This window comes from Haemaphysalis longicornis, unplaced genomic scaffold, assembly GCF_048455015.1.
Source record: "Haemaphysalis longicornis isolate Haplotype H1 unplaced genomic scaffold, Haemaphysalis longicornis Haplotype H1 scaffold_6, whole genome shotgun sequence".
Taxonomy (NCBI): Eukaryota; Metazoa; Arthropoda; class Arachnida; order Ixodida; family Ixodidae; genus Haemaphysalis; species Haemaphysalis longicornis.
The window spans coordinates 40,175,431-40,247,519 of NW_027526407.1; the positions used below are offsets into that span (position 1 = coordinate 40,175,431).

The 72,089-nt window shown below is 47.1% G+C and overlaps 2 protein-coding genes and 1 long non-coding RNA gene across 5 annotated transcripts in view; all 3 read right to left on the reverse strand.

The window, feature by feature from the left end:
* Window positions 1-22,379: 22,379 nt before the first annotated feature.
* On the reverse strand, window positions 22,380-41,183 carry LOC144141507 (uncharacterized). Its single transcript, XR_013316624.1, has 3 exons — window positions 41,110-41,183; window positions 23,504-23,593; window positions 22,380-23,404 (listed from the first exon to the last, which is right to left on the reverse strand). It is a non-coding gene; the product is annotated as an uncharacterized LOC144141507 (long non-coding RNA).
* Window positions 41,184-46,875: 5,692 nt separating this feature from the next.
* Window positions 46,876-72,089, reverse strand: part of LOC144142500 (uncharacterized) — a 104,772-nt gene continuing 79,558 nt past the window's right edge. For 2 of the 3 annotated variants that reach the window (XM_077674051.1, XM_077674052.1), the window contains exons 2-4: window positions 59,058-59,129; window positions 49,344-49,433; window positions 46,876-49,264 (exon numbers count right to left, since the gene is read on the reverse strand). In XM_077674051.1, coding sequence (XP_077530177.1) covers window positions 49,157-49,264; window positions 49,344-49,433; window positions 59,058-59,129 — 270 coding nt within the window. In that variant the 3' untranslated portion in view covers window positions 46,876-49,156. Of the gene's footprint in view, window positions 49,265-49,343; window positions 49,434-59,057; window positions 59,130-64,515; window positions 65,585-72,089 lie in introns of those variants that run through there. The other variant, XM_077674050.1, reaches the window with a different exon arrangement.
* Window positions 66,405-70,419, reverse strand: LOC144141647 (uncharacterized). The gene is made up of 2 exons (XM_077673186.1): window positions 69,463-70,419; window positions 66,405-66,500 (listed from the first exon to the last, which is right to left on the reverse strand). The coding sequence occupies exons 1-2, from the start codon at window positions 70,411-70,413 to the stop codon at window positions 66,405-66,407; spliced, it is 1,047 nt and encodes a 348-aa protein (XP_077529312.1). The 5' UTR covers window positions 70,414-70,419.

Consider the following 72,089-nt stretch of genomic DNA (forward strand, 5'->3'; position numbering starts at 1 on the left):
CAGCTGATACACAGGAGACGAAACAAAGATGAACAAGGGCCAGGCCGAGAAGGGATCAGCCAAAAGCCGTTCGACTGGTGCTGCCGTAAGCGGGCCACGAACTTGCTTGGTCGAACGGTACCCCCCAAACACGCTTGCTCGGGCGAACAAGGCGATGCACCCTGTTTGAACACGGGCCGTTGTTCGATTTGACGTTGAAGGTTTTGTTCTCAATCGGATCTGAGGACTTAGGAGTAACAATTTGTTCCCAATAACGGCTGATCAAAGAGGTAGATTCAGGTTAGAGCACCCGGGGTGCTGATGCGGAGAAGAGGCTTTCTCGTATAGATGGCGTCTGGGAAAGGTTGCTGGCGGAACAAGGGAGCCAGGAAAATACACTTCTGTTCGCGCCTTTTCATTCTATTTCCCGCCACATTGTTCGCGCCATCGCTGGAACTTTTACCCGCAAATTTTCTTAATCGGGCTTTACACAGGGACACGCACACAGGAAAACAAGAAGGAAAAGAAGGCGGGTGTCGGAAAGACGTGGGTCAGATCCCGGTCTTCTTGCGTCTTGAGGGGTCCTGGCTGCAGATAGCTCTGGCTTGATCAGTCAACTGTGGTGGCCAGGGGAGTGTGCGCTCTCTCTTTGTGCATTTGCCCAAGTTTGCCCTTTCTTAGTCTTCCTTTATCCTATATCAACGCCGTCTTTGTGGTCTTGAAGGAAGCAGACTGGCAGAGGGGGCGGCGCAGCGGCGGACGGTCCATTTTTAGGATCGCTACGCTCTGACTGACACAGCCACGCACGAGGCGTCCACTGGCCGATGGTCATTGTTTCCTTTGAACCAGCCTGGTCGACTGCGGAGGAGCGTAGCGATTTGCATAGAGGGTTTGGCGGTAGCCCGTCATTTTGGGCTTTTCCTCAACGTTGCTTTTTTTTTTTTTTTTGGGGGGGGGGGGGGGGGGGTGGTTGGAGCGCAATCGATGTTCGCATGAAGGGTCGGTCGAGGTAACCTGGATTAAAAGTTTCCGCCTGTAATAAGATTTCTGCGAAAACTCAAAAAAGATAAGGAAGGCTTTGTATGTAAGACAATCGGTTCACCATACGTTGGGCTGGAAAGAAATAAAATGACCGAAGGAGTGTTCAGGTAACGTGACACGAGTAACCGAGCTACTTGCGCGAGTAGGCATTTCGAAGGAGAACTAATGTGACAAGGGAGTGATTGAGAGGGTTGAGTAGGCTGTGCTGTGCTGTACTTGCAGAAAATTTGCATATGAAAACATGACAAATCAGTTAATCAGACATGTTCAAGATAAAGATAAGAGCAAATATGGAGGCACACAGGCTACACGGACAAGCCTGACTGGGAGCTGAAGTTTATTTGCGAAAAAGGCGCTTGTATGTATACAGTGCAACACCACGAAAGTGCAGCTACCTGCACCCTGTAACCCAGTCACGTGACATCTACTCACCACGAGCAGTCAGCCACGAAGCGGGAACATAATAGAGTACGCAACCCAAGACGAAATATTCTGGATTTAGGCTTAGGGGGACCGACAACCGATTTTTGTCGAGTATATTTTCTCTATCCCAAACGAAAGGGCATTTCTTAAAAGAGTTCAAACCGAAACGGTTTTGTTGATAGCGCCCTAGAACTTTTGAAATCAGAATTTTTAGATCTACCAGTCTGCCAAACGGAATGCTGGCAACCACGAGAGTGAAGCATGCGGCAACACAATTTCAATTGTACGCGAGACGAAAAGAAGTATTTAAAACCTTATACCCGTTTAAAACAACAATATTGGTCAGTATTTCCTATTACTTTATGCGGATTTTGAATCACGCATTGAAGCCGACGGATTTGCTTGGGCACGTACGCTCGTGTCACGTTCTGAAACTACAATGCACCACCTTTCAGACTTCAGAAAGTTTAGGGTCAAATTAAAATCATTTCCGCCTGTTCATTTGGAAATTACGCGCGGTTACCACGCGGTTACCACACTATATAAAATGCTGGCTTTCATATGAGCTAGAGGACATTATCTCCACAAAAATCTGTTGTCTGTTCCTTTAACTGCTGACGATGTCATTCCGGTCTTTCCGTTGCTGCAGTGATCATAAGGCCAGCTTGTGCTGCTATGTGGATGGAATTTATAAGTCAAACTTGGGTCTCTGCAGGCGCGGATAACACAAAAACGGAAGTGCTAAGTGTTGGGACAGTTGTGTCCCATTCCCCCTTCCTTCAATTGTCTTGGAACGACCGCCCGTACCGATGGCTCTGACTTTCCGTGCAAGGACGTCTGCAACAACGAGATCTCGCAGTGTAGAGGCTATAACCGCTGAAGCGGTGAAAAAAATATTCATAACGTTGTTAAATGCATCTTAGTCCGCGGCACTCATCTTACATGAGGGATGTTGGAGTAACTTTCGCGAGTTTTTTTCGGAAATCTGCAATTCGTTACCCGAAACCTCTTCAATCCGTGAACATTCGCTCAGAGGGGATTGGTCAATGACAACGGGACCTTCCGTCAGAAGAAATTAATGGATCTTCAAAAGACTCTCACGACTTATCCTATCGCACCCCCATAACTTGAAGAGAAGATTGACAGGTGTGACTGAACATTAGGGCTGGGCGTGGGTTAAAAATTTGATTTGATGAATCAGTTGGCTTTAATTGGTTACTTGATCACTTAATTGGTGGCGTTGGTTAAAAGAATGACCAAAATAGCATTTCAAGAATGTTTTTATTATTATGACTAGCCAGTTTTTGTCCTTCCATTTATTTTGTGTTTTGCTGTTATGCACGTATTTATTGTTTTATGTTTTCATAAAGTGTATTACCTTGATAACTTTTTCATGATATTTCATACGTGTATCCCTGTTTTATTTGCTTGTACCCACTGTTACTGATATTCTTTTTTTCTCTGTCTATCTGCTGCGTTTATTAAAACTTTTTTTTTCACTTTTACATTGCACAGGAGGTCCCCTTACAGTCTTCGACTATGGGACCTCCTTCTGTATATTTTGCCCGTGTTATGTATTTTTGTAATAATAAACTGACTGATTGATTGATTGATTGATTGATTGATTCATTGGTGATGATAATAATAATAGGATCACTGTGCTCGTAGGCCTGTTCCCAAACATTCTGGATGAGGTAAGGAGGCCACCATCATGGCGCTTATGCAGGCGAGACGCTTATCGCTGCAATGGTCATAGCCACTTATCTAGAACCAGGAACATTAGCAATTGTCGTAACTGCAGGGAAACCACTTAATCGTGGTTTACTTACGACAGAGTTACTTTATGCAATGGCCAAGTCATACGAGTCTCAATGGGTGATTTTCGTTCCGTGTAAATTGATATTAAGAATATCCCCTTTCTTGTCTGTCTTGGCCATAAGCTTTCGGTTTTAATCACTATTATCCCTGAGCATACTTGCATCGTTTTCCGTTGTGACGTGATGTGGATTATTTCAACACGAATATGATCCTCGACCCGATTCGCACAATTTCAACACGGCACTGTTGTTTTAGTTTGCTAACTTGACTTCAGCCAACAATCCGGTTAAAAAATTAATTGCGACTAAAGCAACAATCAATTAATCGGAAGGTTAATCGATCAATCGTCCACGCTTCATCAACATCGATGACAGTCACAAAAGACCCCGCCTTCAACAGAGGCAACGTCGATTCCCGTGCTTCTCGCTAATGCGACGAGCGTCTTCGGTGGTCATAGTCACTTAACCACCTGCCCAATGCTTGTCATACTTAGTCCGGGGGATTGGGTGGTGATAAAAGCAGCTACTAAAAGTTGAACACATCATCATCATAAACTTTACCGAGAAAGAGGGGGAGAAGGGTCGGAAAGACAAACGAGGGAGGAGCCCTTTTTCCGAAGCACCCCTGCAGTCTAGGCCCTGTTGCTCAGCTTGCTATCGTCCTCCAGGCGCCCTCTGGCCAGGTTTGACTCCCATGTTTTTTGAGAAGCTGCATTGTTCTGTGCTTGCCAAATGATTTGGTAATCCCATATAGCATGGAAGAGGTTAACATTGGCGAGAAACAAGTAAACGACGCAAAGAGACAAGAATTATGAAAAAAAAAACACGTCGGTGTTTTTAGGTGTTTTTGTACATAAACATTCTTCGCTTAGACCTTTATTGTACGTCTTTCATACATAGTTCACATACCCAGAGGACGGCTTGTTATGTATATTGCTCGTGAGCTGTAGATGACACTTGCACATTAACGCTGCAATGAAGCGAGCTAACGTAAGTTGAGGTAAGCTAACGTAACGCTCAGGGCAGGTTACGTAAGTAGTTGGTAATTACGCAAAATGACCAACTTGTCTACGTCATTTGAATAGGTTCTACTTTCCGAGTTCCGTGTTGTGGATTTAACAGGACTGTATGTGGTAGAACCAACACGGAAAACTTACCTGGAATAATGGGGCCACCGTCACTTCTTCGGAAAGCCGTTACAACAACGAACCAAATGTAATTGGAGATTGTGGCTGTGCAAACCGGACTAAATTGTTGTTTGTTTGGTAACCATACCCCAGAAGTGGGTGTCGCCAGAAACCATGCCAGGAGTGCGCATTCTCAGGACTATAAGGACGAGGAAAAGGGCAACTTTATTAAAAAGAATTGAACGCATACATTCCTAAAGAAAGTCAAGAGAAGCGCGAAAGCTTTCCAACATCAAAAGAGCATCAAAAGTGCGTTAATACTTTTGCTGAAAACGCGTTCAACCTTCGCAGAAAGTGCGTCGCATCGATCGTCACACGTTCAAAGATTCAAATCAGAAACGAAGAACGAACCCATGCGACGACTAAGTAAACGCACTACGAACAATCTAAATGTACACCGATACCTCGTTTATGAGGTAAAGGTACACTCTTAAAAAAAAGGTCGGGGCATTCACTAATGGAACACTAGCAAGTTACTTGTCCCAGTATACACCCGGTACTTAGTAACTGGAGGTAGTAAATGTAGCACTCGTCAGAATTACTACCCAAAGGAGGCAGTAAGCACCACTACCCCCACTAGTAAAATCCCAGCGATAGCACTCTTCTGGGCTACATGCGTTTACTAACTGGCCATGCATAACCTAGTCATAAGTACGACCTTAATCTAGTGCTACTACTTCCTACACTCAGTTAATTTACTAACCATGCAGTTGTTAGTGGCAGAGCCTACGTACAAAACCGCGGGGTAGTAAGGTTCGTAAGGAGTTAGTAAATACGGCCGTTACTACCTTTTTACGATCTTTTTTTTTGTTAAGAGTGTACACTATGACCCTCCTTTTGCGTGATGGATGCGTCTATTGTCTTATCTGGAAGCGTTCCTTTTTCGCGATTTTCAAGCAACCGTTTCAACACAATGGAGGGCTGGTTTCATACCCGCGCCGTGTCCAGATATTTCTTATCAGAGCTTTTTGGTCTACAAACTGGTCGATGAGGAAACGGATACGTTTTTCGACAAGACGCCATTGGTCCCACAAATAAAGCTTTCGCTTTAAAAATGCGCCCATGCACTCCGTAAAACCAATTAATCAGAGAAGCTGTAACTTGCGGCCAATGTTTACCCATTTTTTACTCCTTATGGTCCAATCGAGTCTTTCCCATTTTACCTCTCGCGTTTGTGGTATTTGATTTCGTTCCCATTCCTCTCGCAGCGCCACTGATCGCAAGTGGTGGTGGTGAAACTTAATTTCTTTAAAGGAGGTTCGCACTCGAAAGCGGGAGCTGCTTGCTGCTCCGAGGCACACTCATGGACAAATAAAATGCGAACAAGAAAACATGAACCAGGACACGCAAAAATGAAGAAATACTGTCTGTGTCGGCGGAATAATGGCGCGCTATTGGTCTGTTTTGAAAGTCAGGTTTCCAAACTTTGTTACTGTAGTTAATACACGCGTCAATTTGACATGCATGGACAGAAATAAAACTATTTGTGTGTTCTGATTAATATTTTCCTGATTGCGTTTCATTTGTCCATGGCTGTACGTGTCACGCAGGGCCTACCCATTTCAAGCTAACTTTCGGCCGGTATTTGCCACTTCTTGATGACAATGCTCCGTCGACCACCTCTTGCCACCGTTATCGGTAGCTTGCAGCGCGTGTCTTTTCTGGGAGAGAGTAACCCAGCCACACTTTGTCCCCTATTAACTGCTTAGCTCGTCTCGAAACCTGGTTTCCTCACGGAAACTTATCGGGTTGCGCCGGAGGAGTTTGCGCGCACACAGGACCGCCGGATTTTCTTCCTGCTTGACCGTATAAAGCTTCGCTTTAGGAGGAGGAGGAGGAGGAAAAACTTTATTGTGAGCCAGGTGATGTGGGAGTGGCTCCTCAGTCCAGGAGACCATGGGACGACCTTGCTGTCTCAGCCCTGGACACCAGGAGTTGCTGTGCATCCAAGCTGGCGCTGGTCGTCAGGTTCTCCCACAGCTCAGGAAGGGGAAGGGAAGTGGGTAAAAGAGGGAGGAGAAGCAAAATCGAGCTGGACGGCGAGCGGGTTCCAGAGTCCAGGCCTCCGTTCGTGCGCCCCACCATCTCCGCCCGGTCAGCAAACCAGAGCGCCTTACTTAAGTCAGAGATGGTAACTTCCCTCTCCTGCTGCCCATGTGTAGGATTTGGTGGCATGTAGCTGTTGTAGAACAGTGCGTGCACCGGGTTGCATATTCTGTTGTAGCTGGCGTCTAGACGCGTAAGTTGTAGAAATGTGTTCGTTTGGAGTGGAAACAAATGCTGCTAGAAGAAACAACTTTTCTATCCACGCCGGTGAAGGAGGCAGCTGTGTGCGTCTCTCACGTGCAAAACCGGTTCTATAAAAGCGGCCCTCAGCAGCCACGCCGAGAGAGAATGATGATGATGATAATGATGATGATGACGACGGTTTGGAGTCCGCCCATTGGCTTGCTTGGGGAGGGGTGTTGTTTGTGAGGCCTTTGACGTTAGGAAGGTTCGACAGAAGAGGAAAGTCGTATACTGTCACTGACACGTTCCCCGGGCAGTCGTTTTTTACCTCACCTTTGCTCTGGCATGCAGTAATCAGTCGCTGAATCAGTGTCGGCGTTGGGGGGTAATGGCTTCTCGTTATCGCCACTGCGCAAATGTCGGCCTACCCTCGCAACGCTATGGATCAGGTCATAGGTTGTCCTACCAGCTGCGTATACAGAACATATCAACAACAGACAAGGTTCTCCTGACATGATAGCGCGATAGATAGTTGGTGCATCAGCTTCATAATGGTGAAGAAATACAGGGTTGGTCAAAAGTCACATGTTCAATGAGACCAAGTGCCTTTCATCACCACAATATTATTCATCATCATAACTGTCGTCGTCATCATCCTCATAATCATCACCATCATCATCTACAGCAAACCCTATATACGCCCACCGCAGGGCAAAGGCCTCTTCCATAGATCTCCAATTATCCCGGTCCTGTGCTTACTGCGACCAATTTATTCCCGCAAACATCTTGATCTCATCTGCTCATCTAACCTTCTGCCACCCCCTGCCACGCTTGCCTTCTCTAGGGATCCACTCTGTTACCCTTAATGACCAACGGTTATCTTGCCTTCGCATTACATGCCCTACCCACGCCCATTTCTTCTTAATTTCTACTAGTATGTCCCCGACGCGTGTTTATTCCCTCATCCATTCCGCTCTATTCTTGTCCCTTAAAGGGGCCCTAAATAGGCTGCCAAATGTTACGATTTTGCGTGCGCAGTCACTGGAGTACTATCCAAGGAACGTCATACCGCAAAAATTGTTTAAATTCGTTAAGTATTAGTCGAGTTATCGCTCATTAAAAGGGGCCACCCATAAGGCCTGGGGCTCTCCTCCTCTAGTAGCTCCTCCGAAGCACTGTGGAAGCCGCGACGTCATCGACCCGGCGCAAGACCACCGAGAGAAACAGGGCAATCCATCACCCTCCTTGATGTACGTGCAGTCATTGGCTGCGCCAAGCCCTGCGCGCGCTTTTTTTTTTTTTTTAGCACTCGACGCGCATGCTCCGCCCACCAGATTCCGGTTGCACGGTGAACGCTGTCGCTGTGGTTCGCGTTCGCGGCGCCGCACTGGGCAGTGTCTCGTGCGTCATAGAGGCGCGTCAGAGCCGGAAAGAACTGCGTCAGAGCGCGCAAGTGTGGCGGCAAGGTATGGTTGATGAGCCAGGAGAGAAAGTGATATCTTTTTTTCGTGTTTGTGGGGCCCCTGCTTTACGCAGAGGTGTAATGTTTGGTACACATTGTCGTGAAGGGGTACTCTAGCGATTGCGCGATTTAAATGGCGACCTTCGGAAGCCTATTTAGGGCCCCTTTAATGTTACACCTGCCATCTTCTGCTCCATTGCTCTCTGAGTCGTCCTTAATTTAAGCTGAACCCTTTTAGTAAGCCTCACAGTTTCTGCCTTTATGATTGCCTGAAAAGGAATTCACTCCACAGCGGTGCCAAATACTGAACTGCGTAACTTCATGGCCATAATGTTTCAGCAAATAGGCTGCCAATTTTCTACCTCACTAAAACACCGTGTTGGCCTGGTCGCTTCATAATTCTAAAACCGTGAAGCGAAAAGCAGGGATGGAGGAAGCGTCTATCATGTTCCTCTTCCCTGATAGAGAGAATTCTCTGTCAGAAAAGTAGCGTTTATTTTATGGTGTGATGCTAGGCCGCACGGAGAAAGAGAGAAGGATGGAAGCAGAAGGAAGGTCTAGTAATGCTCCCGCATGGAGGCTTCACAAACTTCCACAGAGATGTCAAAGCTTCTTGAATACGAAAGGGACATACCCACTATTTCTAAGAATGAACGCATGAGGGGCAGATTGGTTCTGCAAGGTCCACTGAGGCCTACGCAGTCCCACACTAAATGGCGGACGCCCGGGCCCAGATTTTGCTTACACGCACAGCAGTTTACTTGAGGCAGTTCTACAAGGATTCCGTTTCGTTAAATGATTCTGTTTTGTGCCCGTCTGGTGCTACATTTATTACACGCATGTGATGTGGGTTTGGTTTCAGCAGAAAATTTGTCCGTCTGTACGTACGTTACGAAAGCCGTCTACCATAATTACATCCAGCATTATATACTTTCCCCGACTAACGCGTAGCTTCTGATTTCAAAGGAGATTGAATGCGAACTCAGACTGGACCTGAAATTATCTCAGAAGAGGCGAAATGTTTCCTGTTATAAAATGACATATATTCATCTTCTCTTATCCACCCCCGTCAGGAAAAGCGCACAATCTTGGTCAAAAGTCGTGCGGTCAATCTACAAGTCCCCAGACTACAAAGATATACAGAAGTCTTAATTCCCGAGTGTCATCACAATATATCTGCTACAATTAGAATAAACCGAGCTCGCAAATTCAACTCTAACAGACACTTCACCACATTTGGATAAGCTTTGAATTATTCGTTGCTGGACGTACTTGACATGGCCTGAGAACTTTTGACCGTCACTACAATTTTCCCCACCAGCTAAATCGCACGCGCCCTATTGCTGTCCAAAAATTATCGCACCATTTTTTTAGTAACAGTTGTCGAAGAATACTTGTCACCATAAAACAATTAAAAGGATATTAAATAAGCAACATACTATTATGCAGTGGTGTATAAGATGCCCCGACCAAAAAATAGGTGTGGCTTATAAAAAGCCAAATATCGCGATTCACTCTTAAAAGCTGTTCTCCGCCGCAGATGGACCCTGTCTGGAAGCAAGCTTTGGCGACAAATGAAAACCACCCTTAACGTGAAAGTTATTGCCTTTTTGACTCCACAAATCACTGATACGGGAAGAAGGTGCTGTACTAAAAAGTATTTTACCCCTGACCGAAACATCATTAGCGGTGACATGGCGACGGTTGAGAATGTCCATAGAGCTCATTCTGAGTATTTGCAGGGGACCTAACCTTTTATCAATAAAGGTTATTATCCTTGTGACTTCAACGTTGCCAAATCGTACCTTAAACTGCCGTACTAAAGTACTTGCTTAGAGTAACCCATATCTACCTGCAAGTTGTACGACTCTTGCCAATCTTCACGACTTAGTTTAAATGCGCTCGTTCGGCCTCGGAATGATGAGGCTAGCTTTGCTACTAAATGCACATCAACCGCATTGTTATTGTATTGTATCAGTAGCATCATTTCATCAGGTACCGACAGAACTATGAGTAAAAAGTGAATCGAAAAAAAAAAAGTGAATGAAGGAACAAAAACAATTTGTACGACTTAGTTCAAAGGCGCTTGTTCAGTACGAGAGTAATGACGTTTTTTTTTGCTACTAAATTAATCTCCACCGCCTGTTTATTGCATTTATCATACATAACGTACATACATACACTGCATTGTATCAGTAGTATCACTTGCTCAGGTACTGACCGAACTATAAGTGAAAAGCGGATAGAAAGAGAAGAAAGAAGTGAAGAAGGGAAGAAGCGAATCGGCACGACTTGGTTCAAATACGGTTCTTCGGTCTGCAAATGATCAGCTTGGTTTTGCTGCTGAAGGACGACAACGGTTGGTACTCCGCCTTATACCAGTAGTATAATTTCCTTTGGTACCGATTGAACTACAAGTGGAAGGATGATCGAAAGAGAAGGAAGAAGTGAATGAATGAAAGAAACCAATAAGCACAACTTAGTTCAAATGCGCTTGTTTGGTGTGGGAAATGATGAGTTTGGTTTCGCTACTAAATATAGGTCACCAGCCTTTTTATTGCGTCGTATCAGCCGTATCATTTTCTCAGGTACCGATCGAACTATATGTGAAATGCGGATCGAAAGAAAAGAAAGATGTGAAGGAAGGAAAAAAAAACAATGTGCACAACTTAGTTCAAATGCGCTTGTTTAGTATTGGAATGTTTCGCTACTAAATATACGTCGCCAGCCTGTTTGTTGCGCCGTATCAGTACAATCATTTTCTCAGGTACCGACCAAACTATGAGTGAAATGCGGATCTAAAGAGGAGAAAGAAGTGAAGGAAGAAACGAAGCAGGACTACGGTCGTCGTCGACGGCGGCAGTTCCTTGTTTCCCGAGGAATATGTTCCGCTCGGCGGAGGTTCGGCTCTATTTAGTTCCGCCGCTTTCCGGCCCGCTATGGACCGAACAACTTTTACGACAGCGCCACTCGGCAGCTTCCACGCTTATCTAGTTAAGCGCCGCACGCGCCACGAATTCCGCTGGCGGAAGTGAGGCCACCAGGGTGCGTGCCCGCTACGCTCCCCGACTTTCACGTGCCCCGCCGAACAAGCCTTGCAACTACCGACGCCCCCGAGACCTAGCAGACGGTAGTTGACTCTGCTATGACGTTGTTTTTTGTTGCAAACATTCCCGGTGGCTCTTGCGTATGCAGTTCAGCGTCGTCGGGCCCTGACTGAACGTCTCCTAGTAGACAAGCCTCCAAAGACTTGGCAATCAAAGTCAAGTCTCTGATGATATGGATTCTCAAAACGGAGTAGACTTGACAAAACTTCGCCAATTAGCGTATACGCTCAACCACTGCTTGTAAAAATACTACGTGAAGATGAGAGAAGGAAATTTGTTGCTTCAGGGGCTTTCTGCTCGGGTAGGTGGCCGTCTAAAGCGGCTGTATCCCGCAACTCGGAACGCACGGTGTGAAAGGTGGCGGTGATTTTCGCCGTTAGCAGAGCGCGACGGGCACGAACCACTTTCCCCGGCCGTAACCGAAGCTGGTGATGAAGTCGACATCTTCTTTTCCGGTCGGCACTCTTGCCACATTCGGTTTCGTGTAGAAAGCTTTGTATGGGGCCGTATGAGTGTAAGAACACAAGTTGCTAGAGACGACGGTCTTTCGTCGGGTAAGTGAACGCGAAACTTCCGGTGTGGTCTGTCTGTCTGTCTGTCTGTCTGTCTGTCTGTCTGTCTGTCTGTCTGTCTGTCTGTCTGTCTGTCTGTCTGTCATGCTATGTGCTTTCTACTGGGTCACTGACTAACTGACAATGGCGGGTCTTCGGTTGTCCACCAGTGGTGAATAGTAAGTCACTATCCCTTGTCACATGACCCGCGAGAGGGGAAGTGAGCCGAATAGGTGAATGGGGATATTATAAATACAGGGGGTGAAGTCGAAGACGGGACGGGAAGGAACATTGCCTGGTAGTGGTGGCCGAAGTGCTATCGTTGTTTGATACCATTAGCACTGAAACAAGCATGTAAGAGCGAAATTATTTCCTTGTGCAAGTGCCGCGGAATTTCGTGTTGAAGAATGAGATCTAACTAATTACTATGGCGCGCTGTGGACGCTGGACACTCACCGTGTTTTGTTGTCAGGAAGATTAGGAAGAGCCTATTATCAATTTAGTATTCCAGCGGGAAACTAGATGTCAGCTCTTCCTTCAAACTTTTCCACGAGCTGGGAAGGATGATCTGACGAAATATTAAAGATTGTGTTTCTTGGGCCGCATAACACGAAAGTTTTGCTCTGTCTGTCTGTCTGTCTGTCTGTCCCTAAATTCAGCCATTCACGCAAAAGTTGCAATTATTCTTGAACGAAAAATTTATCTACACAAAACCTTTCCGAAAAACCAATCCTGGAAACATACTCCCTACTTGTCAACATTGTTGAGTAAAAAGAAAACACGTCCATTTGAGACAAAACATAAATGCGAAACTGGAACTCGATGTTGTTGAAACATCGCAAAAAAAAAATACGCGTTGAAAAAGAAATTCACCCAATAATACAGAAAGATTTCGCGCAAGCCTGGACATCGTAGCACGGTTCGAAGTTCAACACTCAGAAAAGATTCCGGGACATGGCGCGAGCAGTGGAACGCGGGAACATCGAATTGACTTTAGCAAATCTCCACCGCGATTATCATGGAAGGACATAAAGGGAGGGAAAGACCATGAGAAGTGGGTGGAGGAGGGAGGAAAGACATTTTCGCGGGAGGAGCGGCAGAAGACTCGTATTTCGACATTTGCAACGAAGTGAGCAGATACGTGGTAAATTTTTTATTTTTATGTATTTTTACAACATACTGCGATCTTGAAAACGTAAAGCAGGATAGGCACAAAAAGTGCTTGTTGAAAACACCCAAGAGCATGATAAATTATGACAACAAGCCTACACAAAATAAAATAAAAACATTAGTAAATCGCACAGAGCTGTAAGGAGGACCTGAATTGTGGAAAACAAGACCTTCATGACTATAAAAAATACATGTAGGACCTTATTACACACAAATATAAGCTATAAACACTAAGGCGATAAGACACAGTAAGAAATTAGAGTACAAACAATATGGCGCATTCAAAATTGCTACAGGACTCTGATGTGGAAACAGCATCATTGAATGTATTCCAATCCGTTGCCGACCGTTAAAAAACCGATACCAGAACATACTGGTGTGGGCTCGATATGTAAGCAAATTGTGCGTATGCCGATGTCGTGCGGGGTGTGAGTGGAATGGTTGTTGTATACTGGTGCATGTAACTTTAGGATCCATTATAAAGAGTAAACCACACCTTGAGGCGAACAATTTTTCTTCTGAGTTCAAGAGTTGAAATTTTGTTTCCCACCGTTAGCGATGTTGGTGAGTCACTGGGCTTATGCCTATTAAAAATGAACCGGATAATGATATAAAGATAAAGATAAAGTTTATTTGTCTGTTTATACATTGATTACATCAAAAGGGCTGAGGAAAAGAAGCTGCCAAAGCAGCTGCTTGAAAGCCCGCCAGCCCCTTGTGCATAACGCGTCTTTGTGCTATTTAAAGTCAGTAACTATCTTCTTTTATAAATTGAGTCCGACACAACGAAAGAGTATTCCCGTTTGGGAAGTATTGTCATATTCAAGGCCAGTAATTTACCATGAGTTTGTAAAGTTCATTGATTGTAGGTTTTTAACGCGCCGACGCAACGTAGGCGATGAGGTGCGCCGTAGCGGAGCGCTCCGGAATAATTTTGACCACCTTGGAATATTTAACGTGCGGCAAAATCTCGTACACACGGGCGTTTGTGCTTTTCGCCTCCATTAGAAAAGCAGAGTTTGTAAAGTTTTGAGTGTATTCCATAAGAAGCCTAACTTGAGCGTGGCGGATGCGCAGATGTTTTGCATGTGCTTAGACCAGGAAAGGTGGTTGATAAAAGTTATGCCAAGATACTTGTAGTGGATCTTTTTATACTACTGGTGCACCATCTATGAAACAAAAAAGTGGCAAAGCTGTCTTTTTGTTTGTTACGCGCAGTTGAACGGGTTTTTCGGCATTTAAACTCATACCTCAAGTAGCACACCATTCACTAATTTCCACTAGACTGTTGTTGAACCGAATTTGATCGTCTATGCCCATTATGTATTTGAAAATGAGACATTTATCTGCAAACAAGTTTATAGAGACTCTCGGGTGGATTGAGAATGTTATGTCATTTATGTATATTAAAAAGAGAACCGGTACCAATACACGACTTTGTGGAACGCTGAACGTTACAGCAAGTAGTTCGAATGCCCACCCGTCAACTTCTACAAACTGTGTCCTGTTCGTTAAATACGATTGAATTCACTAAACACAAAAAAGGCCGGAAATGGAAAGCTTATGTTTACCCCGGGGGCGAGATCAAATGCTTTAGTAAGCGAGGAAAACTAAATTCATTTGGCTGGATGAATCTACAGCATCTGTGATTTCTTCAGTGGTTGTAACAAGCTGAGTAATGGTATAAATACCTTTACGCGACCCATGGTCGTACTCAGAAATTGAGCTGTTGTATCCAGAAATTTGCTAATAAAAGAGGCGATGGTGCGCACTAAAATTTCACAAGTTGACGTAACTGAGATATGGCGATAATGCTTCATTTGCAAGCTGTTTCCTTATTTGAAGTTTGTCACAACACAAGCTAGGCGACAATCGTCAGGTGAGAATTACTGGCGGAAGCATAAACAAAAGATGGCAGTCAAAATGAGATACCGGCTCGGCAAAACGGCGCAGAAAAGTATTCGCAAGTTCTTCTGGTCCCTCCCGTGTCCTTCTATATCTAACAGAAGGGCAAAAACGGCTTCGCTAGATGTGAAGGCCAGTTTAATACCCGCCTGATCGTGACATTGCACGCTGTTTTCAGTCTGCGGAAAGAAGACTGAATGAAGATATTCGTTCATTGCATTGTCAACAACCTTAAGTTTAATTATAAGGCACTGTTTTCTTGTATTTGCTCCAAGAGTTTTTTGCTGCTGCCAAGATAGCGGCAAAATTTTCCGGTTGTGTTTTTATAAAATTGGGCTGAAAGCTGCGGTTTAAGATTGAGGGAGTTCAGCTCTGGGTGACGTTTTTTTCTTGACCGCTTTCAGCCTGCGCTTCAATTTCACGATATTCCTGTCAGTCGAGGGCTACCACGGTTTGTTTTGGTATTTCTCTAAGGCACACACGTAATACATTCGAGGGCGATCTTTATAAATTCATGCCGTACTAAAACAGGGTTTTCATTTGACATGTTATGAGCAAATTTCCAAATATTGCCTGGTCGTCAGTGCGGGCAAAGTCATTACTTGCGCTCCTGCCATCTTCCAATAGTAAAAATTTCTTTTCTTAATAGGCTGGCATGTTCTTGAAAGCAGCTTTCAGGTTATTTATTTGCATTTGACTTCTTGGTTAGTTTCGCTTTTGTTTTGGGTATTTGAAGAGCTCTACGAATAGCTCGTGCTTGCCCTGCTTCTAAAGTATGATTCTGTTCGACGACGCGAAAAGGAAAGGACCATCAGCTGCTTCCACTGTTGCGAAATATCTACCCGTCAGCATACTACCGTCTTTCTCTTGTTCCGCTCACCTCAACTGCGGCCCAGAATCCTCCACGGCTACTTTTTTTTGTTTAAGGGCTCCGTCCTGCCAAGCCCTTAGAGCATGTTATGCTGATCGTAGAAGTCACACAGCGCAGATTTCACATTTTTGGAGGGCGCTTTTTGTGCCTATAATGGCTAGATAGTCCATACAGAACCGTAAACAACCCTGAAGGGACAGGTTACAAACCAGTATTATGTTTGTTACAGAATTAGGAACATTAATGCCCATCACTTCATGTGAACACACCAAGGTCTCCTCTGTAAGTGCGCAATCACTGGGAAAGTCAACCTAAAAATATCCGTGCGCTCAGATGCCAGTGGCCCTACAATGAAGCCCAGCCCAGCATTACATACCAACACAGCAGCACGTATCCGCAGGTTCGTATAACACAAAACTCTATAAGAAGGGATGCACGCGTCGTCTGATACACATGCGTTTACAGAAACAAGGTCCATTTTTTATCCGCATAATGACCAAATGAACCAATTGAGGCTTGCTTGCGTACTCAAAAAACCTTTATCAGATATCCCTATAAATAGTTGAAAAACATGAAGCAGGATAAATATGTGTTACGCGATCATTTTATTACCAGACAAATTTGAATAAGACACAGTTCAATTGTTGGGGCCGGGAACATACGAACATTGTATATACAAGCAAGCATTCCCCGCTCTTGTGTACTCTCCCGCAAACAAACTGCCATGCATAACAAAGAACACAAAAAGCTGTAATTATTTTCACATGGTAGAGACAGGAAATAGATTTGACGAAGTAATTGCTAAGCATAAAGAAGGAGATGATGTGGAACGGCTCTTAGATGTTGTAGTTTGCTTATGAACTGTGCCAAGCTGTCCATTACCCCCCACTAAGCAGCATTCCCGGGGACGGCTGCGGCAACGCTCCATATGGTGGTGTCATTTTGATACAGGATAACGGTGTAGGCGATGATGGCGCTTGTTATCTGAAAATAAAAATAGCATTAGCATGACAATAAGGGCGAATATTATGCTCGTAAATCAACGACAAACACTTCGAAACTTTTTAAGATGAATCTATAATGACGCAAACATCAACATTTTACCAAGCACAAATAATGGTAAAACTACATTCTTCACGCGATTAACTGTTCGATGCTTTTTATCTTAGCCGGTCGATTGCGTGCATGATCATAGGTGTTGCGACTAAGCGACTACAAGGATATTTTTAGTGACCTTTCTGCAGTTATTGAGCCTCGCTTCTGGAATCTATAGGATCGGATTTGGCAGAGTATCGCCTCCTAGGTTCTATTGAAGGCAGAAGGGTTGCCGAACGAATTCATCGCTTCTGTGGATAGTATGGCGGAAACGGCATCCACTGTGAGGGATCACGTGCTTGTACCATTTCAGAGGAGCAGTATCTCTGTGGTACGGTCTGGATAATTTCTGGGGTGCACAAGAAGACTTTGCAACAGCGTTTCCTTGGAATATCCCAAATATCAGCGATCAATACCCCAGGTAACGAGCACGGAGCTCTACAACGCCATGCAAGAAAGCTTCGTTTTCAAGCCGCGACATAAAGCTTTTATAACGTATACCATAATAAGCACTAATACATTTACTTTGCTGATGACTTATTTTCAGTGGCAAAGAGAGATATATTTGATGTTAGAGTAGGTTCATTTAAATCAGTGCTACTACGGTTTCTTGCGATCCTACGCACCGACACCGGTGCATGCAAAAGTGGCTGGTGGGGCAGTGCCATAAAGTACGACAGCATGAAACTATTTTCCTGCCTCAAGCAATGCACCAAGCTTGGGCGGCTGACACCTGTCCTAACAACGAGAAGTAATTCCTTCCTGTGCAAAATAATTTTGCGGAGAAAATCATGGAGTTTCTTTCCTTGCGATGTTTCTCCCCAACTTTTTTTACTACAAAATATTGTTTTCCCGTAAGTAGATTTTAGTAAACATGCTCTCTTAACTTTCAAAGTGAAAATTTTTCTAGAAAATAGAATGCAATTCCAGCTTACCGAAACTACCAGGGGTGGTCCGACTTTGAAGAAGCCAAGTGCCGAGAACCGGAACTCCTGGTGAACGCAGGTGTGACGAAACTGCTGGATCTGTGAATTGATCGGAAACATCGCACGCAGCTCCCAAAATGGGCCTATCTGCTATTAAAACATATATAATTTCACACATAGACCGGGAACACTTGTCAAGATAAGTGGACACACTGGTTACAGCGATTACACTCCGGAGAGGCTGCACTTTGCTGCACCTTATCTGGGTCACCCTGATTAACATGTGTAACTTCTTCAACTGCAGTGGACTTGGCTTTAGCACAGACCTTTCTGCCAGTTGAAAGGCCCGCAATGATTCAAGATTGGAGTTTAAAACAATTGAAGTCCGGTTTATAATGATCACAGTGGTGCAAGCAGAAGTCGAGGTGGCGTGAGCCTACAGAAACCTGTCATTTCAGGAAGCACTTAAGAGCTGCTCATTTAACAAAAGCACCTGCGTCTGCCTGTGCATCTGCGTATCGCACGAAAAGAGAAATAGCGAACGAATGCCTCAGTACACTCCTGACCTTACTGAGGAAAGGAATGAGGATCCATCATAACCCTGTTAGTTAATTTATCACGTGACTAATAAAGTTGTGCCGGATACGCACGTCACTGCCCCGCAGGTAAAATGGCCACCGCAAGGATGGTCTAAAGTCACGTGACATCCAAGCGCGAAGTGATGTATCCAATGATTCTACGGCAGAAATGATGTGACTTTGCGTAATGACGTCGCCATGACACACGGAGACGTTATGCAGTGCAAGGGAAGCAACTCTGAACCACATACATGAAGGAAGGCGTCTGGCGTGGCATTGTTAGACCATTCCCGCTGTGCTGAAGACAAACAACGTGGAGTGCGCAGCGCGTCTCAAGAAAATTTGCAACTGGACAGAACAGCTACGCTTAGGAATGATACTCCAGCCGTCATTACGGAAATATAATGTTCGAAGACAGGAAACTAGCAATCTGCGTACGCTAAAACTTCAACTCAATGACGCATTATTAACGCAATTTGTGTGTACCATAATCATTAGAGCACCAGCTTCTACGCGGTCAAATTACTCTACGCATAACAAAGTGCCTTCTTAAATCTGAAACGTGGCTTCAGATTTCCATTACTGTTTGGCTCAGAGCATTTGAAATACATACGCCCATTGTTTGTTTGAATGAAGATAGTAATAAGAACTTGCCTTTCTTCTGTTGTCTCGACAATGCTGCATCGTAACAAGAATGTTTGTCAACTCAACCCAGGTCTCCTTTGCCTGAAAATACAAGAAACAAGAAAACAATACCAACAAAACATTCATAGGGATGTGAAAGAGCGCCTGAAATGCGAAAGTAAGATAGTTCGAACACTAAACCGATATTTTCGCTGTTGCGTTAGAATATATTAAATGATTTTGTTTCGCAATCGTGTCTGTTTAATATAAATGCACGCTGAGAAAAGTGGGAACCTAAAAGGGATGTTCGGCGCCACAAACGTAGAAAATTGTATCTATGCAACAGAAAGAAAGACACAAATCTGACTTTTCTACACCTTGATTTTTAATACTTTAGTTTTGAACCACTCGGCCTAAGGTAGTACCTTTGAAGAACAGGAAAGCCCTTCCCTTCTAACAATCCAAGATCTGCCTTCTTAGGAATACAATGTCGACTATGGTATTAGCGTTTCCATTGAGGGGCAGGTATTAAGTACAGTCATTTATGTTGGAAATCTCAGGATAAAAATTTTCAGCGTAGCAACGTAGAAGATACTTCTAAACAACAAATGAAATGATTAGGAATGCATTCCGGCAAATGACAAAGCTGTCATTTCACGTTTTTGAATCACCGATAAAATCAGTGGCATGGGGAAATAATATTTTCCCATACTGTCTGTGTGACACTCCCGACTTCCATGTGGTGTTCTTAGCTATGCAACTACAATTGTGCATCAGAAAAGAAATTATTCAGACTTACCTGCTTGTTTGGGGATACTGCGAAAATGGCCACGATCACCATCTGAGTGCACAGTGCGACGCAACCTAGGGCGTTGATCAAGCCTACTTCTGGTCGGTGGAGCTGTTTGAAAACAAAGTAGGTCCACGGAGCAGCGACGATCAAGTTCAAGGGTACCACGACAAACAAGGAGAGCCCGAAAATGTCTTCGCACCTCCAGAAAGCTTCCATGACCCTATAGAAAAGCCGATGGAGGTCTTCAATGCCCCGGGATTTTTGGATACCCTGTTCATCGGCATCTTCAGATTGCATATCCCGAAGCTCTTCGTTGATTGCGTGAATGTAAGACGCCAGGGCCTTGCTATAGAATATGAGCCAGGTATAGGAGATCATGCAAGCCGCCTGACCATGAAAAAGACACACGATGCCGTAGAATATGTTCCAGGCGATCATTTCCTGCGTATACTCACCGAACAGAAATAGCAGCGGAACGATAGATAAAAACAGGACCACTGCGAGGACGAGATTTAACAGTACAATAAGATATGCAGATGCCTTGAGAGAAAAGGAGACGGCGAGTTCCCGCTCAAGCTTACCGAAACTGTTAGCCATTGCAGCCAGCTTTGGAGCTCTCGCGATTATGGCGCAGAAGCTGAACACTTGGATGATGAGGGTACGAGTCGAGTAGGCCAGCGTAACACCCTTTTCTATTGATTCGCTGTCATCGAACATCTTAAGAACTTCGTACGAGTCGTAAGCGAAGACCGTGATGAGGACAATCCAGCTAGTGGCAGCATATACGGCGTATAGACCGCGACGACTGTAGACCACGTCGTCACCATCTTGTTTGCGCAGGAGGCTGTAGCCGAGGAATCTGTGGTAGCAGTTTACGACGTTGAAGGAGTCAAAGAACGTCTTTTGAGGAGCGGGAGGCAAATAAACCACTTCGTCAGTGTCGGGAGGCATGCAGCTTATGTCCGAGGACGCTGAACGGACGCACAGACCACAGACGAGCGCTGGTTCGGTGAGACTAAAGTGTTTACGTCGCGAAAGATGAGTGTCGTTCACCTTTGTAGACGTCTTCATTGACGCCGAAAGGCGGAATTACTGGCCATTACAACAAAGAACGCTGATATATATCCGGCATATAAATAAATGTCATTACAGGAACACGCTGTTGTGATTCCTCCAGGCAATTATTCCGGCGCAATAGCTTTGCACAGTCTGCAAGGCCAGGGTAAGCGTCTGCACGAGCGAATGGTTAGAGATAATTGTCGCGAGCATGATCATACCTGTGGCGCAGTGCAGAGTCCTACGGCCGTTGCTCCCAAGGACTCAAGTAAAAAGAAACAGCCCAATATTGCTTCCTTTTCTTTGATTTCCTTCACGTTCGTTGGCCATTGTCATAGATAAAAGTGAGGAGTGCGCATATGCCTTTTCCTGGGGTGTTGTAAGCTTGTGACCAGAAAAGACCGCCATTTGTCGTACAACACAAAGCTTACGTGTGACCTACTTTACGCGCTCCCGCGATACGTTTCCGACAGAGCGATGCAGTCGTCAATCTCTGTTGCGGCTTTCTTTGTAAAAAATCTGAAATTTTATTTTTAATTTGAAGAACAACTCTCCTGACACTGTTTCCTTTGTGTTGACGTAAAGGCGTCGTGTGAGACCGACACAAAAAATAAAATGGGGGGCTTATTTACATGGAGGTGCCACACGGCCACGAAAATATAAATTTTAGGAGAGTACACTTTAAAATTAGTGGTTTCCCCTGTTCGAGGACTCCAGTCATTAATTGCAGCTGGGTTCTTTGTCTTACCACATCACCCTTCTAACCATTTCTACTCTAATAACATTAAAATTTTCATACCAATCATTTCACGATCTATTCCACTGTTTGTTGTAGCCCCGTGTTCTTGCTTTAGAGAAAATGTCACCGACAAGAACGTTCTTTGAGTTCAAGAATCAATGTTGCAAATAATTTTTCCAACAAATATGGGCCGAAATGTTGCAATTACTCGGAACCGTCGGAATCGTCTTTTATTACAGCGGGTCTCATTGGGCGCATATTTTGTGGACGCATTAATATCGACGTTGTTAATTTTAACGAGCAGCATATATTAGTTAAGAAAATGTTGCAGCTTGAATTAAACCCCGCATTGAAGTAAGAGATGGCTTCACTGGATGACCCCTATGTCTTGCAAAAAAGCGCCGTCAGGGCTCCAAAATGACCGATGACGAGTATAGTCGTGATGACGAGTATAATCATCATAACCATTGACGACCATACTCGTCATCGGTCATTTTGGTACAAAATCTTATGACAGCTATACTCGTCAACGGGAACGAAAGGGTTAATGCGACCACAAAATATGCGCCCTATGAGACCCGCTGTAATAAAAGGATTTTTTTTTATTCTATACCGCGTTATTTAACACATAAAATATCCACCGCATGGGCATTTTGTATTTTCCTCTCTTCAGAACAGACCTGAGCTTAGTGGCAGCAGTAACTTGAAAGAACCCCCCCCCCCCCAAAAAAAAAAAAAAAAAAACCAATGTTGGAAGCAACATTCTTTTTTTTCGAATTACAAAATTTCTGTGAATATACTTTATTTATTGTACAAGGCAATTTTGTTGTCGGCTTACAAAAAAATTACATCGAAATGACATGCTATTCCAAACCGCACCGGCGTACAAGCTTATGCCGTCCTTTATAGCGCTCAACAAGGCACGTTTCCGAGTGCGCGTAGCTTTGTCTAGCTCAACAGCGGCAGGTTCGGTCGCCGCGCATGCCTACGAACGGCAATGCAACCAGCGCCCCTCTATAGCCCAGTGCTGCCGTTAGAAAACTGTCTCGCCTAGCATGACACACATGCAGAGCGGCGATAAAACATCAGATAGGGCGGCGGGGGCAGTGCGAACACACTCTTAGACCAGCGCTCCTTGGTTCCCGTGGGCGCCCATACGCGGCGCAGCGATGCAGTTCGGCCACCGCTCCCGTGCTCCGTTTACTTCTGCGCGGACCTGTACTAACATATCCCAAAATGATACGCCATGAAGCCCACTAGACATTTTAACGTATCCCAAATTGATAAGGTTATGCAAGCCGACTAGAGTTTCTAACGTGCCTCTTATTGTAACGCAATGCGAGTCAACTAGAGGTTCTAACAGATCCCCTTGAAAGCTATGCAAGCCCACGTAAGGTTGTGGCGTATGGCAAATTGATGGCGCTGTACAAGCCGACTAGATGTTCGATCACACACCATATAAAACGATATGCAAGCCGTCTGGATGATCGAACGTACAAAAAATTGATAACGCTTTGCAATCCGACTGGAAGTTCTAGCATATCCCAAATTAATAATCCCCGATTTTTCGCTGCTTCATCCACAGCCTAAATGTTAAGGATTCGGGCTGTTGCTTCGTGACGACGTGCCTGTTTTCACGCCCTATTTTGTCATGAAAGCTTCATTAAGTGTGTGTGCAGGTGGCCGTGCATTGTGCTGCCTGGAACAAGCAAAGTGAGTGTCTGTGTGGGACAGGGCTGGCACTCAGGCTTCGGTCGCGTTCAGCGTCACCACCGCAGCAGCCGCAGAACTCGAGCTGCTCTTGTCTGACTGGTACAGGATGACTGTGTAGGTGATGATAGCACCGGCGATCTGCAAAACACGTGCGAGTTTTTAGTGGTGGTAGCGTGAAGGATTGGTTCAAACATGGCGGGATTGCTATCGGGATGTGATAGAGAAGTGTCTACTTACCGAAACAATTAACGGAGGGCCAACTTTGAAGAATCCGAAGCCAGAGAAAGAGAAATCTTGGTTCTGGCAGGTATGCCGGAATTCTTGGATCTGGTTCGTAGAACGACAACAAAAAAGAACCAACGTCGAAGGTTTAATGTTCCGAAATAATGTGAATGTGCTTTTTGCGGCAGCGCCCTTGTTAGACAAAACCAACTCCTTAAACTGCGGCCTAGAGGCGTATGCACACGAAACCTTTTCTGCCTCCGGTTTCGCCACAATGTTTCGTAGCAGCAAGAATAACATACGGCAAGAATAACAAGAATAACAATAATAACATAGCCAAGCAACACCGATAAAGGGCACGGCTTAAAGCTTAAGGTTGACGGAATGCCCACTCAAGAGCATTTTAAATCTTCTGCTTGCAGCGTGAGTCTCAAACTGCAGTGGGTGAAGTTCTGGTAGTATTTTGATTGTTGCAAATGCAGGGGGAAAACTGTTTTGTAACGAAGCTATTACTAGACTAGAAGCACTCGAAAAAGTTGGGGCCTAATTTATCGGGCCGTGGAAGTGTCTGACTGATGCGTCAATTTTAAATGTGATGCGTGGCTAATATTTTGTGGCTGGTCAGGGGAAGGATATGTCAAGGTTTAGGCCTATTGGGGGAGTTTATACAGCCTGTAGAGAATGTAAGCCTACTGTCCTAAAAGAACTAAATTGACCTCACAGTCAAAATTTGTAGCGAGTGTGGCGCCTTCTATCACTGACGCATGGTTTCAGTTAGAAATTGGGGGCCTAATTACCACTTTAAAAAAATTGGTACAGCTAGCAGAGCTGGGGGGTGACCTAGCTTCTCCCCACACCGACAGCGGATCCCGGGGGAGAGGGAGCAGCCGGACCACAGCAGTGAAAGCCGTTTTGAACGGGTCTGCAAAGCAAAAATCATTAAAGTATGTAGTGTTTTATTCAGTAACTGTTGTCGTCATCACTTTCGTCGTCATCTTATGGCGGCACAGCCGCTTCGGGCAAATCCTCTTGTAGCGCGTCCTCGCCTCGGTGCGGATTGTGAATGGATGGCTTGACAGATTTGTCGACATCGTCTTCGGCGCCGCGGACCCGTGGCGCGCCGGTCGATACTGGACGACGACGACGAGGGCGGGGGCTCCTCATGTGGAGTAAGCCCACGCGCAAGCCTGGACGACGCCGCGCGGTCACCGCGAGGTACGCGCTCACGTGTGCTCGGGGTATACTGTGGACCTGAGGAATTTGTGTGGGCCTAAACAGCTCTGCTATTAAAGCAAGAGTAAACAAAAAAATCCACGCGAGTGTTACTTTGATGATGCGACACATAAAATTAGGTTATCCGTTTGCCGCCAGACATAGTTAGCTTCGATTGCGTAACAGGTGTGGCAGACATGAATAGAATGAGCTTATTTCAACGAGCTTTATCTAATATCAAGGTGGCCTTGGTAGATAAAGCGAACGAGTACACATGGATAGTGTGGAGGGTGCAGTCAAGCAGTCAAATGCGCAAATGACCACAGCTACCCGAAGCGCCGAGCAGAGTGACGCTGTCACTAGCAGCAGCGGTACGGGCCCGGTCAGTACAGAGAGTTTCCAAGGAAGTACACTAGAGAGGAAACCGCACCTGGGAATCTACCTATGTCGTCGTGGGAGGTTATGGGAAGATCATCGCTTCTGGGCCATGATAATGGGATTCTTCAGTGGTTTTTGGGATTTGCTTTATTCACTATGCATTAACACGTCTACCAGCTACGAGGTAGCCGAAATCCTCCCAGTGTAGCCGTTAGCCGTGAGCCGTGAGGCATGGCAACTGCGTGTTCGGTGAAAAAGCAAGCAGCGCGTGATCGTCCATTACGTTGGTCATGCTGGAGTCGAAGAAGCGCACGACTGAGCTGGTAGTATGCCGCCAAAGAAAGTTGTAGCTGACAAAAAAAAAAAAAAAACCAAGTCTACTTTGACGAAGACAAGATACTACAGATACGGGCGCCTGTATCCGTCCTATCTCGTCTTCGCTCATTACTGCTTAGCGCCACGTTTTCCCTTTTCTTCACGTATGAACCAACTCGCTCGGCAACAAGTTTTGTTAAACTGGCGTATGTGCAGTTCCTAGTCAGTACAGCCAGCCGTCACCTGAGCTTGATTTTGTGGGTTATATCACGGCATAAACGTACCTAAAGCATACAAAACCACCCGAACTGAAATAAATAGCAGCCAAAAGGGACCTGCATTGGTTGAAAACCACTTTGTATAGAAATATTCAACAGAAATAGCCGAAACTGACCTAAAAAGAGAAAACCCGCAAAACCGTACAAGAAGCAGTAGCTGAAACTGACCAAAAGAAAACGAGAATACCCGAAACCCCATTTATAAGGCATACAGATGTCATAAAAAGATTATATGCGCGACAAGAAATGTTAATATTCAAATATTACAAACCCTTCAAAATGATAAAAGAAGAAAGCGGTAACGGGATTTGAAGCCAGGTTAGGATGTTTGCTTCACAGGAGCACAACTATTACACTACGAGACCAAGCGGTTCTGAGCGATTAAATTGAGGGCCACATGCACGTGGACATAGCTTCAAACATGCCCCTAGACGGCGCCATGCGCCGCTTGGCTGTGGTGTCTAGGAAACGCCTATACGCCAAAATACAAAAAGCGTGCGAGCGCGACACAAGCCCCATATAGTTTCTCACTATATACACCAGAGGGGAATCTGGCGCTAGCGCCTATGCGGCTCACGTCAAGGGAGTCTGTGTCGTCACGGGCCGCCATTTTACCACGCTCTCGGCATAGTTTCATCACTCGCTTGGATTGAGCCGTAAATTCAAATGCAATACGACAACAAAGCCGAAGAAGATTGTGTAAATATTTATTATAGAATAAACACGCTGTTTTAAAGTTTTAAGCTAGAGTAATAAAATATTAGGTGTGTTCTTCTCACTGAGGGTTTGCCAGAACAGTTGTGCCAACTATTTTTGAGACCAAGCTGGTAGTTAGCAGTAATGTAACATTTTGGGAGAAACTCATATAAAAGACTTATTTTGCAAATATTTCAAATAATAAATTGTTGGAAATGCTCACAAAGGTTTAATCCGCGTACCAATGACAACGAGCACATCGCCTTCGTGGTGTTTTCGTTCGTGTTTTCGTGAGAGACTAGCATGCTGCAACTTCCGCAGCGGCAAATTACCCGTTCAGTAAAGATTTCTGGGCGCTATTAACGTATGTACTGCTACTGCAAAAAAATATTGTTGATACCTCTTTCATTGCAATCGGTAAAACACGAAAGTGAAATGTGCGTTCACAGGAGCATTTATTGTGCATTCATATGAAGTTGCACATCGCTATTAGTGTTATGTCGGTGTGTCACCATTACACGCATCAACGTCAGACTCTGGATTGCACGCACCGGAACATTGCGTAAATCCGACTGAACCCACAGCCCCTTGAAAACCGTGCGAACGAAACGCAACCGAAACCGAAAGCAATAGGTGGCGGCGGGTGCCTCAATTCACCCGGGTCCCGCGTACACGAAGACGCTGGCATCGAGGCGCCAACTGTCGGCTTTCATTAGTCTCATGATGAACTACTTCGCTTCACTTCTCCTAGACGGCAGCATCTCGTAGACGCCATCTGAATGAAGACGTGCTGGGAAAGATATAACGCGCGCTTGAGGACCAACTTGCGCTTGAATTCGTAGCGCAGTGGGCAGAGCGCTGTGTACCTCCCGTTGCGGCGAGAGAGTTCGTGGCTCGAATCCGGGAGCAGCCGCGTCAATTGAAACTTCTTCTGGCGACGTCATTTCCGTGACGGTTATGACGCCGCTCAAATCTTGGTGTACCCGAGCATTAAACACTGTCTGTAGAATCTTTTTGAGAACACAGCTCTATCGCCATCAACCGCCATCAACCTGCTGCGGCCAGCTAATCTGATGGCTTCAGGCCAATCTTCCTTGCTGGCAACACCATCGTCTCGGGCCGCATGAGCGCCCGCATTGCTTCTGTCTCTTCACCTTACCGCTCGAAGTTCCACTAAATGTGGACCTTGGTCGTCCCTTCTCTTTTACCTTGACGCTCGAGTCTTGTCCTTGGGGGTCGACGGATCCCACACTTTCGTGCTAAAAAGAATCGGAAAGCACACTTTCCTTATCGCAAACTAACGTGTCTACATTGTGCTTTCTACATATTCAAGTACGTACCGGAGGTCGCTCACCGGCACTTGTCCTCCCACTTGCTCATAATGAAAAACACAGCTGTGTCAGCATGAACGAATGGAGCGAATTTGGAGCGTCCAAGCGGAGCGAGAGAAGCGAAGCGAGTTTCGGCCATTTCGGGAGGAGCGGCTACCTCGTAGACATAGCACTGCATAGGGAAGGAAGCAAACCCAAGAAGACGCTAAAGGATCCGATAGACATGCCAAGCCAGCAGCTGTGGTCTTCCCATAAAGCCATAACCCTCCCACGCCGACATGGATTCCGAGGTGCAGTTCTCTCTATAGTGTACTTACTAAGAAACTCTATGACTAGCCCTTCCGGCAGCATTCTAAATTGCTTAGAAGTGAAGAAAGGTTCCACTCGATGGCACGCCAGCCGTTCAGCGCGCTAAAATTCAATGGACTGCAGCAAACCACCACATGTTAATCGCAGGAGGAGAGCACGACGGGAGGTGAAAAGCATCACCGGGGTGGGTGGAGGGGGAGAGAGAGAGAGAGAGAGAGAGAGAGAGAGAGAGAGAGAGAGAGAGAGAGAGAGAGAGAGAGAGAGAGAGAGAGAGAGAGAGAGAGAGAGAGAGACTTACGAGGCAGCGGCAGAACAAGACTATTGTCTTTCGATGACATTTGCAGCGAAGGAAGCAGATACGCGGCCAATCTCTTCTTTCGGAAACTCCTGTCATCTCGCAAGATGTCCAGATATTAAACTACGAAACTGTTATACTGATATTAATATGTTTGCCCTTGCACAGAAAACGCTTACAAATTTAAACGAAGCATTTCCTCAATTTGGGCCCGCCACGGTGGCTGAGTGGCTAAGGCGTTGTGCTGCTGATTCCTATGACCCGGATTCAATTCCCCGCCACGGCGGCCGCTTTTCTAATGGAAGCGAAAAGCGAAAACGCCCGTGTGTTCGATATTTGGGCGCACGTTAAAGATCCCCATGTGGTCAAAATTAATCTGGAGTCCACCACTACGGCGCGCTTCATGGCCTGTGTAGAGTCGGTGCCTTGAACCTCGTAAAAGAATTCTTCAAATCGTCACAAAAATACCTGCTAGTCCAAATTTGGATTTGGGGTCAAAATATGAATTTTTATTTATACCTTTATATCGTTATTTTACAAAAGATATCATAAAAAGGGGGTTAAGAACTGCGGCCAAAAGAAGCTAGCTATAACCAATAAAACAGCAAGAAAAACGCCAAGCAAAAGGCGCGCGCCCGCGCTTTCTGCTCGACCGGCGACAGCGGCGGCCCGGTAGCTTAAACTGCGTAAACCTCAAAAATCCGGTCAGCTTCGCCCGGTCGCCGTTAAACGCCCTAAAGATAAGCAAAAAATAAACTCCCGTGCATGCGCTGCTTTTGCACGCATGTGCCGCGCTACTGACCCATAGAGTTTCTTACTATATACGCCAGAGAGGAATCTGGCGCTGGCGTCTACGCGGCTCACATCAAGGCCTGCTGTGTCGTCATTAACCGCCATTATACCGTGCACTCGCCTTAGTTTTATCATTGGCTTGGATTGAAACGTTTTAGTGACCTTATATTCGAACACAGTGCCACAAAAACCCAAATAATGGTGTGTTATTATATAAGTGGAAAATATTACAGGCTGCTTTAAAGCTAAGGAAAAAGGAAGTACAGCATATTTTGGCCGGAACGGTTGTGCCTTGTATTCTGCAGATCAAGCCGGTAGTTAACAACAATGTTAATATTTTGGAAAAACTTACTAGAGACTCACATTTTATTAATTTGTACATTACTTCAAGAACAAGTTGTTTGAAAACGGTGCAAAAGTTTTTGAGCGTGCCTATGAGAACGTCGCCTTCGTGGTGAACCGGAGCACCGACCGTCAGGCACAGTTTAACGCGTGTCAAAACTATTCTTTCAAGGAGTACTTTTATTTGCTCGCACAAGAATCAAGCAGCCATGTATTTTTTATTAAAATAACACTGCAAATATTACTAATGCATTGATCTTTTGCCTCAAATATACCTAATATTTTCTTTTTGGTCAACAATGTTAACATGTATTAACATTGCGACCAGATTCAGTAGTTTGGATATGTTTTGCCTATTAAACGTGTGGTCAAAAAATTCTTTAAATTTTGCCCAGGCGGCTAAATCGGGAGACAGACGAGCAGACAGACAGACAGACAGACAGACAGACAGACAGACAGACAGACAGACAGACAGACAGACAGACAGACAGGCAGACAGACAGACAGACAGGCAGACAGACAGACAGACAGACAGACAGACCAAACTTTCCGTGTTTAAAAAGCCTGAAAAAAATTCTAGTCTTGAATATCTTGCCCTTTTTACCCTCTTCCGGATATAGTTAAAACATGATGCTTCGTGGAACTTATACGCTATGATAGAGATGTGCTTTCCAAACTTCAACTTTCTAAGTCAAGCAAATTGGTCAGACCGTTGATATCACATCGTGTAGGTAAGGGGCAGAAGAGCAAACGGGAATGAACGTGAACGGATAGCACTGGCGCCTCGTTTGCCTGTCTTCACTCCGTCCCGTTTGTTGCGCTGCTCCTTACCTACAAAGATATGTGCCAACCAGCTCAAGCTCAACTCCGTTGGTATCAGTCTCATTAATCTAGGGCAGTTTTTCTTCTAAACCTTACAAATATAAAAGGAAACGGGAAACTATTCGCAGACGACAGGCTTCATATACTTCGTTATTAGCAAATGATAACAAAACTAACTTAAAGCAAGACCTTGGCACAGTAATGGTACCAGTAATTGCTGAGGCAAAAACATCTTACTAAACGCAAATCGATCTCACCCTCCCGTAAACGCGTCCCGTTTCATCATGCATGCTACATCAGTTCACTTCCTCTCGACACAACCGGGGGAAACAGGTACATCGGAAAGCACACTCCTGTCATTTGCGCCGCACGTGCACTCCATCTGCTCAAAGGCTCTGCGCACAGTTGGTTTCCTGCACTCTAATGTGAAATATGCATCTTCTGACGTTCATAAACGAGTATACTTAACGTGTGGTCACGCGAAGATCTCTTACACATCGTTCATCTGAAATCCTTCGTACGGATATCCAGTTAACGAATTACATTCAGTACAAAACCGGGCAGACCAGCCGCGGCGGCTCAGTGGCTAAGGCGTTGCGCTGCTGAGCACGAGGTCGCGGGTTTGATTCCCGGCCACGGCGGCAGCTTTTCTGATGGAGGCGAAAAGCAAACACGCCAGTGCGTACGAGACTTCGGCGCACGTTAAAGATGCACAGGTGGTCAGAATTAATTCGGAGCCCTCCACTACGGCGCCTCATCGCCTGCGTTGCGTCGTGCGTTAAACCCTTCAGTCAGTCAATCAATCAACGAAATCGGGCAGATCGCTTTATGGCTTGACAGTGCTCTAGGAAAATCGTCTTCACTGCACTAAAACAGTCAGTAAAACTACACAATCTCGTGCCATACCTGATCATCTAATGTTCTTTCTTTCTTTCTTTCTTTCTTTCTTTCTTTCTTTCTTTCTTTCTTTCTTTCTTTCTTTCTTTCTTTCAACATTTCCATTTCCGTAAGTGATCAAGCCACGAGCCCAAAAGCCCACGGAGAACTTCCGCTCATATTAACGACTACAACACGATTGTACGAATCAAGGGCCGGAGATCTATAATAAACGACCCCTTCTTCCCCCACGCCGTTAGCTTTCAGAATCACATCCCCGACGACATTTCTGTTGTGACTAACCGGGGGTAATAGTGCAAAAAGCTGGACTCCCATTCCGATAGCATTCGATGACCCATCACTACGCAGATGTGTTTAACGCATACCGTTGAGGGCCACGTGGCGCAAAAAAGCTGGCGGCACGTGCTGCGTTGACTGCGCCCCAAAAATCCTGCATCACCGACTTGTGGCGCCCACTGAAAGCCCTTGGATTGTAAGGCTGCAGCGAACTAGTACATTCTAATAGGGGCAAAAACAATGCCATGAAAGAAGTGTACTCCCGACATTTCCCGTCTTGAGATACACAGCTTTCGGCTGGGTTCTGATGAGTCAGTCAGTCAGGATAGTCAGACCAGAACATCTCTTGACGACCGGCCGCGGTGGCTCAGTGGCTAAGGCGTTGTGCTGGTGAGCACGATGACGTGGGTTCGATCCCTGGCTGCGGCAGTCACTTTTCTGATGGAGGTGAAAAGCAAAATCGCCCGTGTGTATACGAGATTTCGGCGCACGGTAAAGATCCCCAGGCGGTCAAAATTAATCCGGAGCCCTCCACTACGGCGCGCCTCATCGCCTGCGTTGCGTTGGCGCGTTAAACCCTACAAAAAAAGCAAAGAACAACAAGAACAAAAAAAACCCTCTCTTAACCAATATTGATGAGTAGTTTCAGTTCTGAAACGAAGGAAATGACAAATCTGCTTTCACTTAGGCATGGCGACATGTGTGCGCAGCTCGGGAATTGATAAATTCTGCATAATTAATATCATGCCTTCTCGGCAAATGGCGATTCTTGTCCAGTCCGGAAGGGGTGAACTCATTTCTTAACAGATGCGCCATTTACCCGGCTTGCTTTTCCACTGACTGTTTTTTAAAAATTATTTTAGGAATTCTCCTGTCAAAACACCCCATCGCTTAACCCCAATCCCCGACCTTCCCCAGAGCAGTGGGAGGGCCTGCTGACCAGCTCCCGTCACGCTGACCAGATCTTTCTGGTCACCCGTGCGAGGGCTGCAGCCAAGGCCCAAGGGTGCCTGGACTGAGGTGAACCCACCCCACCGAGTGACGGCTCAACCACCACCGTCTGCTCTAATAAATGTTTCTTCTCTCTCTCTCTCTCAGCGTTTGGTCACCGTTTTTGTCGTCGCCGCAGTCACGGTGAAAGAGTATGTTTGAAAACCTGGGTGGCGCATACCCTAGACTTCGGGCCAGTCGAAAAGTAGATCAAATAGCAGAAGATGGTGTGAGTGAGCGTGCATGACCTCCATTCAGTGCGACAGAAGCGGGTGTCGAGTATTGCTACGTTTCAACAAGCCACTGAAAGAGGGGACTGAGGAAACGGAGCATAGGAAGTTACAGAATATTAATGTATTACCGCATTTGCCTGAGCGGTGCGAGCGTGAACGTTTTGTGATATAGGCCCTTTATAGAAAAAAATAGAGAAATCTCTCGTTTTACACGGAAATGAACAGCCCTACATGCCGTATGCTTGCTTCGCACTTTTACTTGGCCGGCGTAATCCTTGCGCCTGAGATTCTCACGTACGGGTGAATATCAGGGTCTTGACATCTTTTTGTGCCTTTTTAAAATAATTACACGCTCCAAACTGCACAGCGCGACTTTTAAACTTTGCGCAACTAATCCCCAAGCACGGTATGTGTCAAGGGGCGGAGCGGAAGAGGAAGTAGAGGACGAACCCCACTCGTCCGCACTTCACTGAAATTAACCTTCTTTGGGTTCCTGGTCATGCGGGGATCACATTCAACGAGACTGCCGACTCTCTAGCAAGGATAGCACTTTCTGGTCCTGTAGTAGACGTTGTAGAGCCGACACCATTAATAACAGCAGCTAGGCACCGTAGGATGCTGAAACTCCAAGAACAGCAAGAATCGGTTTTATTATCACTAAGCGATTTTAATAATCTTAAATTCTCATGGAAACCTGAATACTGCCCTTCACGCAACTTAGAGGTGGTTATTACAGCCTTACGTTGTCGAGTACCCCAGTTAAATAGGCACTTACACAGGTCTCGTCTGGCGCCAACAGCTCTGTGCAGCTATTGCAACGAAGAAGAGTCTGTCGAACACTACCTTTTGACATGCCGACGTTTTAAATGCGGAGCATTTCTTAGGCTCGCCTGGTCCTCCGTCGTTGATGGCGGCGCCGTCCACACGCTCACTGCGCATGCGCAACTCTCCTCCTTACACCCACAGCTCCACGATACTACACTATAAAAAAAAGATAGTTAGCGGCGCCCGGTTTATGTCCCACGACTCTCTGGCCGCAACGGGAGGTACGCGGTGCTCTTCCCACTACGCTACAAATCCGGGACAGGAGCAAGTGCTACGAACGCGCCTTATGTCCTTGACTCATTCAAACTACGTCAAGAAGCTACTGATACAACGAAGGCACGCGAAGCTGAACGTCAACGGAAACGACGAACTGAAAACTTTAGAGGGGGGTGCTGAATTTCCCGCGGGAAAGCTGTGGCGGGAAGCGCCACGCGCCTTGCAGCTCAACCGGCCCCGTCCGCAGCGCCTCTGATGCTGATTGTGGCAGGATGCGCCTAGGGATTGGCCAACCAAAGAATCCATCACGAGATAGGTTCGCGTTCAACCACCGTCGTCATCTTCCCGTAGGGGAACCGCCGAAGAAGAAGAAGAACGAGAAGACAAAGCTGCGAAGAGGAGGGCGTGTACATTGCTCTCAGCCGGTGCACCAATGTCAACAACCTTTACCTCACCAAAGCTGACGGAGACTACCGATTCTACCATAGAGACAACATCGACAAGAACATGATGGACGAGTTTCGGCGCCTCGAGAACCACCGCCTACTCACCGTAACACAACAGCACTTGCGTGCCTTTGCCACCGGTGTGGACCCGGACACGGAATTCCCTCTGGTGCTAGTAAAAACCAGATCACTCAACATAACGGCAACACAATGGAACCACACGGAACCACCACGATGATTCGCATCGTCATCAGGGTTCCCCACGGGAAGATGGTGTAATTTTTTTTCCCGACTGAGACGTCAGTCCCTAGAGGTGGGAGGACCGCTAGGGGGCCACGCGATGCGAACCCATTTCTCGTCGGCTCCGCTTTTGGACCCCTGTCTTGCCGTTTAATTCATTTCCACGTTGCCAATTTGTGCACCGCGAGAACCGGCAAGCCACACCAATACTGAGGACACCAACATCGTGGCCAAGGACCAACCCAACGGTCAGTTACAGCCTTTTGGAAATCTCCCACGCTACCAGCTCCGCTAGGCCTAACAGGCCTAGGGAGTCGCCGTCGCCGCCGGCTCAACATCTGCAAGCGGCGGCGCGAGCTCCGGCACATCGCCGCTCAGCGCAAGACTCAGCATGGAAAGCATCGTTGAAGGGGAGGACATCGAACCCGAGGAGCTACAGCAGCCCGGGTGGGCTACGATTCGCCACCGGCAAAGCGCCTTGCGCGACCAAGCACGTGCGTCTACTGCATCCACGAACGCCTCGGCCGCCGCACGAGCACCCAGGAAAGAGAAAAAGCGTTCCCCGCGTCGCCCGCCGCCGGCTTCGCCTCTCCCATCTTCTGATGTGAAAATTGTCCTGCGCCCCCGAGGAGGACTCGCGCTCTCATCTATAGCGCAAGCTACATTAGCAGATGCAATCCTGGCCCAAGCGGGAGTGCCACCGAACCGTGAGGATCAAATTCGAGTGCACCACGTGGCTAATTATCTCCTCGTCAGCACACCTTCAGAAGACCGTGCCACCAAATATGTCGGCATTCAAAGTCTTGTGCTCCGCGGTCAGCAATTCGAAATAGCCGCTCACGTGTCCGCGCCAGCTAATACGACCATGGGAATCATCTTCAATATTCCAGAAGACGACACCCCCGAACAAGTGCAGGACAGCATTTTCAACTATAACCAGGACTTACCAATTCTTGACGCCAAACGCTTGAACAATTCCAACATGGTGCAAATTCTGTTCGACGGTCACCGAGTTCCCTTCTGGGTACGATACAGAGCAACGACGTACCGGTGCAAACCCTTTCGCCGCAAGACGGAGGCTTGCGCCGCGTGCTGGCAAGCCGGGCACCGACAAGACGTATGCCCGAACGCCAGTTCCCACCAGCGCTGCTCCCGCTGCGGCACGACGAATCCCTCCGGTGACCACCCGTGCACCCCCCGGTGCATAGTGTGCGAGGGCCCTCACTCCACGGGCTCCGCGGACTGCCCAAGACGCTTTCAACCCCGCAAGCCACCCTCCTCGTATGCTCAGGCGGTCTCTGAACAAGGACACCTGCTCCAAGGTCCGGACGGCCGGGACGTAGATTTTCCTGGACTCCATCACGGAACACGGACTGCCCACCCAGAGCACCAGGCCCGGAGCTCCAAGGACCGAGACAAGCTTCCTGAGGGCAACGAGCACAAGACGGGGCAGCACCCACCCCAAAACCAGCACGGGGCAGGACCCAAAGGCACCTACAAAGCCGCCCTCCAACAAGGTGGAAGACCCCCACGGCAACAGGTGAGCGGCCCCAGCGCCTCTACTCCCCTGGTCAGAAACCCAACCTGCATGCCAGCATTTCCCCTCTCATCATCCAACCCCATCCAACCCACCCCTTCCCTGTCATCTGACATAGCACGCGAATTACAAGCCATGCGCCTCGAAATGGCCGCGCTGCGAGCTGAGAATGCCGCCCTCAAAAAAGAGATCAATCTATTACGCACTGCGAAGCGAGAGGACCCCCCGCCAAAACGGAAAGCACCCAACCCACCCGAAGGGGAAATGCCTCCCTCGCCCGAGCCACGCTCGGAGGAGCGACTAGGCCGTCTAGAAAGGTCGCTAGCGGAGCACAAGCATGAATACACTCAAGCGGTACAAGCCATACTCACCGCCCAGGGCGAAATGCAGGCTCGATTTGAAAATATGCACCAGGAGATGTTGTCGAGTGTCAGAGACCTGGCTGCACGGATAAACTCCCAAAATGCCCCAATGTATGACATCACTGATGAAGGCCTCTAAAAAGGGAATCGTGCTCTGGCAGTGGAATTGTCGGGGCTTTGCTCGGAAACGGGCGGAACTACAGCTACTGCTAGAAAAAGTAGATAATCCCCCTGACATAATTACGCTACAGGAACCTGGAAAGCGGGTCAAATGTCTAGGATACCAGTCCTTGCAAACACAACACGACACTGCAGTACTAGTACAACGAAACATATCTGCCCAACACACACACTTTGACAGCTGTTTGATCCCTCACGACTTTGTAACGGTCTACCCGAAGCGTAGGACACAACAGGTCATTCACATACTAAACGTTTACAGTAGCCCCAAGCAACGCGCACATAATTTTCGATCACTGATCCTGGCCGCCAAAAAAGCCGCTTCGGGCTCACCCCTAATAGTCACTGGAGACTTTAATGCTCCACACACGGCATGGGGTTATCCTAGGGATAGCAAAAAGGGCAGGCAACTCTGGGATGTAATTCAGTCTCAGCAGCTGACGCTAGAAACACCACCGGACCTACCAACCAGGGAGGGAACAAGTGTACAACGAGACACCACCCCCGACCTCACCCTAACCTACAGAGTGGGCCATACAGAATGGAGAAGGCTCGATGACACACTAGGCAGTGATCATCACATAATACAACTACACACGACACTCAAACACCCCACACCACCACAGCGCATGCAGACTGTCATCACAGACTGGCACGCTTTCCGGGAGGCACGACGAGCTGAGGACCTGCCCTCCTCCCCGACGCTCGACCTAGCTCAATGGACGGATCAGCTCCTGGGGGACGTAAGAAATCATCAACAAGAACTAGATCCGGAAATACCGACGCAACACGTCGACTCTAAATTGCAGCATATGTGGGAAGCTCTTAAAAGCCTCAAAAGGCGATGGCGTACTCAAAAGCACAACAAGCGCATAAGGAAACGGATAGCCACTCTAACCAAGGAAATAGAATGTTACTCTGCCAAACTAGTCAGATCAGGATGGGAACAGCTATGCGATCGGCTACAGGGCTCTATGAGCATGAAGAGGACTTGGTCCCTTCTGAGGCACCTCCTTGACCCAAGCCGCTCTAAAACGGAGCAGGCCAACAAAATTACCCAGCTCACCAGACATCTTGAGACTGATCCGAACCAGGCAATTCGAGACCTCATCGGAAGATATGTACCAGACGGCGAACACGAAAATCACCCGGACTACTCCGGGCCACCTAACCCCTCCTTGGACGAGGAAATCACAGAGGCTGAAGTCAGAGGAGCGCTACAGGACGTGCGAACGTCTTCCGCCCCAGGGCAAGACCGTGTAACAAATAAAATGCTGAGAAATCTGGACGACGGCTCGATCGCCTACCTCACTAAGCTGTTTAATAAGCATTGGATGGAGGGCACTCTTCCTCGAGAATTCCGTCATGCTAACGTAACCCTAATCCCCAAGCCGGGCAAGCAGCTTTCGATAGAAAATCTTAGGCCAATATCGCTCACCTCATGTATAGGAAAATTATTTGAGCGCATCATTCTAACTCGAATAAACAGGTTAGCAGAAGAACAGGAATTCTTGTCACCCAATATGTATGGCTTCAGGGCCGGGCTTGCTACAAACGACGTCCACCTGAGACTATATTACGATCTGCTAAAGGACCCTCCCTCGCGAGACTCAGCAGCAATCCTGGCCTTGGATCTAACAAAGGCATTCGATAAAGTATCTCACAAAGCCATCTTGGCAGGGCTGGAGCGTATAGGACCGGGCGTACGGACATACAACTATGTTCGCGCATTTCTATCTCACCGAACAGCCACGCTAAGACTGGGGGACTTGGAATCACCAGAACTTCAGCTTCCATCTTTTGGCACGCCGCAGGGGTCGGTTCTATCTCCCCTATTATTCAATTTAGCAGTATCACACATAGCCTCCGCTCTGGACCGAGTGCCCGGCCTGCAGTACAGTATGTACGCAGATGACATTACCCTATGGGTCACTCGGGGAAGTGATGCCTCCATCGAAGAAACCCTTCAAGCTGGTGCTAGAGCCGTCGTACAAGGAGCCCGAGTAGCGGGCCTGCAGTGCTCCCCAACAAAGTCAGAACTTTTAGTTCTGCCCGCTAAAAGATCAGGACCTTCCCGAGAAGCTTCCATCCGCGTTTCAGTGGACGGAAAGCCTGTACCTCGAGTCACTAGCCTCACAATCCTAGGACTCACGCTGCAGAGTAATCGGCGCAACACGGAGGTGCTCAAAAAGCTTTCGGCACATGTAACCCAGGTAATCGGCCTGCTCCGAAGGATCGTTGCTCGAGAGCACGGCCTCAAAGAGCAAGAGCGCCTGAGACTTGTCCAAGCGTTCCTAATCAGCAGGATTACATACGCTCTTCCCTATCTATCCCTTACCGACAGCGAGATAAGGAAAGTAGATGGCCTAATTCGCAAAGCATTCCGAGCTGCTCTGCAGTTACCACCGAACGCTTCCACTGCCAGACTGGGGGAAACAGGGACATACAACACGACAGCAGAACTTATAGAAGGCCACCGCACTGGCCAAGTCAACCGCCTGGCGCGCTCCTCCGCGGGCAGATTCCTCCTAGAGAAACTTGGGATCGGCCCAGCTCAAGGGCATGCGTTAGTGTGCAGCATTAAATCATCAATCAGGAATCGCATCCTCATTCGACCCATCCCAAAAAATATGCACCCGTCATTCCACACCGAAAGGCGGATGCATCGAGCCATGTCATTAGCTCGAAAATTTCCCCCTTCCAGAGCTAACCTTTATGTGGACGCTGCAGAATATCGCCATAAAGAGGCGTTCGCTATCGCCGTTATTAACTCATCGTCACCTCCTCCTCTGGCTGCCCTCACCCTTCGTACCCGACACCCGCATGTAGCAGAAGAGGCGGCAATCGCGCTGGCATTAACACAAAGGCCCACCCCAGAAATTATATTCTCCGATTCGAAAACGGCCGTCCAAAACTACGCCAAAGGTCTCATTTCGGCCCAGGCACACAAAATTCTCGGTCTAAATTCGCCATCCCACACGGTCGCACTCCAATGGTTTCCGGCTCACACGGGCATTGGAGGGATAGAGACGGCCCACACGGCAGCCCGAGCACTTGTCACCCGGGCATACGATGTGGACTCTACCCTCCATGGAGCCAGATCAACCAGGGATAGTCTCCTGACCTTCAGAGAGGTCACGCAGCATTACCGCCTCTCCCGCCGCAAGCTTCCCCCCGCCCACTCATCCCTCACTCTAGAGGAAGAACGCCTCTGGCGTCAACTGCAAACGGAGTCCCTGCCCTGCAGAGCCGTCCTGCATCACATCCACCCCTCCCTGTACCCATCCCCCCTCTGCCCCCGCTGCGGTGAAAGGGCCACGGTCCAGCACCAAATGTGGGCTTGTGCAGAGGACCCATTCCCTTTCATTAATTCCCCTGACCAGTGGATGGAGGCGTTGGGCCGCTCGGACCCCCAGCTCCAGAAGGAGCTCGTGACTCGAGCGACTGAAGTCGTCGCAACCCTCAGGGTTGCGCCCACCGCGCCCTAATCCACTATGTAAATAAAAGTTATTTCTCTCTCTCTCTCTCTCTCCCTAGAGGTGCCGCTTTACAGTTTGGGGATATCCCTAACAGTGCCGGCTATACTATCGTTCGGGGCATCCGAAACGGGGTTCTGCCGCCGGGATGTATGCTCTGCCCTCCTGCGCTACATTGAAAATTCAAAACGATTCTCTTTATGATTGCGATTGGTCACCCTCGCTTTGATTTTTCAGGATTTTTTTTCAAATCTTTTTCCAACCGGTCTAAATTACCTTTCTTAGCGTCTCGTGATTAGATAAGACTTCCATTCATTTTAACCATCCTCTGTTGATTGGCCGATCCCCTGATTGGGTATGTGCCATACCTAAAGTCGCAACAACAACAACAACCCCACTCGTACTGACCGCAGGACCGGTGGCCGCCTCATTCAATCCTGTTGTTCGTATTTACGGCTGTAAATAAACCCTTTGCACCGTAACAGTTTGTGGTATAGGTGCGGGGTAGCCTTGAGGGAAAACGGAGCCACTGGAACTTCGCCGAAGCCGCCGAGTCGCCAGTCTCTTCCAGCAGCATGTACCTATGACTGGTGCTACAAAACAAGTCCAAGCCATGCCAACGGCCAACTGGCAACCGTACAGGGAGCCTCGTACGTTCGCTGGGAACGAAAAGGACGGTGTCGACGAGTGGCTCGTTCCCTACGACCGGGTGAGCAAGTTTAACCACTGGAAGGCGGCCACCGGTCGTGCGGTCAGTACGAGTGCGGTTCGTCCTCTACTTCCTCTCCTGATCCGCCACTTGACACATACTCTGCTTGGGGATTAATGGCGACCAGTTTAAAAGTCGCGCTGTACAGTTTCGAGCGTGACATTTTACGCTCGAAACTGTACAGCGCGACTATATAATAGTTGGATGCGAACAACAAAGTTGCACATGTTAGAAGGAAAATGTACGTAATCAGCCGGTACAATGTGGGGTACAGTACCGTACAGATAACGTTTATGGGAAGAGATTTTTGAATAATATACAGGAAAACACATGAAAACCAGCATGAAAGAAAGACCAGGAAGCATCATAAAACCGTCACAAATCTAATATTTGTGAGATTGGTTGAAATGTCGCGCCGCACTGATTTCACCCAAAGAAGTACCCTCAGAAGGCAAAATACTCACCTGTTCCCGTATTTCAGGCGTATGGTCCTGAGAGACGAGGAGGCTGGTAAGCACATCCCAAGTTTTCTTGGCCTGAAAAGAAAACGTAGATTAAGAAGCGCAAAAACTTAACCCCCGCAATAAATAAATCAGAAAAAGCTTCCTATATAAAAAACGCAATCAAGATGAACCACAATTTGATCCTGTTGATATTTTTTGTCAGGCGGAGAAGTTGGACACCGGAATACGGCCGAATGAACCAGCTCTATTTCGCGCTCTTTATTGCACGGAACGGTTATGGTTGGCAAACAAAAATTAGCTTGGAATATTTCCCGACGACAGTATAGAATGGTCTGCAGAACTGGAGAACGATGTAGGGAAACACAGATGTTTGGAGAAATTGAAAACATCATCATATAAAACAATAGTTGCTGCAAGGAAACGGATCCTGGTTTTTATGTTGCAAAAGTAAGGTGACGGGTTCTAACTTTCTTGCGTAATAATTTATTATATCTAAATTCTTAATTAGTTGAAAGCAAACGCGCTATATGTGCTTTACTAGAGCTAAGGCACGTACTCGCCTTTGTGAGAGTCACAATAAAACATAATGTGACTCTCTAAATGCAGCTCAGCTTCCACCATTAAGCACCGAAAAAGGTGTTTCGTAGTGCATGTAGAAACACTAACGAAGAAGTTACCTCTTTATTAGGGCGCGCAGAATAAATGGCCACAAGGACCATTTGCGTGAGCAGACCTACGAAGCCAAGCGCGAAGAGCAACGCAATTCGAGGCTCGCTCATCTCCTTGATGATCCAGTATCCCCAGGGTGCCGCCACGATGAGATTAAGAGGAAAAACGAGGGCCAGAAATTTTCCGAGGATTTGTTCGCAGAGTTCAAAAGCTTCCATAACTCGAACGAAGAGGGCGTGCATTTCCTTGAAGCTTCGCTTGGCCTCCATATAGCTGGAATCCAGGACCTGCTTGGGCTCGGCGTTAATGGCTGACACGTACGACGCTAACGATTCGGCGAAAAACATCGCCCATGTGTAGGCCACGAGGCAAGACGTCTGTCCGTGGATGGCGGAGACGGCGAAAAAACAGGAGTTCCAGATGAGTTCCTGTTGGGAAAAGTCGTACAGATAGTAACCGTACAGGAGTGGAACCACCGAGACAATGGACACTATCGTAAAGGCCACATTGGCAACGATGAGCTTTCTGGTCACGCCTCGGAGAGGAATGGGGTAGACGAGCCTGGTTTCGAAGTCTGCTAGGTTAGTGGATACGTTGACCATGTTCGGTGCTTGGGTGAAGGCCAAGACGACGCTGGTGATTTGGATCACAATGGTGCGGGCCGAATACAAAAGAGACGTAACTTTGTCGAGCATGGCGCTTCTATCGAACATGTCAGCGATATCGGACGCGTCATACGCGTATACACCTATAATGACTACCCAGGTGAAAGTAACGTAAGCAGTGTAAGGTCCTACTCTGCGCCACACAAGCTGTGACGCGCCCTTCGCGGAGTCGTGACTGACGAAAGTGTAGCCCAGATATCTGTAGAAACTGTTTAGTACGCGGAATTCCGACATGTAGGTCCCTGTGGAGCTCATTGCCTGCCTCCTGTCGCAACTACGACGTGCGCAATCTACATAGAGAGGGCACACAATGGGGTGCGTGCTCGGAGGCTTAGCTGGCGCCCCCAGGCGGCATCGGAGTTCATTACAACAATTACAATGGTCTGCCTGGCGGCAACATATTTAATGCACGAGCCGCCGGCCACGTCGTTGGTTGTTTAATAATAACGACACTAAGTAAGTCACACGGACACCTGGTGCGTCGCCGTTGGGTCCAAGAAGTCATGCTACTACGCACGAGGTCTCGGACGTGACTCCTGGTCCCGAAGGCTGCGCTTTTGATGAATACGAAATGTGGCATGAGTGCTAGATGTTTTAAGGCAGATGCAATAAATACGGGGGTAGAGTTACACTCTAATTTTTATTGTACGCATTATAGAGTATTTTGTAGGCTCAGCTGGTTATACAGAAATTTTAACATCAAAGTCCTGCGGACTTTGACAAATCCTGCATTGAAGTCGTGCAGACTTTGAAGAAGGACAAATGTATTGTTACGAGGCGAAGCGTTTGCCCGGGACAGTATGCTAGGCGATCATTTTATTACCACACGAATATGAACAAGACACGGTTCAGTTGTGGTTGCCGGCAACATACGAACATTTTATATACGAATACAGCATTCCCTGCCCTTGTGTACTACTCGTGCAAGGTGCTGTGAGTAACAAAGAACCGCACAGCTTTAATCATTTTCATAACGTAGAAGCATGAAAAAGCTGTGACGAAGTAATTGCTAAGTATAAAAAGCAATGCATGTGAAACAGTGCTCAGATCTAGTGGAGTTTATGAACAGAACCAAGATGTTCATTTACCTCCGGCTAAGCAGCTTGGGTGGGGAGGGATGCGGCAACGCTCCATATGGCGGTGTCATTTTGATACAGGATAACGGTGTAGGCGGTGATGGCGCTTGTTATCTGAGAAAAAAATAGCATTAGTATGACAATACGGGATAATATTATACTGGTATATGATCGATATACACATACTCATTATCGAAGAACATTCCAAATTAAATGAAAGATAATATTACCAAGTTCAATTAACGTTTGGGATCCATCGAACCTCCGGGACGAGAGTCGATCGCCGAGGGGAGAGAAAAAGAGAAGACCCCCAGATCTTAAGCGTTGGATATAGGGACCCTAGCACCGGCCTCTTCTCTCTGATTTTTGCAAGAAACGGGTGCAATGTTGAACGTGCATATAATCTGGAGACCGACCCATGTATCCCTCCCCGGCAACGAGTTAGCGCATGAGGCAGCCCGAGGATTCAGCGCACGGAATCTCCATGGCGACACTGCTTGCTCGGACAAGGGGGCTAAGGAGAGGCTGGTGAGGTACCGGGACATCACTCTGCAGTATCGCTTGGAGCGCCAGATATATCCCGTAGCGCATCCCACGCTCAACCGACGTCAATCTGTAGCCTGGCGTCAGCTACAGGCTAATGCTTTCCCCAATCTCGCATTATTCAGCCATATTTATTCGGAACTTTACAATGATCAATACAACTGGTGAACCCAGCGAGCCACACTCCCTCACATGACTTGGGCTTGTGATGCTCAGCCGCGAACTCTACGAGCACGGCTACGCATTATCAGTACGGAACCGTGGGAAACCTGTTTGCTTAGCTCCGACCCCGGAATACATACAGATCATGGTCGTCCGAGTTGCCGAAGATGCCGCTCGCCCCCAGTGGATGCAGGCCGCCATCTGAGGGGGAGGAATCCAGGAAAACTCCCACTTTCCCTTCCACCTTTCACGCAGTTTTGGGGAGAATAAAATTATTATCCTCGTCATCATCGTACCTTTAAAAACTACCTCGTATGCCAGAAGGAAATCTCTCGCCCTAAAAAGACCATCTAGGCCTGTTTAATGGAAAAGTGATCGACAGGAGAGAAGGCAAAGAAGCAATGCGTGCGCTCATGCGGCCTGAGATACGGCGACGGTGATGCCAGCCACGGTAGATTGGCCGAAGGCAATTGAAAATACTGGTTGGCCGTAGCAGGCCGATGGTGGTCAATGGCAGCGAAGGTATGATCAGCAAGGCTTGGGAGTGGGCTAGTTGGTGTTTTAACATCTTGTCGCCTCACCTTGTCGGTTGTTGTGTTATTCACCCTGTTCTACGTTTTCGTGTCAGGCAGCGCACCTCTTCACTTCAAGAAGGTATGATCGTTTTAAATAGATTCTACAAATGGTAAAACTCCATTCTCTATGTGGTTTACTCTTAGGTTCTTTTTACCTTAGCCACTAGATCACAATGCATGATCATAGGTATTGTGGCTAAAGCGAGGACAAGAATGTTTTTCAGTGACCTTGCTGCCGTTATTTAGTATTGCTGTTAGCAATCCGCAAGATCGCATTTGGCAGAGTATAGCGTCATAGATTGTAATAAAGGCTCAAGGTTTGGTGAAAGAATTTCATGCTTGAATGGACAATATGGTGTAAACGGCATTCTCCGTTAGGTATCATGTGCTGGTATCGTTCCAAGTGGATCCAGTCTGGACGCAACGGCCGGAAAATTGTCGGTGCCGTGCCAAAGTGCTTTGTAAGACTATTACCAACAAATACCGCAATAACCTCGCCTCCCCCCCTTCACCGAAGATGTACAACCCAAACAAACTTAGTGTTCAAATCGCACCTGTGAGCTGTTTTAACTTAGTAATCTTATACAATTCTCCCTTGCTAATGGATATAACGTTTACAGTCAAACCCATTTATAGCGAATTGCAATATGCACCGGGTTTGTTCGATATATCCAATAGTTCGATATAACCGAACCCGCCTATAACGAACTTATTGTTACAAGTTCGCAATCCGCGGGAGCCCCCCCTTCCCCCCTTCTTGCCCTCCCCAACTCCACCATCCCCGCATGCAGAAATAAACACATTAAAGTAGCCGGTACCATACCCAAAATAATCCATTTATTGCAAGTAATAAAGCTACTTTCCGCCTGAACTGCCTACTTTGCAAAGAAAAAAGCGGTGATTTTTGTTTTCACTTTCGTTTTGGCGGCTTCAACTAGCATAACATTCTCTACACGAAACATTGTTACACCAGTTCGAGTCCGCGTCCTCCAAAATCTAAGACGCATTGGCCGAGCACATCGACTCCCCAAAGCGCTTCATTGTAAGCGTCCGACGGCTTTCACTCGAGACATCATCGGGAACATGGGGGAGCTCTTCCCGCAGTTCACCGAAGCTGCTGTCTTGGTCCGGACTCGCTGACTTCGCGGGTTCCGTCGTGAGTCCCGGGCGTCGGAAAAAGTTACGGAAAGTGTCTGGCGTCACGTCGTCCATGCGAGGCGCAATGTCTCAGTCGCAACTCTTGCTTTGCGGTCGCGGCCAATCCGCATCCCAATCGCCGCTCCGAGACCGTGCATTTCGGCCGCAATTTCCGGCGCGCAGAGTTCGATATATCGGATGTGAACTTCGTTATAAGGAATATGTTTCCCATGTATTTCCGTAACTGAAATATTTTTGTTCGATATATAGCATAATTCGCTCTATCCGGGTTCGTTATAGCCGGGTTTGACTGTAGTTGTAATAATGGATGTCGTTTATGTTTGAGTTGCTCATTAGAACTAGTGCTAGGATGGTTTTCCGCTAACCTATACTCTAAGAAGTCCCTGCAGGCAGTCTTCACCACAGCGCTCCAGAATGACCAATTTGAAGTGATGAAGTGTACAAATTTGGTGAATGACGAATGCCAACATATAACTTCACCAAAAACATGCATGTCCGCATGGACAACATCCAACATCCCGTCTGAGGACGCTGACAGGACGCAGACCCCACCAGACCGCTGGCTTGGTGTGACCAAGCTGGTGACGTCGCGATAGAAGGGTATCGCCCACCTCAGTAGACGGGTTCATTGACGGCGAAAGGCGGACTCATTTGTCATTAGAACAAAGAAAGCTAATGTATATCCGGCATATAAATAAATGCTATCACAGGAACATGCTGCAGCGATTCCTCCAGGAAATTATTCCGTGGCAATAGCTTTGCACACTCTGAAAGGCTGGGGTAAGTGTCTGCACGAGCAAATGGTTAGGCTTAATTGTGAGCCCAATGAGATTTGTAGCGCAGTGCACAGTCCTTGGGCGTTGCTTCTCGCTAGTCCAGCAAAAACAGAAACCACATATTATCGATATCGAATTTTTTTTATTTACTTCACGTTCGTCGAACATCACGAAAGATAACAGGGACGAGTACGTATATGTGTTGCTATATTAGCTTTGAATCTCTTATTGTGCTTTGAGTTTCTGACCAGAAGAGACCACTATACATTGTCGTGCAGTCTAATACTGACTCGCGGCCTTCATTTACGTGCACTCACGATACGTTTACGATAGTGCGATGCAATCCGTATGTTATCTTGCGGCTGCCCCCTTAAAATAGTGTAAAGGTTATTTTTAGTTTTTGTAATAGCTCGATGGGAAGTGGTTCCTTTTTATTGGCGGAATAGTTATGGAGTCATGTGAGACCGACACAAGAACATAAAATCAGAGCCTCATTAATGTGGTGGTACCATAATTTAGTAGTTTCCGCCATTCGAGGATTTCTCTCATTATTAGCAGCCTGATCGGCGGGGCTTAATTTAGTACCTATTTATAACGTTCAACATGTTCATTCGAGGTATTTCACGAATTCTTCCACATTTTGCTGTGGCCTCGTGTCCCTCACATATTGCCGAGAATACAAGACCGACCAGTCTTTTACATGAGGAGACAATTTTGTCGCGAACATTCTTACAAGCCTGTGTAGAACGTGGCTGGAATGCCTCTGAACTGTGCTCCTAATGCGAGAGAAATAGGAGCACTTATCAATAGGCCGCGGCGGAGGGGATTTTTCTGGAGTACAGGTTTACTTTCAAGAGCGGATATGCCGCTTCTCGTTAGGAATTCAATCAAAACTGGGATCACCCGCTCCTCTGTAAGGACCTTACGGAAAGATTGGCCCCATGATGCCTCGCCGAGGCGATTGTTTTATCAGAGTGGGGTCACTATTTCTGTCAATAGTGTGTACGACTGATATTCTAGTAATCCAAGTGGACGACTGTAATGGCCGCTTTTAAGAAGCTGTGAAAGGTGCACCCATTAAGTCCACCGCGGTGAAGAAATAGATACCCAGTAGGGGGAGTTTCCGCAACGTTTTCGCCCTTTAACATTCTGTCTATAAAAACGTCAGACGCACGAGAAATGGTGAAGTGTTTGGTGAGGTCTGTATGTATAGCAGTCAGAGGTGTGAGTATTCGTTCTAGTACGCGGACAGCTCGAAGCATTGGCGTTTATATTTAAAACTTGACACCACCGCCACTTTCCACTAAGCCTAGCGGGCTTGTTTATTCCTTGCCGCTGACGCTCATTGCTTGTATTGATACGCTTTCAAAATCAGCGATACCATATTCAGGCCTAGATTGGGGAAAAACACTTGGTCGACTAGGATTATTTCAGATGCCTGCCAAGTCAGTGTGGTAAGACAAAAGCTTGCATGGTTGTGTGCTGATTAAAATTGTGTTGTCAGGAGAGACATGACTGCTTCATAGAATTTGCACCGTTCCTTATTCTGTTCCCTAAATGCCTTGTGTGGTTGTCTTTCCCTGGCCTTGTTAGTCGGAATGCTTCCACCAACTCAAGCCTTTTGATGCGCATTGCATCCGTTCCAAAAGTCGACTAGAGGTTCCAACGTGCATTAAATTGGTAAATCTATGCAAACAGCTACTAACGATTGCAAGATATCAGAAAATAAAACACTACGCAAGCCGACTACAGGCACGAACATATCCCAAAATATAATATCAAGACCACTGGACATTTACACGTACACCAAATTGATAACGCTATAGACGCCGACTAGAATTTCTAAAACGTACATCCGAAAATAAAACCCTGTGCAAGGCCACTAGAGGTTTTAACGTATCCCATATTGGTGGCAATGTGCAAGCCTACTAGAAGTTCCAGCGTATCTAAAATTGATAGTATTGTGCAAGCCGACTAAAGGTTCCAACATATCTCGAACAGATGACACTGCAACCAGACTAGAGGTTCTAACATGTCCTAAATTGATAACGATATATGCAAGCCGACTAGAGGTTCTGACACATCCCAAACTTATTATCACCTATTCATGATTAAAACAGCGGAAAGGACAGGACGAGAAAGGCTGACAAGGATGGGCGCTGTATCTTGGATCCTTACCTGGATCCTCACCTAATCATGTATCCTTACCGATTCGCCCAGCTTCACACTTTTCAATCACCGATTGTTTACGCGGCCTCCTCCGCAGTCAAAATGCTCAAAACTCGTGCGGCTGCTTCGTTAAAACGTGTGTGTTTGAAGATTGCTCTCTTTATCAAAGCGTCATGAAGTTTGTGTGCAGGTGGTAGTGCATTGTGCTGTCTGGAACAAGCAAAGTGAATGTTTGTGTGGGGCCAGGCTGGAACTCAGGCTTTGGTCGCGTTCAGCGTCACCGCCGCAGCAGCCGCGGAGCTCGAGCTGCTGTTGTCTGACTGGTACAGGATGACTGTGTAGGTGATGATAGCACTGGCGATCTGCAAAACACGTGCGAGATTTTAGTGGTGGGAGCGTAAACAATTGCTCAGGGGTTGAGAAGGAAAATTGTCTACTTACCGAAACAATTAACGGAGGACCAACTTTGAAGAAGCCGCACCCAGAGAAGGAGAAATCTTGGTTTTGGCAGGTGTGTCGGAATTCTTGGATCTGGTTTGAAAAAAAAAAGAACAACCCACGAAGTTTTAGTGCTTCGAAATACTTCGAATGTGCTGTTTGTGGTTGCGCGCTTCGTTACCAAAACCAATGCCTAAAAATGTGGCCTGGAAGATAAAGTATGCACACGAACCCCTTTTTTTGTGCGTCCAATAAAGCCACTGACACAGTGTTACACCAAAAGGAAGAACAAAATAGGCCAATAAGTTCTCGCCAAGTCACACCGATGAACGGTACGGCTTAACATGTAAGGTTGGAGCCATACCCACTAAAGAGCATTTTAAATCATTTGGTTGCAGGAATCCAATTCCCAATCTTCGGCGGGGAAAAATATGGTCGCATTTTGATTATTTTATTTTTATTTATTTGTGAGTAGCCTCAGTGTGAATGCATTGAAAAGGGGATTTGGCTACGCGCTTGATTTGACTACGCCGTTCGCAAGCCGCTAGTCTCATCGTCTATAAACGATAAAGTCCGAGGAGCACTTGCGCCAAAGCCCGTGCAACCGTCACATTAGGCCCCAAATGTGCCATCGGAAAGAAAGGAATGCAACAAACGCGTCGCTCTGCGGTGCTTCAGAGAGAGAGAGAACAAGACTTTATTATCACTATCCGGCGTGTGAGGGAGTGGGTCATGCCGCGCAGGGCTTCGCCACCCCTCTGTCTCGCTAGACCTCTATGTTGCCTGACTCATCATTGGCTACTAGGAGTAGTCTCCGTTCGCCTCTGCCGGGCCAACGCAGCATCGAGCCGCTGGATAGCTTGGAGTTGCATCGCCTGATGGGGCGACGTGACGCACTGTTCAATGTCCGGTGGAAACGAGTCCCAGGTATTCCCCTGCACGGGAACACCACACCCCCACATCAAGTGGGCTAAGGTAGCCGGTCCGTCCCCGCACGCACTGCACATTACACTCGCAAACAATCCGGGGTTCACATGTCGAGCGAGTGCCGGTGTGAGGACAGTCCTGGTTTGTAGTTGTCGTAGAAGGACACCTTCTCTTCTGCTTAAACCTGGATGAGGCGTGGGTAGTTGTCGGCGGGTCTCCCGGTACCAGCCGAGTATCTCTCCGAATTCCATGAGTGGTTCGAAGTTAGCTGTGGTCGTTTCTTCCGCTTCCGAGGGGCGGGGGGGCGTCGTGCGGCACGCGAGCTCACGCGCGACGGCGTCCGCTTCCTCGTTACGGTTGGCGAAGCGTCCAGAGACGGTCCCCGTGTGGGCTGGAAACCATCTTAGGTGTGTGGTGGTGGTTTTGACATTGGGTAGTATCTTGGCAGCCGGGGCTCCAGTGTACCCTCTGCTGTAGTGGGTGATGGCTGAGCGAGAATCGCTGAGTATCGTGGTTACTTCCGGTCGGCATCTGAGAGCCAAGGCGATGGCGGCTTCCTCCGGCTGCTCCGCCGACGTGGCACGTATGCTGCACGCGTTGATCGTCTGGCCGTCCGTTGCCCGGATAATTGCCAGGACAAATATATCCGGTTTGCAGTGGTGTTTGGCTGCGTCGACATAGACTGCTTGCGAGTCGTCTGCGTGAGTTTCGATCAGGACCTTGGCTCTGGCCCGTCTGCGTTCCTCGTTGCGTTCTGGGTGTACGTTGCGTGGTAGCGGTAGTATGACCAGCTTACGTACTACCTCTTTGTTGATTCGTTCGTGCGCGGGAGTTTCTAGTCCGTAGGATTCGGCTTGTGGCGGTCGTAGACCGATCTTTCGGAGGATCTCCCTGCCAGCATTGGTGGTAGCTAGCCGGTTGAGTTGCGCCGTTCGCTGTGCTTCGCTTATCTCTTCCAGCGTGTTATGTACTCCCAGTCGTGCAAGTGCGTCGTTACTAGTGCTGCCGAGTAGACCTAGTGCCGCCTTGTATGCTTTTCTGATCGCCGCGTTTATCCTGTCCCTTTCATGTCGTCTCCACTTGTGAAAAGCGCCTACATAGGATATGTGGCTTACCACAAATGACTGTACGAGACGGAGGAGGTTGGCCTCTCTCATTCCATGTTTCCTCGTAGAGACCTGCTTGATCAGGCGGGTGGCGATTCCCGTCTTCGTCAACAGTCGATCTAGGGCGGTGTGGTTGTCGTTGCTCGCATCAATGTGCATGCCTAGCACTCTGGTGCTCTTGACGTGGGGGATATGGGAAGCGATACAACAAATCGAAGAAGGCCTGCGGGGGACGGGACTTCGATGCTCGCCACAAAAATCTGAGCTTCTGATCCTCCCACCTCTCGGATACTGGCGTAAACCGTCCGCTGCAGATGCAGTCAATGTAACGCTGCAAACAGAGGGCGGTGCTTCAGTGACCATCTCAGCACAACTGCACGGAGCGAGGAAATCGGCGTGCCTGCGAGTAAAACAGGACGCGCATGCGCACCGCGCCGGTCTCGACAACAGGCGCCGGGCCTCCAGAGCGCGCATCGGTGTCTTTTGCCACGCGCTCGCGTGGTATGCAAAATTAAGTCCCCGCCCGTACATACGAAAGCACACTTCTATCGTTTGCGCCGCACGTGGAGCCCATCTGCTCAGAGGCTCTGCGCACACCTGGTTTTGGGCGCAGTAATCTAAAATATGCATAATCTCACGTTCAAAACAACCAACCTCTCTCTAACCGGAAATTGGGGTGCAGGGGAAGCTTTTCCAATACTTAAACCATAAACGAATCCCTTGCGAAATCCCTGTCAAACCAAATGTTTAACCCCTGCTTCCGGCATCCCTTCAGCGGCCCGCGGCTTTCCTTTCGCCCGACTTTCCAAGCGCTGAAACTCAGGATTAGCTCTCCGAGCTCGCGCATGTTTACAGGCCTCCTCCAGTTGCTGTTCTTTCAGGTCTTCCTGCTCTTTGGCAGAGTGCACCAAACGCGGCCTAACCATGGCGCAGAAGGCCTTGAACGGGGTAACTTTTCTTCCCCTTCTCCGGAGGGAGGGAGCACCCGTGATTGGCTGAGTGTGGCGTGATCCGGCAGCCAGCAGCGGGCGAGGAGGGAGGGGAGCGGGATGAGAGCGGTGTGTCGCGTACTACGCCAACAGCAACAGCAACGGTGACACGAGTCAGCCAGCACAAGCTTTGCTTGAAAACTAGTATACTTGACATATGCGCACGCAAAGCTCGAAGACGCATAGTTCATCTCGAATCGTTCACATATATATCCCGCTAACGAACTAGAATCAGTACGAAACCCGAAAGCTCGCTTTATAACTTCACCATAATCTAGAAAAATTAGCGTCACTGCCTCAAAGGAGTCAATCCAACTGCCATCTCTCGTGCAACGCCGCGTCATCTCACTCCTTCTCTCTTTCCCAGTTTCCTTTCTTGCACACAATCAAGTCACTAGCTTCTAAAACTACTAAGAGCTTGCTGCAGCCCTAACCACTACAACCCCATTGCACGAATCAACGGCCGTATATCCCTAATAAACGACTCGATTTTCCCCCATCGGAAGCCATCGGAATCACACCCGTGAGATAATTCTGCGAAAAGATGGACTCTCATTCAAATCCTATTCCAACGCCCATTACTACGCAGATGTTTTCATGCCTAGCGTTAAGTGCCACCGTGGCCGAAAAATCTTGTAGTGCCACCTGGCGGCACATAGTGAAACTTGGGGGATCGCGAGGTGTTGCCTCAGCAGATGGCGTGGGAGCAGGAGCGGAAAGTCTTGACCTCTTGCGGGCGCTACTATGGGGTACGATGACATCACCACTTGGATACAGTACTACGTAGCGCGCCCTCGCTCTCGATACACGCATTATAGACCTACTGCCTCCCTGTACCGGAAAGAGGCCGTTTTGAACGCAGCACTTTTCCTAATACAGCGGTCTGTAGCGCACGCTAGTGCATCGATAAAGGAGTGGCACTTTCTCGACAAGTTATCACCCACCGCCTGCAGCGTGCCGTGCCAACCATCATGGGGTTGACACTCAGACACGGAGTAAATAAAGACTACCGTAATGAATGTTTCGGTTCCTCCCTGCATTTCATTATCTACAATCTGTTTGATCGGCTACAATAAGAACGACTAACGTCTTTTCGGCGGCGCCACTCAAGGTGTTCGTTCGTCTCGGTCTTTGTCATCATGACGTTACCCTAGATACCTTCTTTGTGTGGGCGCACTGTTTGACTCGTGATGATCAGGGCTCTTGGTATCTCTGCTAGGGCGCCGACTCCTACATAAAATGAATGGTATACGAATTGAGGCCGTGATGACCGTGGCATCTTTCACAATAGAAATGACGCTCCGAACCCCAGGATACAAAAAATCTTGCACCACTCCGCCTAAGACGATGGTTGAACGCGACACTTTATCTTAAAGGATTCTCTGGTTGGCCAATCCCACACTGCGAGTATGTGCTACTCAGGAGGTACGCACCAGTTTTCTAGAGCACCAACAGCAACTCCCGGGTGTGCGCTCCGTAGGCCTCGCCTTTGGGTTTAGGGTGTACGGAGCGAATCCGGTACCTGCTGCTTGGCGTTCATTGAGCAATTTTTAGTGGGTGCCCGTTTGACGGGTACGTCAAACGTTAGGGCCTAACGTGACCCTATACCTCAAAATGGGAGGTTAGGCATAACGCTTTGCGGCTAACAGCCGTACGGCACGCAGAGCAACGCCGTTCTTCTCGTGATGGATTCTTTGGTTGGCCTCCGACTTTTTCCAAGTCGCTTTGACCATGTCGAAATAGAGAAATCGGATAGACGCCGGCTTCATAACACGTGAGGGACTTAGGTTAGATTGCGGCCACGGGAAGCGCTTTTTTCTTTCAGTTCACACACGATCACTCATCGTCATCGTCAGGAAAAGTTGGCTTTCCTGCAGGGCGTATTGGCGTATAACTGCATCAGTGAGGACACTATAGCTTTGCTTTAAAGTGGCGCTGCTGCTCGCGAGGCAAACATCAGTGCAACCCGGCTATGTCTGCGCCGTGCGCACTACCGTGTCTTCCTTATCGCCGACTGCGGCAATGATTTCGCGTTGCAGGCGTAAATTGGGAACTTAAGCGGTCTCTGATATTAGATGCGAAGCATCTCATGCTCGGGGTGGTGTCCCTCCCTCCCTTGTTGTTGTCCGCCGTCCGCACTCTACTGCGTATGCGCTTCTCTTCAGCTCCGTCAGTGTTTGGGCTGACATCAGCGCAGTCCACTATAAAAAGAAATAGGGGGCGCCCGGTTTCGATCCCACGACTCTCTGGCAGCAACGAGAGGTACGTGGCGCTCTTCCTACTGCGCTACAAACCAAGACGGGAGCACGTGCTACGAACGCGCCTTATGTCCTTCACTAATTCAAACTACGTCAAGAAGCTACTGATACAACGAAGGCATTCGAAGCTGAACGTCAACGGAAACGACGAACTGAAAACTTTGGAGGATGTTGAATTTCCTGCGGGGTAGCTGTGGCGGAAAGCGCCACGCGCCTTGCAGCTCAACCAGAGAAGAGGACGAACAGGGCGGGCAGTGGGGTAGGAGCGTGAGCACGCAATAAAGAAAGGCGAGAACCAGGAGGTGTGCGATCAGGTAACACGGGTGTCGGTCTCTTCGCTGTCTGTCTCTACATTTCTCTACATTTCTCTGTCTCTACGTGGGGGTTCATACTGCGTTCCCATTCGTCCTCCGATAAATGAAACAACATAACGGCAACACAATGCAACCTACACGGAACCCCCATGATGCTTTGCATCCTCCTCATGCATGGTTCCCCACGGGAAGATGGTATAATTTTTTTAATTAAGGCATCAAACCTACAATTTATTTTAGCCAAATTGTCTGTATTCTTGTAATTCCTATTTTAAATTCGTTTTTTTTTCAGTGACCGACTATACCTTTCCCGTGTTTATTACTCCATTATTGGCATTCCTTGTACAACCCAAATATTGTATCCTCACGGAGTATTTGTCGGCTTAACTTTTGTAATGCTCTCAAGCCCTTAAGGATGCAGTGAATGAGGGGATACCCTTATTCACTCCCCCTTCATTATGGGAGTAATTTCTAAAATCCACCTCTCTCTTTTAGAGATTAGTTACGACACAGATATGAAATTATGTTTTGAGAATTTGTATGGCTAACAGTTGTAAACAAAACCGAATTGGATACATCGATGAAGTGGACGTATATTTAATAATTTGTAAAAACACGTAATTTACCGGAAATCAAACTTCGTCTTATTCGAGGTTGCTTAGGAGGAAACCTTGTAAAACAGTTCTTGGGCGTTCGTGTTAGTTTTAGCAGTAAAAGCGGTTACATAACTTAATGGGCCTATAAAACATCTTTGGTTTTACATCTTTTGGGGTGCAATTTTGACAAAAACCGCCATCTTGAACTACGCAATGATACGAACGTACGCCCGAAATTTTAAGTCTCTGGTGACCCCTTCAGTTAGGCTTTTCTCATACGTTAAATTTGTAGTTGGAAAAAGCCTCCGTCAAACATTCAGAGGCTTCTTATAGCGTAACGATTAAATTTATTGTGCATTTGTATGGGGAATGTATCTAAGCGAAAAACAACCAAACAAAACAAACCACTTCGACAAACGGGCAGAACAGATGTTAAGGAATCGGCACGAAAACGCAATTTACTCTAAAATCAAATTTGCTCTTTAGCGGATGGTTAGGGCGAAACGCTGAAACTACTTTCTGGTGATTTGAAAGGGTTACCTAATCATCATCATCAGCCTGTCTATGCCCACTGCAGGGCAACGGCCTCTCCCACATATCTCCTATCATCCTGGTCCTGTGCTAACTGCGACAAATGTATCCCCGCAAACTTCTTGATCTCATCTGCCCACCTTATTTTCTGCCGCTCCTGCCTCACTTGCCTTCTCTAGGGATCCACTCTGCTACCTTTAACGACCAACGATTATCTTGCCTTTGTATTACATGATCTGCCCACTTCTATTTCTTCTTCTTAATTTCTACTAATATGTCCTTAACACGTGTTTGTTCCCTGACCCACTCCGCTCTCTTCTTATCCCTTAACGTTATACCAATCATCTCCCGTTCCATTGCTTGGTGAGGCATGCCTTACCCATATCTGCACATATCAGTTCCACATTTTAAGTGCGAATGCACTTCTTAAGCGAGCCTGAATCGTCCGCCGCCGTCGTCCGCATAGCAACAGCTGCGGGTGCGCGCGCTCCTCGTCTTCCTCCTCGTCTTCCCTAGCAACGGGGGGGAGATGGGCGCGCGCTACTCTCCTCCTCCTCTCTCCGCTCAGTGACTGCGGGTGTTGGGCGCCTTCTCTCCACTTCGGGCGGGAGAGCTCTCGCTCGCGTAGCGGGCGCTCCGCATTCCGACTCGTGAGGGCGCTCGTGTAGCCCTCGCCGTAACGGCGGGCGCTACTCTCCTCCTCCTCTCTCCGCTCAGTGACTGCGGGTGTTGGGCGCCTCCTCTCCACTCCAAGATCACGATATCCACCGTAATCGCGCAATCAACAACCGTGCATTCGCACTTACACACTCTCCCCCTCGGGGAAGTGCGAGGGATTTTTTTTTTAACGGACTTGTGACATCAACATAAATTTGTGAACACATTGTTTACAGCCTGTTAGTCCCTTAAGTGCGTGACAAACAATTTTTGCCTTAGTAAGCCGCTACGCTAAAATAGAAATCTCATCTCTAAATTTCAAGTCTCCAGATACAGTGCTTCCAACAGGGCGTTGATGAATCAGTCAGCCTGACGGTCGGTCGGGCGCATCTTATAATGAAATGGATGAGTGGTTGCAGTCCTAAGCAAAGGGCGTGGCCACCCTGCTTTCCTTTAGTATGGGCGGTACGTGCACGGAGCTCGGGAATAGCTAAATTCAGGGCCCATAATATCGTGTCTGCTCAGCAGATGGCGATTCTTGCCCAATCCGGATGGTGTAACCTCATTTCTCAAATGAGACGCCATTTTCCCAGTCTACAAGGTTGGAGGTTGCTTTTCAGCTTACTGTTATGGCCAGTATTGCAGTAGGCGTACACTCTAAGAAGTCCCCGTAGGGCGTCTTCATCACAATGCTCCAGAATGACCAACTGAAGTCGCGCAGTGCGAAACTTCGACGAATAAGGTGACCGAGCGTGGACCGAGCATTCAGTTTGAGTGAAAAAGCAAATCTGCGCAGGGACATTGCGCATTGCACAATGCCATTCACGCCTTGCGGGCGTTGTCCCTGCGCACATGCACTTTCTTAGTCAAATCATATCTTGGGCTTGGTCATTTTCCTTATTAGCACACTTGTTCCGTTGAAATGGTCGTCCTGGGTCTGTGCGGTGAAGGCGACTTATTGGAACTTTTTAGAGTGTAGCGTTTCGTCCCCGATTTTGCCACCGCCGCGGTTACCGCGACGGCCTATGCCTGTAAAGTTCGGTGGCGCAAAACCTAGACGATACCTCGCGCTACGCAAAAAGCAGAGCCCGTACCAGAAGATTGCGCGCGTAATCGTGCATGGCCTCCAGACAGTAAGAGAGAAGCGAAATGTCAAAAATTGTTTTGTATCCACAAGCCATCGAAAAAAAAAAGGCTGAATATATCCCTTCGTTGCAAATGTCATTCAAAGACCCTAGCAGGCTGCCGGCCCTGCGCTGTAAATGCCTCTCCCCTCTTTCTTATTCACGTCTCACGCTCTTTCCCTCCCGTCTCTTTCTTCTCGCGATAAACATGGTGGAGGTTAGCGCAAGTTATTTCGCATTCCACAACTCGGGCACAATCTGCGGGAATCATTCGTTACTTTCGGACTGTTTAGAGTGCCTCCAAGAGGGCTAGTACCGCGCGATAGCGCCTTTTTTGTATTTGCGCTTAGATTTGTTTCAAGGTGTATTTCTTATTTTCGACTACAAATATCAAGCAGCCATGTATTTTAATTTAAAAGAACGCGGCCAATATCACTTGTTTATTGATGTATTTTTGAAAATATGCCTAATGTTATCATTCGCTCAACAATGCGGACAAGTATAAGCATCACTACAAGATTTAGTAGTGTGGGAATGTTTCGCCTATATAAACGTCTCTTTGCAGAATTTATTAACGTTTTGTTGGGCTGCTGAATCGAATGACAGACAGGCAGACATTCACATCTAAGTTGCACAATAAAGACTATCGTCTTCAAAAGAGGACTACGAAGGCGGACAATCGGAGATCACGGCTCCTGAATGCCGTAATGCATTTGGAGCTGACGCCTTAGCCTGAGCTGAGCGAGCATTTGATTTTCTGTAATAGCCATTTTTACAAAAAAAATATTTCGAGAAATGTCATGTTCTACACGCAAATGAACAACCCTACATGTCATTTACCTCGTTTGCACTTTTCCTTGGGGAAGTAACGTTTTAGGTGCGCACGTAATGGCGAATATCAGGGCCTGTACGTCTTGTAGCTTTGACGTCTGTTTGTACCCGTTTTTGACCTGGAATTTTGATGTAGACCTCAAATTCCCCTGTGTTTACAAGCAGAAGATGCCTCGTCAGGCAGTACAATTTGGACTAGACATGAGGTTTTATTGGGAAGGCATTGTTCGTAGTAATATAAAAGCCAATACATGGGCACAAGCAATAAAAAAGCCCATGAAGTGCCATAAAGGTTCTGCAAATAACCATTTCTGTGATTTGTTAAAATGTGGCTCCACACCAATTTTACCCCGGAGGAGTGTAGGAAGACGACAAAAGACTCACCTGTTCCCGTATTTCAGGTGTGTGGTCCTGGGAGACGAGGAGCTTGGTCAGGACATCCCAAGTTTTCTTGGCCTGCAACGGAAACATAGATTACTGTATAAGAAAATTTATCCCTGTATAACACCAACAAGAGAAATAGCGCAATACACAAATAAGAGAATCACGGAATCAGCATTCTGCACACAATTTCATCTGTCTGGTTATTTTTATTTTTTTCTGGAGAGATATCGGAGTTGAAAACCGCAGAACGGCGAAATGAACGAGCCGCATTCTACGCTTTTCTTGCTGGCTACGCAAAGATGGTTGAAAGAAAGTTAACTTGGTAGGAACATCCCATATGCCCGACACATTCACGTAATTAACTATAGACTGTTCTAGGGAGAATGTACGTCTGAAGTGATTAAAACTTTTTTTACGCGATACGATAGCAGGTTAAAAGAAACCCTTCTTGGGGTATGATAGATGTTAAAAGGTTAAAAGGGAAGCTAATAAGACCACATATAATTAAATTATTAATTGCTGAGAAACTGAATTTTTCAATTTTAAATCCAACAACGGTAATTAGTGCATAACACATATAGTTAAAATATAATTAATGAGAAACCAAGTATGAATTTAAAACCAACCGCAATTAGTACCTAACCAGAACAAAACCACCTAATTGCCTTTGTGAGAGGCCTAATATAATAATGTGACGTTATATTATTAATATAATTAATATAGCGCCACATTAATATAATTAATGTGGCGCTATAGTATTATAATAATGTGACGTCTCAAATGCCGCGAAGGTTTAACCTATAGTACCCGCCGTGGTGGCTCAGTGTCCAAGGCGTTGCGTTACTGAGCACGAGGTCGCGGGTTCGATTTCCGGCCACGGCGGCCGCTTTTCTGATGGATGCGAAAAGCAAAAACGCCCGTGTGTACGAGATTTCGGCGCACGTTAAAGATCCCCAGGCGGTCAAAATTAATCCGGAGCCCTCCACTACGGCGCGCCTCATCGCCTTCGTTGCGTCGGCGCGTTAAACCCTACAATCAATCAATTTAACCCATAGTAACGTAGAACACGGGGCTGTTTGGTGTATACGTTCGTCTTCACAGCGCAAAAAAAAAAAAGGGACAAAGGCGGGAGGAAAAACACAGGACAAGCGCTTGTCCTGGGTTCCACCTACCGTCTCTGTCTCGTTTTTTTGCGCTGTGAAGATGAGTTTAACGTATAACCATTTACAAAGGAAATCCTTAGCGCAGCACTAAGCCACAAGTTACCTCTCTGTAAGGGCGCATAGGATAAATGGCCACAAGGAGCATCTGGGTGAACAATCCTGCGAAGCCAAGCGCCCCGAGCAGTCCAATTTGAGGTTCGCGCATCTCTCTGAGAATCCAGTATCCCCACGGCGCCGTCACGACCAGATTAAGAGGGAAAATGAGCGCTAGAAATTTCCCCAGGATTTGTTCGCAGAGTTCGAAAGCTTCCATAACTCGAACGAAGAGGGCGTGCATCTCAGAGAAGCTTCTCTTGGTCTGCGCGTAGCCTCTGGAGTCCAGAATGTACTTCAGCTCAGCGTTGATGGCAGACAAGTACGACGCTAACGTCTCCGCAAAAAACATCGCCCATGTGTAGGCTAGGAGGCAAGACGTCTGTCCATGGATGCCGCAGACGACGAAATAACAGGAGTTCCAAATGAGCTGGCGTACGGTAAAATCTTCGTAAAGATATAAGAGTGGGAACACAGCGACAATCGACACTATCGTGAAGGCGATGTTCATGACGATGAGCTTCCTGGCCACGCCTCTGAGAGGAATAGGGAAGAGGAGCCTGTCTTCTAAGTTTGCCAGGTTAGTGGACACGTCGACCATTTTCGGTGCTTGAGTGAATGCCAGGACTATACTCGTGATTTGTATTATAATGGTGCGGGCCGAATACAAAACAGACGTAATTTTGTCGAGCAGGGCGCTTTTATCGAACATGTCGGCTGCTTCGGACGCATCAAAGGCGAATACACCTATAATGACTACCCAGGTCAGAGCCACGTAAGCAGCGTACGGTCCTTCTCTGCGCCACACTAGTTGCAAAGATCCCTTCGCCAAGTCGCGACTGACATAAGTGTAGCCCAGATATCTGTAGAAACCGTTGAGTAAGAGGAATTCCGAAGTGTAGGTCCCGTCGGAGCTCATTATTGCCGGCCTCGTATTGTCACCAAGACGCGGACGATCTATGCACGAGGGCTCCAGAATATGCTGTTTGCTCGTAGGCTTCGCAGGCGCCCCCACACGGGAGCGGTTCCCATGAAACAAAATCAATGGGCGGCCTTGCGTCCACACCTCTAATGCATGAGCCGGTGGTCGCGTCGTCGGCTCTTAAATAATAAAGATACTGCAGTTAGTAATTATTACAGACGCTCGCTGCATCGCAGTAGAAAACAAGATACACTGTTACAAACAAGGTCCGGGGTACGATTCCCGGTCGTGGAGGCTGTATATTTTTAATGTCTACTAAATGGCGCCCGTGAGCAAGATATTCCGACGTAAACTAGGTAACTGAGGGGGTCAACGTTTAGCCATAATTTTTCGCTATTTTGCGCCTTACAGACTATTTTTTAGACACAGCTCGTTGTACAAAAATGTTGATATGTAAGTTCTGCGAACTTGGTACGTTTTTGAAAACCAATACGAATCCCCCTACGAACAACTGCACGCTATGTACCCCACCTAGAACCTCACCGCCTGCATCGTCTGTACCGTTGCTGGCCCCTTATACTCCCCAGTGTAGGAGTGCCACCAAACCTCTGCTGTTATTGCTAACATATGGGCAGTAGGTGGAGCAGCTCACCAGATGCGAGCCCTCGGACCAGCGACGGCTGGTGAATGGGTCTTGAACGGCCAGCCAGCACTAAGGCATGTTGGACTAAGGGCGCGGGGTGGATGCCCTAACAACATCCTCCTGCTCATGAGTCCACAAAATGTCTGTCCCTCTCTGTCTCAGCTGAAGTTTTTCTCTCCTTACAGTTTCTGGCAACGCAGTTGCTCAGAACCTGACACTTCTACCATTTGTCTTGAGAACGTCGCTCCGCAGACATGGCTTCACTAATAAAGATCTTAAACCTTGCCCCGACAGCGGAAATTGGGTGGAACTTTAAAGACGTAATAACTACTAAATAAAATTATTATCAAGTTGACTTCGCTATAGGCTTCAAAGGTGGGAGCTTATAGCGAAGTTGCGGAAATCTACAGCACGTCAACCCGATGAAAACAGCAAAGTGCAGGTGCTGTGCCGAGAAAAAAATGGTTGAATGCTAGCTTTCTGACCTTAGCTATATATCGTCGCCTAGTACACATGCTTAGCTGAATTGAAAGGCCCAGAATTAAGTGTGGTGGGTCATGTAATGCGAAGGAGAGACAACAGGCGGGAAACAGAAGTAACTAAATTCTAAGAAGTGTAAACAAAAGACGCAGACATGAGAGACACCGCTAAAGATTCTCGCGTGTCTGCTACGCTACAACTGCGATGAGCCAAAACAACCTTTCACAGCTAGCAATGTAGCGAACTCGGCAAATGCCTCGGGACAGAATACCGTGCACTTCATGCGAATATTAAGCGGCATGCGGTCTATTAGAGAATCAATTGTGAATTTATTTCACGATACAGTACAAATAAACAGTATAATAGCCTCGGGGCGTGCACTGGAAACATCTTGCTTCCCTAGACAGACAATCTGTAGACCCTGGCACCCATTTTTTTTGTGAAATATATTTTAGAAACTACTGAGTTTCTTTCTGCCGTGCACGTGGCAGATAACGTTCTTGACAGTGCTTGGCATTGCTTGACAATGCATGACAGATAACTTTCTTGACAATCTTAAAAAAAAAATGCAGGTTTTGTTCTGCTATGCTTCACATTGAAGTTATTTTCTCAGATTTCTCAACTCGGTTACATTATTTTCTTGTAGTTTTTCGTACCGGCGAATTAGTTCGGCCGTAATGCGTTGCTTATTATTTTGCCTAAAGTTTTTGCGAATTCCTACTTATGATCGGTCACCATTATTTTTGCAGTGCCCCTCTCCAGTCATTCTCTTGTGTGCACCTTCTCCTGTTTGTGTATTGTTCGTTCGCTCTGCATTTTAACTGATATGTGAATTTCTTTCCAGCTATTAAGTGAATTGTTTTTAATCCGGGAAAACAGAAGCCTATACTCTCTCATAATGTTTCTAGCAGAAACGTGTATTTCTGCTGGCTGACTGAAAACATCGCTATAATAGAACTGGCTTTAGAGTGGTTGGTTCTGCTTTGTTGATTGATTTGCTGTAAAGTTTAGTGGGATAAAGTTCATTTAAAGGTGTTTTTTTGCTCCTTCATTGACATCTGCTAAACCTAATGTTCTCGATACAATTTTTTCGAATGCATGCAGAATGGGCTTCACCTCCTGCGCTGTTGGACCATACAGGTAAATAATAGCAGGTTTAGTACCGTTGGCATTCGGGGGCTGGCACTTAGCAAACTTAATGCTGGCAGATTTGTGAACTTATCTTTCAGGAAGCGATAGCATTGGCAAGGTTATCTGAGAGCTTACCACGGCCACTAGCCATACAAGAACATTAGCGTAAAAATTGCCGCGTATGTGCTTCTTTTGTTGCAAATGCCGTCAAAAGACAATAGTCTTTGTAGACATTTGCCAAGGAAATGTCAACCTTTGGTTTCCCGCTAACCTCTCATGCAGTTCCTGTACCGTCGCGCTCATCCCAAGGTAAATACACTAAAGGTTTGCTCAAGGCGATTTGAATTTACCGCGTTCCACTGCTACAGGCCGGGTTCCTCGATGCCACCGCTGCAGTACGGTGGTGACGCGCGTGAATCGAGGCGGCCGACTTCAAGGTTTATAGAACCGCGTGGCCGTGCTCCACGTGCGTTCCAAGCAGAACGTGGAACCTAGCTAGTGGAACCTTTCGTTGCTGCTGCCGCGTGATTTCTCATATACCACCAGGAGGTGGCGCGGGCAACAGCGGGCGGCGGTTTTCTGCAGTAGATGTAGAATATCATTCGGTATAGAAAAACCAAGCATCCATGAATTTTTTAATAAAGGAACACAGTAAATATCCCTTGTGTACTAATTTCCTGTCTTATATTTGCGTAATGTCTTGTTCTTGTTCAACAAAGTTGACAAGTATAAATCGGGCTTAGACGTTTACGTTTGGCTGTGAGTATATAAGACTATTGGACAATATCTATTTTACTTTGGCCGAGTGGCTGAATCGAGTCACATACAGACACACAGACAGACAGACAGACCGACAGACCAAAATTTCTGGGTTTAAGTAGCCCAAGAAAGACTATCGTCTCTAAAAAGTAAAAATGCCTCCACAAAGCGACGTTTTCTTTCTAGGGGTTTCCGCCGTTTCCCACACTGTACCCTCTGTTATCTTGTCGATAGGGATAAAAATTCCAACTCCAGCATCATCCTTACCTCCTGTTTGGTTGCTCTCGTGTATACGCCGGCCGCAAACATCTCGGCGCATATAGTCAGAAAGCCAATCAAGTCGAGCATGAAGATTGTCGTTCCTTTGTCCGCCTTCAGCATGTAATATCCCCACGGCGCCGCATTGACGATATTAAGCGGAAAACAGATCAAAATGGCTACCCCGAGCAGGTGTTCTAGTCGCGCAAAGGCTCCTCCGACGTCTGAAAAGAGCCGATGGAGCTCCCCCAACTCCCTCATGTTCACCACCACTTCAGTGGACATGCGAGTAATGTCCTGGTTGATGCGAGAAAGGCAACCTGAGAAGGCAAGGCTGAAGAACATGAGCCAGGAGAAGCTAATCATGCAGACGTTTTCGGCGAACACTACGCTGAACAGGCCGTACAAGATCTTCATGTACGCGGCGTGCGAGTACTCGTCGAAGTCGTAGATTTCGGCCGAGATGGACAGCACCGAGGTGATCGAGAAGAGGACATTGAGGCACAGGACGGTTATTGCTGCGCGTTTCAGGGGCGCAGTCCGCGTGATACGGCGCTCTAGTTCAACCAAGTACTCGACGAGCTCGACAAACTCCTCCGACTTGGTCAGAATCAGAAGCACGGCCGAAATCTCGATGCCCAAGCAGCGCGCGTTGCCCAGTATCTGGATTGCGCGGTCGATGACCCTGTTCCGCTGGTCTTCCAGCAGTGTGAGTACGCGATTTATGTCGGATCCGATGACGAAGACGTAAACAATCCACGACACGATAGCGTACAGCAGGTAAGGCGATAAAATCTTTGACCTCGGCTTGCCGTTTTCGCTGTTCCGAGTGACGAAGCTGTAACCGAGGATTCTGTGGAACCGGGCGATGACAAAGAATCCGACCACGACGTTGTTATCTTTCGGCTGTGGATCCTGCCGATCTTTTTGGTCCTTGCTGTAGTCCACCCCCATTTGGTTGACCCTGCAATCTGGGCGCCTTGAAAAGAAAGGTGTGTGGGACATTGCGATTCGCTCGGCTGCCGGGTGCATGATCACTCCCCTGCGGTCAAGCATTCTGTGAAGAGTCCCGAGTACGCCTTAGGACATCACCGCCGGAAAGTAGCGCAGAAAGAGACGCCGCTTGGGCAATTTTGCCCCAGTGAGTGGCTTCCGACCGTTATCCACGTTGCCGATAGCGCTAAATTGCTAAAGAAGACGTTGGCGTTGATTCGATGGCTACTGCTACCGGACCCTTGCATATTGTAACGTGATACGTCGAAGACATTAGCCCAAGTGAGTCTCCCGAGAGATTGAATACCGCTCGCCTCGGGTGGCCGCCTTTCACTAGCTTTCTTTTCATCTACACGTGCCACCATTTATCAAGGGGTGGGGACGCGTTTCCTTTTCCGGATGCAATAACACGATTATTGATTACGCCTTTGTGAAGGCGTGCACAGCGCACACTACGGTACAGACTCCACTGCCGACCTTAATCAAGGAAGGAGACATGATGTATTAATGTAAAAGGTGTTATGACCGTAAGCGGTCGCCACGATTAGGTTGGTCGAGTATTGGAGGCAAGTTGATGCTGGTGTGGCTTTTTTTTGTGGTGATTGCTTTTTTTTCGGCTCCGGGGGTTTTGACTTCCCCGAGCATTTTTATTTTTTGTGTTGAGTGTACAAAATGCTGCTCACGTGCTTTCCTGTTGGACGGTAACGAAAGAAAAGCCTCAATTCTGAAGTTCAGAGATATTACCGTAACAACATTTCAGAACAAAATATGAAGGCAGAGAGAGATAATTATCGGCCCGCCATCGGCGTGTGTATTCCGTCCGAGAGACTTGCTATTGATGAGGAACTCAGCCACAAGATGTCCTCCACCGCCACTAAGTTAGCAGATATTAGGGCGGCACTCCTTTACACAAGAGACAGCTCTGCTTTGCGGTGGGTAATCTTCCTGAAGCCTCGATCAGCCTTAGAAGCATTCAAGAAGCCGGCTATCTGCCTAGTCAACTGGAGTGTGAGTTGAGTATATTGCACACCCGTACATTGTGAGAAGGGCACGGACTATATCAACAGTGGCTGCAAGGTCATTCTGGTGTCCAGTGAAATATCATCTCAGACGCAGCAGCGAAAGACGCGGGCAATCTGTCCACGACCACTGAAATTCCGTATTCAAAAAAAAAAAAAAAAACAGGAGTAACACTGTGGGTGACCTGGGGTGGAGAGTGTAGCTGTCGGCTTGGCAGGACCCACTGAAAAAAAATATCCACTTCACGCGGTGGACCCGCAGTGCAAATTCGAAAGCTATCAAACAATACGAGAGAGGCCTCCACCGGTTATACGCGTGAATGCTGCCGCATCTGTACCTGATTTTTCTTAAAATATAGGCCGAGCAGATTTACCAATGTGTTTGGTGTGCTGCACGAAGAAAGACATTATGCACGACTTGTTCTGCTGCCCGCGGTTCACCACCGAACGAGAAACACCAGCAGGAATTCTTGGGCGACTACTACGGTGGAATACGTTAGAGCTAAGACGTTTTCTCGAACCATGGTGTACTCAAGCTGACGCGGCGATAGGGACGAAAGTACTTTTAAGCTTTATAGCCGCTTTGGGAATGGACGAGGTCCTCTGATCATGAGGTCGTATAATAGTTTTGTCTTGTTTTAGTAATTTTCTTTCACATCTAACATAGACATTTTGCAAAAAAATAACACTAGAATTTGTCGTTAAGACGGCGGTATCATCACTGCGAGTTTCATTTACTTGTCTGAATTAGTTCACAAGGAAGTCATAAACGTTACAGAATTCCAGTTTGCTATCAATACATGGGTGTCAACGAGGCAGTATTGTTGCAGAAAACGGCTGTGAGTCTTGTTTTATCAAAGGTATCACAAAACTAATCTCGTTATAATTGCTTTAGAATTTTTTTCAGGAAGATATCTGTACGTGTCTTTATTCGATGAATGTAGTAAGTCACCACACATAACTTGATATAATTATCCACCAATACAGCTTGGCTTTTAAATTAATTTCTTTAATCATCTTTCTTAAGTAATTTAATTTAAATTAATTAGGGACTTTAAATTAATTTCTAGTGGGGTACGCCTTCCTCGTGGTTAGTTGAGAATTTCGGGAGCCGAATTTATGCTATAAACGCGCGCCCTAAGCTCATTTTTCCGCACGAAGAACCGCCTTCAGTGCGCCAGTGAGATGGAGATTGTAGCATTTGCGATAGGTTAGAATTTTTAACACTTGCGCCAAAAGTCGTTTCCTGTATACAAGAACGCTCGCTTTGAAAAAAGTGATGCTCGAACTCTTCCTTCTGAGCCTCGACTTTGAGACTTCAGTGAGATCCATTTCTCGTTCGTTCAAAGGTCAACGAAAGCCCTGAGACGACCGTAGGCAAATAACCGGCTGCATTTGAAAGCGACCTCACCCTCGGTTTATAATAATTTCTCTGCGGGACAACAGAATGGAGGAGGAAGGTTTCGTACTGGGAGAAGTAACTGGCCAGTTTTCAAGCCTCTGTCTTCCGCGTTAGCGGTTGTGCTTGCGTGTGCCTGCATCTTCATCTCGAATAAAGAGCGGGGAAGAGACTCAGATACTTATGCCACTTTTGAATTACGTCAATAGCGGGAATCTACTTCTTGTTAGACTCCTCAGTCACGTGATATTCGAATATCGCAGTTATTACAGGGGGAACGCTGTTATTTGCCTATCAAAGCCTCTTGCATGCTTACGCTATTGCTCAGCCATGCTCTTGAGACGGATGCGAAGGCCTGCTTATTTTTGTAAACTTTGCACGCGCTTAGAAAAAACAAACGTGTGGCTCAGTCCGTATTTTGTCACATTTTAGCTCAGAGACTCCTTTTTAAGTGGAGAACAATAGAAGTACTCTGTCTGCAGGTTACCAAAGAGAAAACATGCGGCATGCTTCTTGCTTGCGTTAAGATTTTTTGCTACTGAACGCGTTAACAAGCGAAAAAATGCCACAGTCTGTAACATTCCCTCAAGCGCCACATAAATATTTGTCCCCCCCCCCCCCCCCTACATGCAACGCCGCCATTACATGGAACGCCACCACTGAGCTATCTGGGGAATTTAAGAATACATTCTTGGACCGACGACTTTTCGTGACTGCATGCATTAACATTGTCGAGCCTGAATGACGATGAAATAGGTACAATCGGCACTGTAGCTCAGCGGTTTATGGCTCACCAGTTTTATATGCTAGTACTCCAAATAATTTACTAGATTACCACCCTGTGAATGCATAATTACGGAGTCAATGAAAATCTATACCGGAAACAAATTCGGCACTAAGTATGAGTGGCGGATGGGTTCGTAACCTGACACTGACGTCCAAAACCTGGTAAGGAGACCAACAGCTGCCTGAATGAGTAGTAACATCATGGGAAACTCTGCAATTGTTTCCAGAGTGGGATTTATTTATGAATGAATTATATCACTGACATGAAAAATCAAATGCTGTGAGTTCTGGAACGTGCATATTGATAGCGTATCACCCACTATCACTGGACTCTGTTAGGGCATGATTGCGGATTGTCCTTCGGCGTTATCGTAGTAATGGTATTTTTACGTAATAGTGGGTGCTTAAGATATTAAGAACAAATAAAATGACAGAAACAGACGCAGCTTATCTGTCGACTGCATTTGTGAGTTTTGGCGCATAGGTGATGCCTATATACCTGTAAAGTAACCACAAAATCTTCGTTCTTTCGTGGTAGCTTTGTATGTGAAAAGCCACGAGGGCAGTAGATAATCTATATAGCAATCTTCTAGGCTAGCCTATACTACCTGCTCCGCGAGCTATATTCCAAATACTAATGTTCGCCACACCTATTAAAGAAACTATGTGCCACGCGCGTAATGAACCACATCTCTGTTTGGCTCATAGCGTCTAATATATGACTTATAACAAAATTATAGGTGAATATGTCACGTTTACCTGGATCTGAGCTGCACTTCCGTACGCACCCAAAACAAAAAGCTCGGCACACATTGTGGCGAACCCGATGATGTCCATGGCAATGTTGAGGAAAGACGCCTTTGATGTTATAATATAATATCCCCAAGGCGAAGCATTCAAAATGTTCAAAGGGATGCTCACTAGAAGGCACACACTAAAAATCCGGTCGCACTGCACGAAAGTATGCCAAAGTTCACAGAAGCGCTTGTGTTGAGCTGCCAGTTCGGACAGTACGATAGGTCTCCCCACGGCCAGACTTTGGATGTCTTCGTTCATGCATCTGAGAAACGATGCAAACGACTCACTGAGATACATGGTTAAGCTGAAGCAGACCATGCAGACAGTTTCGGCAAACACGAGGCTGAACACACTATAAGAAACCTTCATGTGGAGTGGTTCCATGTATCCGTCGAACTCGGCGATTTCATCGCATATTGAGAAGAGGGCCGTAACAGAGAACACAACATTCTGTACAACGATGATTTTAGCAGTCCGTCGCAGATGAGCTGGGCGCTGGAACGTGGCTTCGATAGCGTCGAGTGTTTTGACGACGTCGCAGAGCTTTTGGGAGTGGTAGGCCAACGTCACAATGTTCACGACCTGTATTCCGATGCAACGAACGAAGTAGAACATGAGAATACACTTGTCGATGGCGCGAAGAGGCTCTCCCTCTTCGTCTGCAGCAAAGGCGAGTACGTGGTAGCCGTCTTGGATCATCACAAGAGCGAAGAAGCACCAAGATCCCGCCGCGAAGACAAGGTATGGGCTGAGCACCGACGACGATACGCGCGGCTCTCCATGTACGCTTTCCCAGGAAAAGAACGAATACCCGAGGCATCTGTGGAATCTACTGATGATCTCGAAGCCATCCAGAAACGAAGCGTAGCCGAAGATTTCGCTGCGAATTGACGCAGATCTGAGCCTGACCATGACTGTAAATTGAATGAACTTAACTTCCAGAATTTGAGGTTGTTTAGGCCGCAACTTAAAGCGGGCGTCTCCCTGCTGGCGAAGGGAAGTGATGTCCTCCTACGGCCTCTCGGCCGTGACGTCACCGGTATCCGTATTTCCCGGATGCTCTTTTAACCATTTACTTCAGAAGCATTTCTAAGCATCGTTTTCATTAACCTAATGGATATCGCGCCGCGAAAACGTAGCGGTAAATGCGCTACTGCGCCGCGCATGCCCAAGTGGAGGAGTACGAGCCCGAAGCTGGCCTTTTGTGAAGGCGTGAAGAACTTCGTTATTAATGTAGCTTTCGTTGTTTGCTCCAGGGCGTTGTCCGTGCGGGGCGTGTTGCGTGTATTCAGTATACATGGCGTGTCATCACCACAATTGTTCAGCAGGTGTGGCAATGACCTGCTCTTGTTGGCATTGCCTGTCGTTCCGGTAGAAAAGGCTAATTCTCAATAATGTTTTCAATGATCCGCGAGCAATTTTCTCGGGAAATGGTGCAAGCACTTTAAAGGTACCCCGCCATAAAAATATTTGCTCATCTGGAAAGAATGACGCAAACACTCACCTTTACATCTTTATAGTCATATATGTACAAGAGACAGGCGCCATATGTGCCTAGAAATATATTTTCCTTTTTTGCACCATTCGTGTCACCAGCTTCCGAAAACTACACACAAATATGCCCCTTTTTTCGGCACTTTAGTAGACCCCTAGAGAGCCATGGAAGGTAAATACGCAGGTTTCACTTACTTTTTGTTTGATAAAAAGCGTTTGCCTCGTAAACGGTGGTATTGTGCGATCCGACGAAATGTTTTGTAACAAAAAATATCTTTGCCGCTTTGAAGAACGGCTTCACCATGGTAAGAATTACAGACACCTTGGTCGCCTGCCCCGCGTATTTCTAGGGCTTTTTGCACAGGGATTGCATATATCTCCAGCTGTTCTATGAGTAACGCGTCCCGCTGAAAGCGCAAAAGTTAACGCGTCCCATCTTGGAGCAATACGACTGCGGAAAAGGTTGTGCCTTTATCCAAGAAATGTTCAGCGTTGAGCAACAAACTCCAATGAAAAAAAAAAGGTTCAGGAGGTGGGCTTCGAGCTCGTATTTGTATGAGAGCACATGGGTACCTTTGCTGAGGCTCATGTGTGGGTAAGAGATCTGGGCAACAGATCCCGAGTTTGGAAGGGGAGTAAGCCGAGTAACAGCGCGTCGGTGGCATCGTCTCTACCATATATACACATATCTTGTATGCACACACGTACCTGTGACTGTTAGAGAGAAAGAGGTTTCCAGCCTGCACCACATATGTATCGCACAGACACGTACCTGTATATATGCGTATACACCTTGTGTGTTCACATGCATTTAGGCAGCAAGTATTCCCAAAAATGATTATACACTTTGCAGCCAACCTCGCTAAAATGACAATTTTAGGTTACTACCAAATACATGTGGCTGGTGCACAAAAGCACTATCCGGACTTATGAAGAGCTGAAAAAAGTTACGGTGGCACGAGCTTCTTCAGCTTAACTTTCTCAAAACGCGATAATAGGGAATGGTATCTGCAGGGTGCTGGTACTTAGTTAAATGAGCTCATTGTAACCACCCGGCAAAAAAGAGGTACGAAGCTCTTGATATGGGGACTTTG

Excerpts from the sequence above, each read along its gene's own strand:
- LOC144141647 (XM_077673186.1), bottom strand. The coding sequence starts at position 70,413 with ATGGTCAGGCTCAGATCTGCGTCAATTCGCAGCGAAATCTTCGGCTAC. Across the intron at positions 66,501-69,462 it reads GAAGTGCAGCTCAGATCCAG|TTGACTAGGCAGATAGCCGG; the intron begins GTAAACGTGACA and ends CTCACACTCCAG.